Genomic DNA, 71,354 nt, shown 5'->3' with positions numbered 1-71,354 from the left:
ACAAATATAAATCTTAGTGTTCCATATTTGGACTCTGAAGCGTTAGAATGCTTTAATGCAATGAGAAGTCTGGCTTAATGCACCCTGTGTTTTATGAGCTACAGCACAAAAATGTTTATTTTGTCCCCTAACAAAGTAAATCGAAAAGCAGAACATGCTGGTAATTTATCTTACCCACATAGTGTAATGGAAAAAGCTGTGGTAAGCTCTCCTCTCTGCTCCACTTCTGCATGGTCTAGGAGTCTAAGCGGCACTGTCACAGGCAGTGAATTGATGCTGTCAAAGACTATGAAGAATGCAAATTCAGCATTAATGGTCTGTGTCTTCCATCTTTGTAAAACAGCCCTTTTTCAACATTACGCCCACAGAGCAAAGAGCTCCTTGCAGTACAGAAATTAATCAAGATCTTAAGCGTCACAAGGTTAATGTGGAAAAGACATCACATAAAACATTTGTCACGCAAGTCTTCATCCTCTAAACTGCGTTGTTTTGTATGCAGACACCGACGATGTGACAACATATCGGCTTTCATACTCACTTAGCAATTTTTGATCCTATTTCGAGCAAGTTCATCAAACCATGATGTGGAGCTTTTACTAAATAACAAGCTGAAACTACATCAGTCCAGCCATTAAAGTCATTATCAGCCACAACAGCAGTGTGTCTGTGTGTGCATATGTGTGTCATGGAAATCACCTCTAATGTCTGTATCAGGACCAGTCGACCAACATAGCCACAAAACTGTACAGTTGTGTAATAACAGTCGAAATGAAGATCAATATGCAGGCTGTAGAAGAGTTTCGTTTCTACTGATTTCAAGCTGGGCCGGGAGGCAGTACGTGGGAGTTGACCCAAATGCAGACACAAGTCGGACAGTGATAAGTTTTTAACAAACAGATATGCAAGATAACAAGACCTGTGAACATAGCAGGAGCTCTGACATGAAGGCACTGAAACAGAGTGAGATTAGATGCTGAGTGGGCAGAGCAATTACTGTGGAAAAGGTGAATACTGAGGAGAGTGGGGGGCTGTCGAGAGGGTAGGAGGGTGAGCATCCGAGAGGAGTGTGATCGACTGAGGTTTCAACCTTATGTTTCCAGGAATCCAAGAGTGACAGGCAGGTGAGAGCAGTGAGAAGCTTAGTTTCCGAGAGGCAGGTTGTGGAGCAACGCAGTGAATTTTGCTAAAGTGACCAGTGTTCAGAGTCTTGAGCTGCAGGTGAGTAAACGGCGTCGTATTGCCTCACTCATTGCTGTCAATGGATGGTAGGTGAGCAGAAAAGGTGAGGAACTAAGGCTCCGCCCACAAGGTGGACATACAGGATGACAGTGGAAAAACACCAGACTCCAGATGATGCCAGTTGATGGCTTCTGTGACCTTTGTGACTAAAGCATGTCATGGTTTCTCTTTTTACCTCTTTCCCTCATAATGACGACCTCTACCTTTAATAATGAGTTTTGACACCTTAGTATATATCAACAAAGATGTGGTTTGATGACCATTGGAATACTTTCCAGGCTTTTCAAGGGTAGACGTATAGGCAGAGACCACTCTCACTAACATCTGATTCAAACCCAGTCACTTTGTTCCATAAGCAGGGCTGAAATGTGACAGAAACCACTCAGTTCAGAAAAGAGCATCAAGGGTCACTTCTAGTACGCGTACGAGTTCTCAGGCATCAAACTGAACAGCACTTCAGCTCTGTCTGTTTGGTAAAGCACCCCATAACTGAAATTTTCCCTGTAAGTCCAAGTGCTCGACTTTATGTTCCTGACTCTTCACACCTGCTTCCTTTCTCCAACTCTCTGCTTGAAGTTGGGATTTAAGATTTGGGTTGCAAGCTGTGAAAAGGAAGGTTTCATAGTAGAACAACCTGGTACAGCACAACATCAGCACACCTTTCATTACTTTTTTGCACTATTTATTAGTGACAACTAATGGCAAAAACTTTATTGCTATATTTTATGTTCATATTTTATGCAAATCATTGTGTAGATTATTGGAAAGTCAGGAACTCTCATTTGTGTTCATTAAACATCAAAATGACCATAAATTATGACATCGCCAGAGGCTGCAGTTTAATTTGTTCTTATTTTGCTAAAACTCTATGAGTTTGGCAGTATTTGCTTTAGTACCCACAGTGACACCATACCCACCTCCACCTGTTCCACTGCAAAACGCAGTTGGTGGATTAATAATTTCTCCTCCGTTATTGGTTTTTCATTCAGGCTATTAACTCCTTTTTTTTTTTTTTTTTGCAACTGTACAGTTTAATCAAATGTTTGAGGCTGGAAGATGCTCCACATTTTGTCAAAGCCTTTTTTTTCTTGTTTTTATTTTTTCTAGCATTTGATTCAGTTTTATTCTCTTTGATGTTTTTGGTTTTTGACCCTTGTCCACTCCAACATCAAGCGTTTCAGCTCTCTTGAACATAAATCGTGTTGATGTCTTTCGTTTATGCACGCACATTTTTATGGACCAATAACCCATCAAAGGAGAGTTTGGAGGACATGAGGCCACAATAAATCTGCATCGGCCAGTGGAAGTGTGACAGGCCTGAGTGTGCGACGGCTGGTTTGTGTCTGGTCTTATCTTGTACTGCACTCATCTGCAAACACATGTTTAATTTCAGTACCAAAGCAGATTGCATCTTTTAATGCAAATGTTACTCAGATCCATTTTGTGTTAAAGTGCGACTAATTTTGAAAATCACCAGTGAAGAAAATCAACTCACTCGACTAAACGTCGGGTTTCAGACTAAAAACAGGAGGAGACTCTTGTTTTGAAAGCCAATCATTCCTTCCATGATTTAGGATTTTGGATGCTCAGAATAAGCGCTTCTCAAAAAGGGGGATTATATATACACTCAACAAAAATATAAACGCAACACCTTTGTTACTGCTCCCATTCCCCATGGGATGGACGTAGAGACCTAAAATTCATTCCAGATACACAATATAACCATCCCTCCCAAACAGTGGTCACAAATCAGTCCAAATGTGTGGTAGTGGGCACATCTGCTATATTGAGATAATCCATCCCACCTCACAGGTGTGCCACATCAGGATGCTGATCTGACATCATGAGTAGTGCACAGGTGTACCTCAGACTGCCCACAACAAAAGGCCACCCTGGAATGTGCAGTTTTTTGCGCTATTGGGGGTCTGGGGACCCAGAACCGGTCAGAATCTGGTGTGACCACCATTTGCCTCATGCAGTGCAACACATCGTCGCATGGAGTCTATCAGATTGTCAATTGTGGCCTGTGGAATGTTGGTCCACTCCACTTCAATGGCTGTGCGAGGTTGTTGGATATTCGTGGGAACTGGTACGCGCTGTCGTATACGCCGGTCAAGCACATCCCGAACATACTCAATGGGTGACATGTCCGGTGAGTATGCTGGCCATGCAAGAACTGGGACATTCTCAGCTGCCATCTGCCCTGAACAATGTGAACCATGATTCATCCGTGAAGCGCACACCTCTCCAACGTGCCAGACGCCATCGAATGTGAGCATTTGCCCACACAAGTCTGTTACGGCGACGAGCTGGAGTCAGGTCAAGACCCCGATGAGGACGACGGGCATGCAGTTGAGCGTCCCTGAGACGGTTTCTGACAGTTTGTGCAGAAATTGTTTGGTTGTGCAAACCAATTGTTCCAGCAGCTGTCTGGGTGGCTGGTCTCAGACGATCTTGGAGGTGAACCTGCTGGATGTGGAGGTCCTGGGCTGGTGTGGTTACACGAGGTCTGCGGTTGTGAGGCCGGTTGGATGTGCTGCCATATTCTCTGAAACGCCTGTGGAGACGGCTTATGGTTGAGAAATGAACATTCAATGCACGGGCGACAGATCTGGTTGACATTCCTGCTGTCAGCATGCCAATTGCACGCTCCCTCATTGCTTGTGGCATCTGTGGCATTTTGCTGTGAGACAAAACTGCACATTCCAGGGTGGCCTTTTGTTGTGGGCAGTCTGAGGTACACCTGTGCACTACTCATGATGTCAGATCAGCATCCTGATGTGGCACACCTGTGAGGTGGGATGGATTATCTCAATATAGCAGATGTGCCCACTACCACACATTTGGACTGATTTGTGACCACTGTTTGGGAGGGATGGTTATATTGTGTATCTGGAATGAATTTTAGGTCTCTATGTCCATCCCATGGGGAATGGGAGCAGTAACAAAGGTGTTGCGTTTATATTTTTGTTGAGTGTATAATAGTAGCAGTAATTTCTAAACAGCTGATGCATAAATACTCAAATTAAAGCTGTTCTTTCAAAAAAAAAAGTGTCAATGTCCAAAATGACCCATCCATCAATCCCAGTTACCACACGGCATGAGGGAGGGTACACCCTGGACAGGTTACCAGTCTGTAGCATCCAAAATGACACATATATGCAAAAATAAACAGGGTTTATCTTTTGGACTATGCTGCTTGTCGATGAAATTGTGATCTGTAGTGAAAACAGGAAGCAGGTGGGGAAAAAAACTGGAAAAGTGAAAGAAGTGCCGCAGGGGGAGAAGAATGAAGTCAGTAAAAAGCAACAGGGAATACATGTGTGAATGAGAGAGTTACAGGTGTAACAGTGAAGCTGTAAGGAGAAGGTGTGTTGAAGCTAGATAAGTTTAAATACCTGGGGTCAACCAAAGCAACAGACAAAGCACAAGAAGAGTGTGCAGACAGGGTCGAGTCTCAGGGGTGATCTGTGACAACATCCCTCTCAAGTCAGTTCTTTTATAAATGATCAGCACACTGTTCCTGAAATATGACTGGTTATTTTAGATTGCATTTATATTGACTTTTTGTGTTTATTTACAGAATGATTTATTTGATGTTTGTGTTTGTTTGGTGTTCTGTGTCTCATTCTCTCTTAATTGCCCTCTTGGAGATAAACACAGTGTTGTTGTTTTTTATTTAAATATTCATTGTTTTGTCTCTAGGTTTTCAAATCATTAAATTTCATGTGGGGTCCCAGCTGTTTTGGAAACAGTTTTGTATCTGTTTGTAAATGTGTAACATTTACTCTCATTTTCAATATTCAGTCTACTGCATCAGATGTTTAAAAGCAGTCATCTCGACTTGTCACAGCAGAAGAATCACAGTTGTTCCTTTAAACATGAACAACTACAGCAATTAAAGTCATTTTTGTCATAGTGCTTCATCTACTGTGACAAGACAACATGTCTGCTGTGAGAAAGGTCTGTGGCTCCTGCTAAATTTAAAAAAAAAGTCTGTTCTGTGTTTGCAGAAAAGTCCACATCAGCGAAATGTCACGAAAGAACGATGCTATTAGACCTGCCCTTTTCATCCTGAAGGCTTGAATGTCAATGTGGGCTTTGGCCTAGCCTAAAATTTTAATACACATATATTTTTAAAATCATGAAGCAGAAAAAAATCAATCTTCAACTTTCCTGTGAGCTGACAGTCTGCCTCAGTAGATAGAAAAGCACACTGACACGAGTGCAAGTTTGTATTTGCAGATTTAATGTGGTATGGTACACAGGGGTTAAGAATGGGTACCAAGATACAATAAAAATCTGCATAAATATGTATATTGCTCTTTGGTGCACTCCACTGCAGAGAAGAAAACTATTATTTCAAACAATATTCCTCCATTAAGTGCTTTGAATTTCCCACTTGTTCACTTGTAGAGTGACTGAAGGACATAGTCTATGATTAACATATTTTTCCTACTCAAAAAGCCATCCCCTGGCCTTTAGAACTCTTTACAGACCCACTTTACTGCATTTACCATATTTATCCAAGATTTTTCCAGGAACACTGAACTGCAGTATTAACATGGTTATTGATAGATTTTCCAAAGGTCATGGCAAATGTGAGGCTGCTGTTTATAAATAATAATATCACACAGAAACAACTGGATTAGCATATGCGTTCCTATGATAATGAGTGTATTATTATCCAACTGTTAACATCTGGAGGTTTGACAGGTTTTTAAATTCATTATGACATTTTTCATATAATAATGAAAGTCTTCAGCATCAAGATACTGACCACCAAACTGCTGTTAATACGGTTGGTGGAAAAGAAGACCAGAGAACCTACAGGTAGTGCTGGAAATGGTGCTGAGGTTGGGATAATCTGACAATGCTGTGTAAGTGAAAACCTGGATCTAATGCACTGACCTACACTTCCTTGCTGGCTGACCAGAACATTATGTCATGACGCAAAAACAGAAAATCTACAATAAAGTTTACAAAAAAGTAATGTGCAAAAGTCTTGAACCCTCTCTTATATCTTTTATAATTTGTTTCCACGGAGCCCAATGCCAGGAATCATTTCTAAAGTGCTTTTGAGCAATAGCTCTTCAGGCTTTCTGGAGTTGTTTGTTCCTTTGTTTGTTTGTTAAGCCACTTAACCCTGACCTATGAATCATTCAAGCATAAAAAAGACCAGGAACTCAAGCAGTAAACTAATGTTCCTTCTACACATAAGTACTGTGTTGTTAGCAGCCTGTCACAAAAACATATAATGTGGTTTGTTTTTTTTAAAAAACTAAATCTATGAAAAATGCCAAATATGACACATTTTGACAGGCATAAAACAATATTTTTACTCCAAGTGCCATCAGCCAAGAACATTGATATAGAAAGCTGACAAATTGCTTATAAAATTGGAGGAAACTGGATAAGTGGATAGCAGAAAAAGAGGTTGCAGGCCTAAGAAAACAAAACTACCTACAGCAAGTGAACAATATCTGAGAAACAGGAAGAAAGAAACAGTGAAGAGCTGACACAGGACCTGATCAATGCACCTGGTGCAAGCGTAAGTAAAGCAAAGCAAAGCAAATAAGTCAAATTTATTTTTTAAGTGATTCTCACAGACAAACAGTCACAAAGTGCTGCACACACACACACACACTGAAAGAGTGAAATAAATAAGAACATTAAGGGCCACAACAGCCTATTAAAAAGACACAGTAAGACATATAAAAACTAAAATATGTTTAGTTTAAAAAATAAATAAACAATTCAATAAAAATTCTCATCAGAAACCCAGTTGGGACCAAAATGTTTTAACTGCTTTTTAAAGAATCCACAGAGTCAACTAAACACAGTGGACTATCCCACAGTCTCTGTGACTCATACTGAAGTTCAGTATACTTCAGTATGAGTCACAGCTCATATGCATCACTTTTATTTTATAATGTGCTTCATAATTAGGTCACATTAGGTCACATACCTAATTATACCTAATTTGTCATTTTTAGAAAAGTCTCAAGAGCATTTTCAGGATTTGGTTAGACTTGGACTCACAAATCATTCTGACGGTCTTATCAATCAATATTGACACAGCCACGATAAATCAGTATTTCTAAACCCTGGTCTTGCCATCGACTCCCAGACTCCCTCATAAGTCATGCTTGAGATTTCGATGCGTATGCTGTATGAGCTAGTGACAAACAAACCTCTGAATCTGTTTTGTGTCCTTAACTTATCGACGCTTCACCAAATGAGTGCAACAGTTCCTGTTCAGTTCAGACTGAAAAGAGAGTCTGCCACTGTTTGGCATCATCAGTGTTGAGTTGGGTCACTGGGAGAATTTATTTTGTGCGCACTCTGTGACTTAAACTGCCTGAGGTTACATCTTCAGGTGCTCCATTATTAAAACACTGTTATCATCGACCTTTTGTGACAAACAGACTGAGATAAATGACAAAATCTTAGGTAACCAGCAGGTAACAACACACACGCAGAGATCGCATCCCCTGCAAGCCTTTCATCTGCAGCTCCAGATGCTATAATGGGCTCCCTCAGGAAGATATCCACCACTTTGCTTGTGGCAAAAAGTGGTACAAATCACGTCTTTAGGGATTTTATTATTTGTACATTAAAGCTCAGCATCAGGAACCTTTTCCTCTTCACAACACCATCACCCAAGGACTGAATGTTCCCCTTGAGTGCCTGAGTGTACAAGAGAAAAATCCTTTCATGATCGGGAACATCATGTGTACAAGCCTCATCCCAAGACAAATGGAAATGAAGCCACACGTGGCTCTGACGGCTCTGACAGGCATCTGACAGCTGCTCTTTGGTAACATTAGTAGTAAAAAGTAAATCAGGAAGTCTTGTGTACAGTGAATAATTAAACAACACAATGGTTTATTTTGTTCTGTTCCATTCAATTCAATACAGTTTTATTTATGTAGTAGCAGTTCACAGTTACTGTGATTTCATTTCTTTTGTAAGGTAAAGAAAACGCCAACAATCAGAAGATCCCCAACTGGGACGCAGTGAGAGTAGAAAGAAAGAACTCCTTTTAAACTGGAAGAAGGCAAAGAAAGCGAAGGTTCATGCCACAACTGCCTGCAATCCAGTGACCACATGAAGAGGAAAAATCACCACAGCCCCAGAAACTAAAACACTTGGTACAACTTAGAAAAGTAGTAAAAAAGATGTCTTATTTTTTTGCCTGTCCCGTTTGGTTCTTTAGCCATCAGAACTGTCTGAAGGTGGATCATCACGTCCTTGCCGTATTCGTCCATTTGATCGACCTTTGTTATTATTATTTATTTATTATATTTTATTTTCAGCTGTTACAGACAGGGAAAAAAATCTCCTGGATCACCTGTTGAGAGGAGAAAAAATAAAAAAAGAGACAACGAGCAAAAGAGAGAGCAACATAATAAACACAGCACCATTGCAATAATCTGTAACTAACAGTAAATACTAAATATTGAATGATATTGTGTAGCACGCAAGAATGACAGCACACAATGTGCTTTGAGGTAACAGCCAAGAAAGGTGTAGTTTGTGTCTGTGTGCACCTGTGTGGATGAGCTCGCTTGTATTCAAAAGGTTTCTCCATGTAACGATCTGCTAGAGGGAGTAAAAATTCTTAAGCCAATCCTAAGACTATCTAATTTATGAGGTACTGGACAAAGTACATTGGAAATAAAGTCATGACTGTCCAACAATATACGGAAAAACATTAAAGAGAGATGGGAGACTGATAAGAGGAAGGACTGTTTTCTTGGCAAGCATTGGAGAAAGCAGCAAACTCCCTTTGTATTGATCTTGTAGATGAATCCATGTGGGCAGCCAAGCAGAGAGCGATGATGAGTGAGTGATTCTGCATTTCAGTGTGACTGTCACCCAAAACACCTGAACTGGTGGACATGAAGGTAAATGTCTCTGAGGCCTACAGCATAATGAGAGCAAATGTCTGTGTCAACTAATCCTATCTGACCTTTGTTGTTTTAAGGGACTTTGCATTTACTGTCATATTTTTAAGATATCCATCTACAAATCAGATGTGTTAGAGACAGAAATGTCCTGGCTAAATCTGATTTTAAGGAAATATACAGTCGGTGTTATTTGTTATGTAAGTTTTGCTGTCGGTGCCCATTTCTGTATGTCTGAGCCAAGCAAACCTTGAATAACATGTGTTTTTATGGAAGGTATCGAGATGTGCAACGCTTTGCTGTCCCCATGAACTGTGATAAACACAAAGGTGCTGGCTGGAACCAAAAATAGTTGTTGGGAGTGATTCTGTCGAAAGATTTTCTTTCAACGAATAAACTTTTGGCTAAAGTTCAAGGTAGAAAGAACGAATTAAATAAAAAAATATTAAAAGAAATTTTTCAGCATCTCACAATATAAAGCTGTCCAATATCTAATATTAAAATTTGTTTAATGATCTAAAAAATGTAAGCGTGACAGCAAAACAACAAAATAAGAAATTAGGAAGGGGACGAATACTTTTTCGTGGCTCGTTTAAAGCTGTAGTGAAGTGAGAATAAATCTGACAGGCAGGAGAAATAAGTGAGGTAAGACTCATCCTTGAGTAGAGAGACGGATGCACTTTATTCAAACTACTTTTTCTTTTTTACAAGATGATGAATTTCTAGCAGCACAGGCAAGGACTTCTGGGAAACCAATAAAACATCACATTGAACCAGATCCAGAGAAATAAGCTGTTCTGTTCACTCAAAAACAGAACACAACACACCGCTGAGAGTGAATAATTGATAGGATACCTCCTCATGACAAGGTCAGGAGAGGGGAGAACAACTCCCTCCATCTCAGCCCACCAATGCAACCGTCTCCTCCATGTTAACACTGACAACTTATTTCCTTGCTCGGGAATGACTCTATGGGAGTAACTATTCTGTGACGTGATGTGCTCCTGCTGAACCAGGTTCTCTTTGGAGAGAAAACACAAACATCAATATAATGACGGCTCCTTATGAAAACATATAAAGTCTCAATAACCAGCAGATGGAGGGTAATTATAAAAAACCAGGCAATTTCCTGCTTGATCTATTGCCGTGTAGATGACAAGTAGTCATGCTATGCTGGTATAGATTTTAGCCTCAAGTGATGTAACCCCACTCACTGACCTTGCAAGGGTAACGCCTCAGTACCAAACCACAATGTGGTAGTTTATACAAACACCTTTAGTAGCAATAACTTTAAGTAGTTATTTTCAGCATAACTTGTCATCTCTCAAGTTAATGTGGAGAAATTTTGGCCCACACTCCTTTATAGCTTTGCTTCAGTTCATTGAATTTATGGATATTTGTTTATGCATCAGTCTCACTCTCAAGGTCCAGAGGGCCTTAAGAGGGCCAGCTCTGCTCTAGGATGCCCTCTGGATGCAGCGGATGTGGTGAGTGACAGGAGAATGGTAGCTAAGCTGTCATCCCTGTTGGACAACATCTCCACCCCATGCGGGAGACTCTGACAGCACTGAGCAGTCAGACTGCACAACAAAGACTTCACAACTGACCAAACACACACATCCACACATGTGCAATAGCAATAACACTAAGTGCAATACTCTTTTTCTGACAACGTTGTATTTTACTCAGTTGTATATAGTATTTTATTCTATTCTATTCTATTGTGTACAGTTGTGCACAGCATCTTATTCTTATCCTATTCCAGTCTTTTTCTAATTTTTGCTATGTAACTTTGCACTGTCCACTTTCTGCTGTAACAAAACAAATTTGCCATGTGTGGGACTAATAGAAGTTATCTTATCTTATCTACCAGAGCATTTGAGTCAGACTGAGGTTTGTAACATTTTGAGTCTTCTCTTTTTCAGCCATTCTCTTGCAGATTTGCTCCTGCTTGTTATCCTGCTGCATGACCCAGTTTGACTTCAGCAGAGGCCTTCACAGTCAGCTGCAAGAAGCCCGGGTCCTGTGGTTGTAAAACAAGCCCAAATCATCAGCCCTCCACCACCATGCTTACAGTTGGTATGAGGTGTTTACACCGGTCTGCTCTGTCAGGTTTTCACCAAACATGTAGTCGTGCATTGTAGCCAAATGTCTCCACTTTGGTCCTGTCTGTTCAAAGAACATTGCAAAGCTGTTTATGACATTCATTCATTTATTTGTTCATTTTCAGGCACAACAAATACCTATATTGAACATAAAATGCACAAAACAAAAAACAAAAATTGCCTGAAAAAGGAGTGGGACGAAGAAAACTTATTAAATCCATCTGGACATGGACTGATATTTGCAGGCTATAATTTTTGCCGTAGGTTGGTTTTCTAAAATTCACAGTCCCCCGACTGTTGGGCAGTAGAATAATTTCTTCCCCTACATCCTTCTAACCTTTAGCTGAAGAGGTCATCCTCCTACCTTTTGCAAACTGATAAGCTGACATTTGCATTCTATTTACACAGAAAGTGGGCAGTTGTTGCAAAGGGGAGAAAGAAACCACAGTGTGAACTTGTAGCTTAACTATGATATATTTCTATTTCTGTAATTTGAGCAACTGAATGCAGTGCTATTAATACCTTCCAGTAATGACTGTATTTACTGATAAGATAAAGGTCATCACATCTCGCTGCTCAATGATGGCTCAATTTGCACTCCGGTTTTATGTCTGGCCTTTCAGCTGTGACATAAATGGAAGAGTCTTGTTCAGACGAACAAATGAAATTGCTTTCATGTTTTATTCCAGTGGTTATTTCAGTTAATGAAATGGCTACTTGAGATTGCCTCTCAAAGTGAAACATTTCCTACAAACAAAATGTTGTATAAAAAATTTATAAAATGTATTTTATACAACTTCACAGAGAAAATAAATATGTTCATAGACTTGTGATCCAGCAGGGCGATGATCCCATAAACAATTTAAGCTTGGTTTTTCAAATGAAGCAGGCTAATATTAAGCATCAAGAATGACCTTCACCCCAACCTCAACCTATTGAAAATTTCTGCACTGTGCTTAAATCCAGGTTTACGCCAGGAAATTAACCAATTTAGATATAACTCTACCTATTCTGACGGGAGTGGTCAAATATCCAGACAGACAGAAGCTTGGCTACCAAAAAGGTCTCGCTGAGTGGCAGTTTGCTGAGGGACATTATATTAGGGATATATTTATACTTTTAACTAAAATGCCAAATAAATACAAACTTATGCTCTCAGTTCTTCTTTTTTAAAGATGCATGTTTCCCAATTATTCCACGTGGAGTTCAAAGAAATCAAAAAATCCCAAACTCACTATGACATCCATGCCTACGATTGAGTGCAAACTTCTGAGCACAACTGCAAAATCCTTTCATTGATAAAATGAATTAGACTATGCATGCAATCTCAGCACATGCAAACAAAACTGCTTCTGATGAAAGAACAGTTCTTGTGTTTTTCTACACTGCATCCCTACATGTTCGTGTTGAACAGCTATCTGTATTTAGATAAAGGTTTGGGCTTTTGTGTAACAGCTATGCTTACATGTTTGTTAGTTTGTGTGTATTTAAATAAAAAGAAACAAAATGTATTTACTTTTTAATAAAACGATCAATAATATTGAAGTTGGTTGTTCCTATTTAGCTTTTACAATCCGCATGAGTGAGAAATGAAGAAAATCAGTTTCTTTTAAAGAAAGAAGGCAATATACTTTAATCTGTCTGCTGCCGGCTTCTGAAATTGTCTGAGCATAACTTTATGAAGTCTGTGAACAACAGACAGAAGTTTCAGCCAAATGATGCATGCATCAGCACTATTCTGTTGACTTCCTTTCAGAATCATTTCTGCCTGTTTTTACTCAGATTGACCAGACTGTACTGCTGGTTGATTGATCCGCATTGTTTTTTTTATTGTCTTTTTATTTATTTTTCCTTAGATCTTGGCTGCAACTGCCGTTGTTGGCATAACGCACAACAACAACAACAACAGTTGCTGCAGCTTCTGGTTTTGCCACAACAGCAACGTCATTGACATTATTTAAAATCAATAAAGGAGTAATTATATTCTTTGTCTGCCAAACATAGAGGCTGAGAAATAAATGGCGACAACAAACCCTTCAGACACGTAATTATTCCTTTTCAAAGACACTGTCAATATCGCTTCAGTTTATTCTTTTAGTTGTGTTAGACCTAAAAATAAATGTAACTAAAGTCATTGTTTGTGCTATTTTAAAATGGGGATATTTAAGCTTTCCCAGAATCTATGCAAACTCACTGCAAACAATCATTCTTGTTTTCAGTGCTGAAGACTGTGTGGAAATGATTCCAATGTCCTACCCAGCTTTACTTGCCTAGAATTTGTCTTGTGTGAGACTGTTTACAGTTTCTAGTGTGAAAAATGCCAGAGCTGACTGCAGTTGTTCTCCACTAGAGCTCTTGGCTGACATTGGAAACAGATGGAGCTTCAATCAACCACAAAGCAGTTTTTACCAGCAAGCTCATTTACGCAGAGTAATTCAAATGGGCAGCACGGCAGCATGGCACATGCATCATACAAACAAACTGGTTCAGTTCAGATTTACAGTATGTCTTAATGTTAGACCAGACAGAGACCAAACAGACTGGATTCTGGTTGGCCATGTGGTCTAGAAAGTTTTTAAAGTGCATGCCAAGTGAGCCTCATCATCATTATGCACACATTAATAGGGCGATAGGCAGGTCAAAAGGCATCTGGACGTCTGGCTTAAAGCTACTACTGTGTTTTGTCTCAGCAGCAGCCTGAGCAGAACAGTGACTTGGTTGCTTTAAACCCTTCTCTAACAGCATTTTAATGACCGTGCTAACGTGTAATTAAATTCTGCTTTTCAGTCAAATAAAGTCTAATTTGAAACCAGATGCTTTTTGACTAAACACATCAGACTTATTTTGGGCATGCTAGACATAAAATTTGTTAATGTTAAATTTGAACAAAGGGTCTTTCTGTAATTCTGGAGAGGTGGCAGGTTATATTTATGTTTTGTGCAGAGTTAGACAAGCTACAGTAAGAAGAATCTAACAACAGTTGGACTCTAAATGAGACATAGCCAAGATTTCTACAAAAGATGCTATGTTTTTTGTAATGTTTGCGTGAATGCATGTCATTCTTTCTGTCTGTAAACACGATAGCTTGAAGGTTTTGAACAAATTCTGATAAAATCTTGTATGAGTGTAAAACGGGATCATTTTAACAGTCCATTAAAATTTGGCTTTCAACAAAGAAAACAAATTGAATATATACAAAATATGACAATATTCCCTTACTGCTCAGAGAGTGAGCTGCCCTGGCGAAGGTTTGTGCTCTTGGAGTGCTTCTTCTTCTATCATAAGTTTGATGTTCCAGCGCCTCTAAAACTCATGACAGCACATCTTGTTTGTAACAATTCCAAAGTGTAAGATTAACCGTTTCCATTTATATGAAGGGTTTGTGTTGGTTTGTTTCCTGGCTAACAGTAGCATGTTCCTGACATCACTTTTGACTGACAAGACACTGAAGATCACTACTCTCCATGCTGCTGTTCATTTAATGGTCCAAGTTTAAATGGCTCAAAGGCTACTGGTTACTGGAGGTGAAAAGAATCCATCAAAGATCAGAAAATACAGAATCTTTCTAAAGAAAAATAAACACACAGTTCTTGTGTCTTTCTGCTTCTATCATTTTTTGATACCTTTCCGTAATACGCCGCTGCCCACACTGAAACACACGTATGAGCAGTGTGTAGTCAATTTCTGGGAACTGGAGTTGATATTTCAAAACAGAGCAAGCTGACATCTGAACTCCAAGTATTTTACTCTCAGATTTGTGTACACGAAAGTACTGTTGGTCAGACATGATGAAGAGCAGAGACCCTCCAGTGAAGGCAAGTAAGTGGTGCAACAGATTGAAAGCACACAATGGAAGGGTCAGAGCAGTCGTTTTTACAGTGTTTACAGTGAAGACTTTGTCCACATTTTCAGTCCCGATTTGTTTAAAATGATGACAGCACATGCTATATTTAACAGGAAATCTAATCCATTAGTCATATTTGTTAAATAAACACCAAGAGCCACACACAGAAATGTGTCTTTCCACAGTAGTCCAGGGTTGTTATTGAAGGTTAAGGTGGATGTGATAAGCAGTGCCCCAAAAAAAGGCTCTGTCTAAATGAGGGGAAATGAAGCTGAAAACCTCAGATGTGTACTTACATTTTCCATTTTAACCGCTCACTGAGTGACAGATTCAAGCCAAGTCACGGATAAAAGGGCTCAGAGCTGAATTTAAAACACTTCAGTAGCCCTTCAATTTTGATCCAAAGCCTGTTTTCCTGTCCCGTTTCCATTTTAGCCCTGAGTTCACACGGGTACAGCTAATGGGACATGCCAGGTTAAACAAGTTCTGTGAGGCTTCTGTGTGAAGATGATTGTTAAGTTAAAGATTTCAGCAAATTTGAAATACTTTGGCAGATGATTGCTGCAGAATATTCTCTTACTCAAAACAAACCTTTACAGTGTGTAAAGCTTCACCACTAGATGTCTGTAGATTAGAATCAGAATCAGAATCAGAATACTTTATTCATCCCGAGGGAAATTAGGGTTACAGCAGGCAGCACGCTAATGGCGCATGCGCACTTACAAAGGAACCTTCTGACCAACTTTACACAAACATCACATTGGGCAGACATGTCAGAAGGTAGGCTGATAGGAAAAAACAACGAAAATACACTACATGAGGTAAGAGGAGGAGAAAAAAAACTCCACTCAGACTGAGCTCCTAGTGGGAGAACAGTTTGATAACGGAAAAAACACCTCAGCACAAAAGCACATGATTATCAATACACCATAGAAACACAAGACAAGCAACAGGGGCGGGTAAAGGGTAAGAGAGAGCCGGCGTAGACAGCGCATCCGGTCCTGCAGTGCTGGTCCAGTTGACTGCTATCTTCCCCGGTAGGGCACAAGCATCGAAGGCGTTGGAAAGGGGGAAGAATAGCCGTAACACAGTCATGATCAGGGAACGACAGTGGGAGGCTATTCCAGGGAAGTAATGCACACAAGACAAGACAAGGCTAAGCAGGGAAGATAAGGGTGAGGAGGAGAGGAGAAAAGTGCGACCGCCTTCGCTGAGAGCTAAAGAAGAATGAGTTCCGTTTTCTTGTCCCTCTCAATTCAAGTTCATAATCATAGTTAAAGCTGCTACGGCACTAACGTGTTTTTGTTAGCCGAAAGAGATCAAAAACAGTAAATATACACATTGTTCCCCATAATGGCCGAGGCTGCTCAGCATGTTTCTGCTACTTTAGACAGAAGCTAGACAGACCCCACAGTTTATCCCTGTCTGTGGGCTGTTAGTCCACCGCTTACCTCAGCTGTCAGTGACAGTGAGAAGCATCCACATTTATTTAGTCTGGTATAAAACTATGGTAAACGACTTCTCCTCTGAACAATGACAGCAATACTGCAGTGAGTTGTTGAGGATATGCTGAACTTTGCCTGTCAGTAAGGCTGCTGTTTGTGAAACACTGCTACTCTGACAGTGAATCAACTCTCATATGATGTGAGAATAATCAACTGTTAATCAGAGGGAAAGTGTTAGCTGGCAACATTAGCTAGAATAATGTTCGTTTAGACCAGCGGCCATGGACCGTTTGGTACCGGGCCGCGAGAGTTGAGGCTCACGTGTGAAATTCATGGTTTTCAGGATTTTGATCGATTTTTAGTGTTTTGTTGTTTTTTTTTATCGTTTTTATCGTTAACTCTGTTTCCCTGGGTCGTCTCCCGTGTGTTATGAATAATTCTTCTTCTTTTTTTGGTACCGGTACTGATTTATTATGTTGTATTTATCCACGACACCTTAAAGGCAGGCCTGTAAAAATATTGTCGCACATAAACACGGTCCGTGGCGCAAAAAAGGTTGGGGACCGCAGGTTTAGACAGCTCTTGTGAGCTACCCAAAGACGGAAGAGACGTGTGTCTTACCTGCTGATAATAATTAGCTGTGACTATATTGACAAGAAATAAGCATGTTTATTTTATGCAAACTTTTTTCACACATTAGAGCCCTGACTTCAGTTCAGGAGATGACTCTTGAGGTGAGGAGGAAGAGCGTGACATTTTATTAAGAGGCAGCATTACTTTCTTCACATTTTTGTTTCTGTGGTGAGGGGGACTTAATCTCTGACGATAAAGCACAGGTACGATGCTTCATATCTCAAGTCTGAAGGTGCAGGCATGAAGTGAAATGTCCCTCCACCGCAGGCGGCCGCCTACATATGTGGCCAGTCTCTAGCCACATACGTAAAACACAGTTGGAAAGGAGAGGTGCTTCCACCCACTGCTTTCAAATATGGTGGTTTCCACAAACCACTTCCCTATTCCTCTGTATTTTTAATGGATACATTATAGGTTCATCAGAAAGCAACAATTTGTTGGAAGATATAAACACACACACTAAATCTTTGTATCCTGATGAACATGATACATTTTTCTCCATTTAATAATTACATAAAATTACTGACTGCAGGTGTGGGTACTGATCAGTCTTTTGCAGAAGATCTGACACCTTAAGTTGGGAATTGCCCCACCGTGCACCCCCACCCCACTGCTGATGCTGAACTCACAACAAGACTTGTGCTTGTACAGCACGATGGTTGAGAGGAAGTGAGACGGGCACAGATTTGCACTTGGACTGATTTTAATGGATTTTTTCGATTACAGTAAATGATGAGCTGTGATGTGGGAGTACAGTGGGTTGCACAAATGGCGTGTGTGTTGTCACACAGATAAAACCCAAAGGAGTTCTGACATGTCTCAACCTCTTGTTTAAAAACATAAAAAGCTCTTTATCAAGCATAATTCTCAGAGATGTTCCTGTAAAAACATTCAGCCGTTTCTACACAGACCTCAACTGGAGTCACTGCTGGGAACGTCTTCACTTGTGTATACCAGACCCTCCCACGTTTACTAGCAAATATCTGGAGCTCCTCCTCTCTTAGTAACAGTTCATTTATATCAAAGTTTTGGCCAAACAAAAAGGACATGCAGCATTTTTTGTTCACCTTCTAGTTTGAGTAAAACAATTGTTCTGCATGGGAAAAAGAAATCTCTGTCCAAAACTGTGAGAGCCACTATCACTTCTAACATTTGGTCAGTAGGTGGCAGCTGAGCCTCAGATTGCAGATGATCGTGTGGAGTCTTTACCTTGCCACCTAAAGTGCCCTGAAGTAGATGACTTACGTTGTGAATTGGAAGTGCATATAAAGTAATCTAAAAATCTGCACATTGATACCATGAATCAACCTGAAGACACAGTTTCATAGCCAGGTTATTCAGAAAAGTGTCTGTTTGACATTGTTCCAGCAGTAACTCGTGCTTCATCAATTTTAACTGAGCAGGACTTTGCCTGATTAAAGCCTTCGAAAAATCCTAATTATAACAAAGCACAGAACAAACATGAAAACAAAGTAAAACCAGCCTAAAAGTCAGCCTCCCCAAGAACAAGCTTCCCTGACAGGCGAATGTCACTGAGCTGAGGTCCCACATGTTGGAAACTCGGGTCTTTCATCCCAAATTTGACTCCTCCACCCTCAAGGATGCCATCTGAAGACATTTCACTTCTTTGGATGCTATTAAAGAGAACAGAAGATAGAGGGGGGAATTAAAATAATTTAATAAATACATAAATAAAATGTACAATCCACATCCAGCTTCTCTTTTTTTCCCCTAAGAATAAGAAGGTCACTCTCTGATGAGCTTAGACGGGATACCAAAATGACTGCGATAAAGACAAGACCAGATTAGATTAATATAGGCCAAAGACAAAACCAGTCACTAATCCAAACCCAGGATCTTACAGAAATATCACCATAAACTACATCACTAACTGACCAACTGATGTCCACAGCCAACCTTTCCTGATAAAACTCAACTGGAAATGAACCCGTCTACCCCCATCTGACCTGCCATCCTATCCAATTAAATGTTTCACAAATCAGAGGTGCCTTTCCTGGGACCACAGACAGTCATTAGAGAGATTTGTCTCCATTTAATATCCATTTTCTTCAGATGGGCAGCAGAAGGACGCAGCAGCATTATCTGAATGCTGAGGACAGGAGGTACAGAGTGCCATGTAGGGTACAGCTAAACGAGGTCGTAACAAGATTTTAGGAAATTCAAATGCACTGCTGATGACAGCGTAGTTAGAGGATGGGAATTAGCGGTGAATCATCCCAAACCAGTGCGCTAGAGCTCGGAGTTTTAATGCAGCAGAATCATGGCCAATTTGGGTGACCGTAAATCAGAACGAGTTGTTGGTGTTTAGTTTTGCATCCATTCATAAAATACACCAGAACTCACATCCCTAAACTATCCACGCCAACCAGAACAACGATGAATCAGAGAAAAGCACATTTAATAAACTCTTTGCCACCGTGCCAGGCCAGAGACAGTCAGAGAGGTGGACGAAAACGTCAGACGTCGACACCGGCTGCCAGAGGACGAGATGCGATAAAGATGCAGATGCAGATGTCTGGACACAGTCTGCCAAGTCTGAAAGCGATGCACTACAGTGCTGCACTGCAGTGAGACAGCTTAAAACTGAGTAATGAACTTGAAAATGAATTCTGGGAACACGACAATGTTTCTGCTGAACCAACAAAGAAGTTAAAAATAACATTTGCACTGTATATACTGAGAAACAGCAAATATCCATTTGAGGAGAGGGTATCCAAAAGAGGTTTTTGGTAGAAAAAAGTGAACATTTTATTCACTAAAGCACTAGCTTGACCAACAGGTAAAGTTAACCTTCTCAGGAAGTCAACTCAAGTCTCCCGTAAACTTGATGCCACCACAACACAGAAAGAAAACAAAAACTTAATGTCTGATACTTACAGCAGCAGCCAGTGCCTGATCCAGGTCTTCGATGATGTTGGCTTCGTCTTCCAGGCCAACGGAGAGCCGGATCAGGGTGTCGCTGATGCCCAGCACATTCCTCTCATTTTCTGGCACTGATGCATGGGTCATAATCGCCCTGAACGGTATGATAGAGAAGGATTACACATGAGCAGAAAAACATGCTGAGATTCTAATGGAGAGCATAGACAGTGACTTTATAATGGACATAAAGTGTTGCAATTACACTCAACAAAAATATAAACGCAACACCTTTGTTACTGCTCCCATTCCCCATGGGATGGACGTAGAGACCTAAAATTCATTCCAGATACACAATATAACCATCCCTCCCAAACAGTGGTCACAAATCAGTCCAAATGTGTGGTAGTGGGCACATCTGCTATATTGAGATAATCCATCCCACCTCACAGGTGTGCCACATCAGGATGCTGATGTGACATCATGAGTAGTGCACAGGTGTACCTCAGACTGCCCACAACAAAAGGCCACCCTGGAATGTGCAGTTTTGTCTCACAGCAAAATGCCACAGATGCCACAAGCAATGAGGGAGCGTGCAATTGGCATGCTGACAGCAGGAATGTCAACCAGATCTGTCGCCCGTGCATTGAATGTTCATTTCTCAACCATAAGCCGTCTCCACAGGCGTTTCAGAGAATATGGCAGCACATCCAACCGGCCTCACAACCGCAGACCTCGTGTAACCACACCAGCCCAGGACCTCCACATCCAGCAGGTTCACCTCCAAGATCGTCTGAGACCAGCCACCCAGACAGCTGCTGGAACAATTGGTTTGCACAACCAAACAATTTCTGCACAAACTGTCAGAAACCATCTCAGGGACGCTCAACTGCATGCCCGTCGTCCTCATCGGGGTCTTGACCTGACTCCAGCTCGTCGCCGTAACAGACTTGTGTGGGCAAATGCTCACATTCGATGGCGTCTGGCACGTTGGAGAGGTGTGCGCTTCACGGATGAATCATGGTTCACATTGTTCAGGGCAGATGGCAGCTGAGAATGTCCCAGTTCTTGCATGGCCAGCATACTCACCGGACATGTCACCCATTGAGCATGTTCGGGATGTGCTTGACCGGCGTATATGACAGCGTGTACCAGTTCCCACGAATATCCAACAACCTCGCACAGCCATTGAAGTGGAGTGGACCAACATTCCACAGGCCACAATTGACAATCTGATAGACTCCATGCGACGATGTGTTGCACTGCATGAGGCAAATGGTGGTCACACCAGATACTGACCGGTTCTGGGTCCCCAGACCCCCAATAGCGCAAAAAACTGCACATTCCAGGGTGGCCTTTTGTTGTGGGCAGTCTGAGGTACACCTGTGCACTACTCATGATGTCAGATCAGCATCCTGATGTGGCACACCTGTGAGGTGGGATGGATTATCTCAATATGGCAGATGTGCCCACTACCACACATTTGGACTGATTTGCGACCACTGTTTGGGAGGGATGGTTATATTGTGTATCTGGAATGAATTTTAGGTCTCTACGTCCATCCCATGGGGAATGGGAGCAGTAACAAAGGTGTTGCGTTTATATTTTTGTTGAGTGTAGTTTGAGGGAGTCTGATAGGGCTCATCTATTGGTCTCTGCTGCCCCCTTGTGGTGGTCTGTGTTAAACTGCAGCAAGCTTACAGTAAACCATTTACAGAAGAGTGTACTTTTAACACTACCAAGAATAAAAACACTACAGTGACACTTACGGGTGTTCTGCCAAACTTTCGTACCCACCGAGGCTTTCTGCAATCGCAAACATCTGAAATAAGACCACAAAGGACATGAAGATGAAGTGAAGCACGGCGCGTAATGTGTACAGGCGAGCACAAAAGTTTCAAGGGAATTACAAAAAATGAAAAAGACAATTAGTAACCCACAACGGAAACAAGCCAAAGCAGCACTCTTCACTGTTATTTGTGGTCTGGATCATTTTCAGACATTAACAGCGAGCTTACATAGGCCTTTCATACACACAGTGAAGTCCACAATCTGTTCTCCTTGGATCATGCTGCTTCACAATGGTCCACTTGTAACAAATACTATAATAAAACTGGTCAAATTAACATGAAAACAATGTTTTTCCAGTGTGAAAAAAAATGTGATGAATTTGGCAGCAAGTATAAACTGATGTCACATGTTAATTATGGCTATTATAATGTAGCGAAATATTATCAACTTGGAAAGTTTGTAATGTGTCTTGTAGAAAAACAGCGTTTGAAAATGTCACTGTGTCTGTGTGCATGTGTGTCCGGTCAGTGAAGGCATCTGATCCTGATACAGACTCTATGCAGTCCTATGAAAAACTAAGTACACCCCATGACTCATTAGTTATAGAACCTTTAGAAGCAACAACTTGAAGTAATCATCTTGTGCAAAATAATCGTTTGCACACAAAATTGCAGTTGGATTTATGAAACAGTCGCACTGGCCTATTTTGTTCTTACCACTGTGCGTATGTTCATCGTTCATGACCAACAGTCTTGTTTAATCTTCATACAATTTGCAACCTATCTGCACACTACCCCGTCCACATTTCTCTATATAAGGAAGTAGGTTTACCTCTAGGTGCAGCTGAGAAAGCTGTGAAAGGCAAGAAATAAGAAGAAAGTGAAAATATAGTGTCTGAGGTCCAAACAGGAAGCCAGAAGGGATAGTAGCTCGACTAAACCATTTCTTTGTAATCCCTACAAACACAGTAAGGGTGCATTTAGTTTTTCACAGCACTACATCTCATAGTTTTCCTAAAGCCCAGCAACCTGCTTATTAAATGCAAAATCAAACAGGCCAGAATAAATAAAAACTTTGAGCCAAATTACTTTGAGGTTATTGAGGAAGGTAGTAGCATGCTCAAGTTTCCCTTTAATGTTGAAGGCAATCATCCCTGGACACCCAGTACACTGTCTCTTCATCACTTCGTACTGGGGGTGAGACGGCAGGCCTGTGTCAAAAGAGGGAAGACATATCTCAAAATTTCAAATTTAATTTTAAAGAAAAAGTTGGTAACGTACAACTTAATTTAAATAAGAAAACTGACTAAATTATATTTTATAGGCAAAAGCTGTAAATAATTGGCAAAAACAGCACAATAAGATGAAAGTTAGTTATCTACCCATGAACACCAAAGTAAGTTGGAGGGAAAATGCTGATTAATCAGTTTGCTTAGTTAAAAATTAGCACAGAGGAGGGGCAAAAAATTTTATGGATGAGACACATTCAGTTGGCTACTTTCAATAGAAAATTATGTATTTATTAGAGACGGCACGATGCCACTTTTTTATGTCCGATACGATATCATAAATTTGGATATCTGCCGATACCGATATGAATCCGATATAGTGTGTTTTTCAATAAAACTGTTTTTTTAATATCTTGCTGCTTTTTGTATAAGTTCATACTCAAGTTAAAAAAAACAAAAACAAAAAAAACTAAAGCTATTCTGTTATACCTGTATGCAAAAAATACACTGCACCCAAAATATTTCATATTTCAGCAATACTGATCAATCTAATAAACTTAAACCTGCTCCATCCTCCCTATTCTGGTATTTTAAAGAGTAAGCAACCTAACTAATAGGGCTCTAAAACTCCCAGCAAAAAAAAAAAAAAAAAAATTTAAAAAAAAAATAGGGACCCACCCCCCACCTCATGATGCTTAATTGACGTAATCAACTTTAATTTGATGCAGTGTGAAAAAAAAATGCACAGAAATAAAAAAATTTTCAAGAATAATTAAATAGATTCAACATCTTTCTTCAACAGAACTGCAGACTGCACAGATGGTACCTTCCCAAAGGAAAAAGTACTACAGCTTACTAGGGTATATTAGACTTAATAGTTATACTATTAGACTTCTATACATTTTACATCAGATTAAAACTTTGGGTGTAAGATTCGGATAATTTTTTATTAAAAGCTAGACATTTAAAATGAGAATAAGAAAGAAAAGTATGTCTTTGTGCCCCTTTTCCCTGTTCTTGCCCTATCGGCCCCCCTGGCTAAACTTTGCTAGATCCGCCCCTGCATAGCCGTCAGCTGCGTAGAAAAAGATCCTGGTGGAGAAAGTAATATTAAATAAATTCTAACAACAGATTATCAAGCTTAAATGTGCTGCTGTTGTTCAGCCGCTGGTTTCCTCTTTCTGGCGCAAAGTGGGCCAAAAACAAACAAGAGAGATGGACTCGCGACAGAAAAGCCGATCGGCTGATCATTGATCAGTTTCATGATTGAAGTAGCAGCAGGAGAGGGAGGAAGAGAGAGAGAAGAGGCCATCGCTCCATAAATCGGTTGTTAAGCTTAACGCGGGAATGCTTTACAAACATTCAGAGATGAACTTACACACTTGCTTTACTTCTCTCTGGGATCACTTCCTCGGAGATGAAATGCTGGATTGCTAGCGAGGCTACAAATACACACAGCCGCTCTATCACGTGACCACACTGCTGCGATGTGCTACGGTTATGAGCAGAGTTACGCCATGTCGCAAGTTTTGAGGTGCTTTTTTTGATATTTAATGGATCGATGACATTTTTTATTTCTCTCCGATATCCGATCCAGTAATTTACGTCAGTATCAGACCGATACCGATACGTAATATCAGATCGGTCCATCTCTAGTATTTATTTATTTACTTATTATGTAGAAATAGAGGGCAACACAAGGCAGGGAGTGCGTTTTGCTAGAAAACCAAAAAAAAAAAAAAAAGAAGCGTGCCACGGGTCACCGCTCAGCAACGTGAACTCAAGTGACCGACAGTGACAATGGTTTAAAGAACAATGGTTCTTTGGATCAATGTTGTCGACTAAATAACTGGCAAACAAAGCATAAAGAGATGAAACCAGGAAAGGTCAGACTTTTATAGTTTAACTGTAAGACCACCAGAGTTGTGAAAAAAAAAGACAGTGTTTCAATGGGGAAGGTCACCATTGGTCAGTGTGACCTCAAATGACCTAAAAAGACAATGTACAACAAACTGTGCAACTTGGGTTTTGCAGGCTCCTCCAAATAAGCTTAAAGCTAAATCAGCAAGAGTTTCCTTGTAAAGATTGAGATTGGAGATAATGACAGGCATGTTTTGACAAGTCTGTGGTATGTGTGATTTTAAAATGTTTACAGCAAATCACCTGGGTAGAGGACGCGCTCCACCCTCGGATCAGCCTCCAGAAACTTGGCAACAGCCAGGGTGTTCTTAAAGTGCCGCTCCATCCTCAGGTGAAGGGTCTTCAATCCACGGTTACACAGGAAACAGTCAAAAGGAGACGGCACACTACCCAGTGCTGACGCAGAGGCGGGATCACATGAAGAAAAGGAAAATCCAAAGAGGTTACAAACAAAGCCTCCCAAAATCCAGATCAACAAATACTTTCCTACTGAAGAGAATTTAAACTGGTCAGAACTTGAGCCTCCAAATACAATGTGTGGCATGGAGGCATATAAAGAGGTTTATTGTACATTTCCATAAAAAAATTAAAAAAACACTTGATGCACTCTTTGTATTTAATCACCATTTTGCAGGAACTTCAGTCGCTCGTACAGATCCTCCCTGTTCATGGAGACGAGTCCCATCACCACATCGCTGTGGCCTGCCAAACAGATTATACAACAATAAAGAGAAGTCCAAAACACAGAGTTTATACTGGAGTTGACTTTGTTGCTCTTCTGTGTTTGAGCTTGTGCGTCTTTGCTATGTGATGATGGTGGGGCAAAACTAACTGGGTGAGCATCAAATTCAAACACCTTGACAAAAGTTCTAACTTCACTGGTGATCCCTGCATGTGTTTCTCTGTTTTAATCGTAGAGACAGGCAACGTGAGCATTTTAGCAATGCTTTACAATTATTATTCATTTAAGCTTAAGATCTTATTTCACCCATTTCAGACTTACTTTGGTACATTTTGGAGACATTTTAGGACTAAAGTAATTAATCCCTTCTAGCGTGCAACAGATCATGTGACTAAGCTCACAAAATGTTTGCATCGACTTCTAATGCAAATGTTAGGTTAGTAAAATTGAACCTACCATTCATGTATTTGGTGGCTGAGTACATGCAGATATCAGCTCCCAAAGCCAAGGGGCGCTAAAGGTGCACAAGAGAAACAAGAGTAAATCATTTCCTGAATTATTCCAGGATGAACTGGAATTTGATTGCAGGAGGTTATCGAACTGTTGTTACACAATCAACAGCGCACAAAATGCACCGTGGGTCAAGTTTCACCTGGAAATAGGCCGACATGAAGGTGTTGTCCACGACCACCACTATGTCTTTGTTGTGCTCGTGGACCAAGTCGGAGCAGGCCTTGATGTCCACCACCTTCATCATGGGGTTGGTGGGTGTTTCAATCCACACCAGCTACGTGAGCAAAGAGATGACGTATAAGTCAAACCAAACATGGGGGCAGAGGGAGGGGTGGGTGTAACTTCCAGAAGAGAAATCACTCGAACTGCTGATTCACAATGACCGTTTCAGTTAGCTTAAAGACACGCCCTATTAAGCAACATACTAGTCAAACCAGACACTGGTACAACAGCATGTGTTTATTTTGCAGATAAAATGGAAACATCTCCTAAAAGGTGCACCCAAACACAAACAAACAAACAACACATGTTCTGAAATCTTCTGAAGTGTAATTTTTGCTTTGACATACCTTAGTATTTGGCTTCAAGGCAGCCTTGAGCAATTGTGGTTTTGTGCAGTCAGCAAAAGACACATCCAGGCCGACTTCAGCTGCGATTCTTTGAAAGTAGCGGTTTGTGCCTTGTGATTAAAAAAAAAAGAATCTCTGTTAGTATCACTAAACCACATAACACATACATAATCTAGGAAACAAGATAACGTCTCATAGCTCACAGAGTTTGTTTTACACATTTGGCCAAGTTGCAAAGTGGTTTCTCACCTCCGTACACGTCATCCATGCTGACGATTCCATCGCCTGCCTTGAGCATGTGAGTGACCGTCACTGTGGCCGCCAGTCCTGAAGCGAGAGCAAGGCCTGCAGAGGAAAAGGTGTGAGAAGTTGTCCAGAGCAGGAATTATTTTCATCATCGTGTCAGAGAAGCCTAAAATTGGAAGGCTCTGTCATTTTTGAAGCGTTAAACATTTAGTAAAACGATGTTAAAACATGTTGTTTAAATTCACTGCTGTGAAATACGGTTGGCTGACGTACAGTACTTTGCTCCGTCCAGTGCAGCTACGGCTTTTTCAAGGCAGTTCCTGGTAGGGTTTCCACTCCGGCTATACTCGAACCCCTACATCAACACAAGATTTTTACATTTCATCACCACGGTCAGCATTTATAATACTTGCTTGCACCTGTTCAGACAGTAAGGGGATGCAGTTATTTAGTGATCAGTGATGACTTGGTATGTGGCACTTTTGTTAAGTTTAAGTATTAAAAAACCCCACAGAAGTAGATATTTATTATTATTAATGTTATTATAAAATACTTTGTGTTGGATTATATATATGTTGCAGGTACATACAAGCTGTTGCTTCTGCCTACACCCTTTTTGTCTAAAACATAGTCGGGTTTTTCCTTCTTTTTCCTTGATTTTGAAAAATACGGCTTGCTTTGAAAAGATCAGAAAGATGTAAATGAAATAAAAAAATACGTTTTTAATTTTTGGAGAAAAAAAATTACCACTTCTAATGGAGGTTAAGTGGTTTGTGTGAAGAAAGCTGACCTGAGTGCAAAAACTCAAAAAAAAAAAAAAGTTTAACTGGTAATGCATTACAAATGAGGAGTATGCAAAGTACCCATGAAGGTGATGTCCAGGTGAAAATAAGTCCAGTTCATCAGCCCTCTGCGACTGTTGATATGAGGTGTTTGTATTGATATGCTTGTGTGTGCATTATTAAATTATAACATCCCCACTTTGGTGTCGTGTTCATTGTTCAAAAAGTTTTGTGGATTCTTTAAATGCCTAAGCTGTGCTGCCATGACCTTTTTACAGAGAAGAGGTTTTCTCCTGGCAGCCCTTGCAAATAAGGAAAAAAAAAAAGTTTAACTGGTAATGCATTACATATGAGGAGTCTTATAACTGTGAAACATTAAGCAATGAAAACTGACACTAGTGAACTCTGCCCTCAAGAATTTCTTTCCTGTGTAATGTCCTGCCTCTTTTTGTCAGTGTAGTGCTAGAAATCTGTTATCTGTAAGCCAATCAATGCCAGAAGCAATGAGAAGGGAAAAAACGACTTTAACAATCTGAAACATGAAGAGATAATGATGTTAAAGCGGAAACAAAACAATATTTATCTAACACAGACTCCCAGTAATGGATGGCCATGAACTGGTTATCACACGCAGGAAGGAATTACAATACAAGTCAAGCTTCATCTTTCGACTGAGGGTAGTTTCTTATTTAACAGAGTGCGCAGTCAGTCGCATGCAGTGGGTTAAAAACACTTGAATTCACAGATTTTACGTTAACTTTACTTACCTAAAGAGACATTCTTATTCATGCTAAAAATAATACAAGACACGCCTCCATACAGAGCTAAAACATAATAATAGTATAAGAATAACCTAAAAATATACAAACACTTAGAAACCATCGGGCTTCGTATCGTCCATAACACTGGAACGAGTCTGATCCTAACCTGGCCTAAAGTAACGGGATACTTACAGCGTGCTTTCCTGGAGAGTACTGCTTGAACGTGGTAGAAAGGGAAATCGGCGGCACTACAGCCATAGATTTCCATTGCTCCGGCTCCTGGCCGACGTGTATGGCATCTGTTGCAAAGGATTTATAAGCCGTGCGGAAACCGGCGAATAAATCGCTTTGTTCTTCTTTTTTGTCCGTGTTACTCATGGCAGTGCGCTCCAAAAATGACTGCTGCGGGCTGAAGATGAGTACACATTACCCGTGCCCAGTAATGGTAAAAGACATTTAATGGAGCCGTGCGCTGCGCTTGTCTCTCGGAGCCAATCAGCGCTCGACACAAACCGCGATGTGGCGCTGATTTGCTGGGGGTTAGTGGGCGTCCAGCCCACGTGGCCATGCACGTTGTTTACGCTGTTCGTCGTGATGCAACGTTTCCTGCTTTTTAAGTCAGGGTCCGCGTCTCTTTTTCCAACACGGTGCCTACTTTTTTAACACGAATGTGCTACTGCACGTTGTTTCCTTCTGGGTTTATAATTCAGGTATTTACCCAAAGACAGTGATTTATGTTGTTTTGTAACGCAACAGAGTCAGTTTACAATAACACTGACTTGGGGGGGGGGGGATACTCGATTTTTCAGCAGCCGCAATAAAAGTTCTTGTGTTGGTGGCACAATTCACAGAATCTGGTGCATTTTTTTATCCAATCATATTATTATTATCGCTATTTTGTTTTCTTCTTTAAAAACATTTTTGTGTCTGAAGCTGTGTTTCCAGGAGTGAACCACAGGGGGAGGAAGTGCTCTGTAATGACTTTGAACGAGAACAGTCCGCTTTGCTTTATTGTGTGCAGTTTTCTTCAGTTTGTTGAGCAAATTCACACAAGCGCGTGGAGTTAGTGTGATCTCAAAGTGAAAACAACATCAGATAAATATAGGAACATTTCTGGCTATTTGTTTTTTCTGTCATGGAAACAACAAATTGAATCTTTCTATCAGAACTACATTATCTTTGTTGGTGTAGTCACAACATTTTGGTGTCAGTGAGACAGTGGTAACACGATAGAGGTGGTTTTGATGCAGATTTAAGTATTTGTTGTTGTTTTTCATGAATACGTTTATGTATAGTAATGATTTAGCACGTAGACAGTGGGTGTGCTCTGGTATGGAACGATCTGTGGAAAATCAGAGGACTCCGTGCAGTCCTGTGATTTAGTAGCATAAAGAAGAACCTTTTGCAGCAGTAACTTGAAGTAATCGTTTTCCGTGTGACTTTATCAGTCTCTCACATTGTTGTGGAGGAATTTTGTTCCACTCCTCTTTACAGTGTTGCTTCACTTCATTGAGTTCTGTGTGCACTTGTTTGTGCACAGTTCCTGATACAGTATTTAGTCAGCTTGAGGTCTGACTTTGGGCCCTTGAACCACCTTGATTCTTTTTTTTTTCCTGCTATTCGGCTGTAGATTTTCTGCTGTGCTTGGGATTGTGAGGGACTCATATTTGACTCTAGAATACTTTGGTTTACAAAGAAGTTCATGGTCGATGCAATGAATGCAAATTACCCATGAAGGTGAAAATAAGCCCAATTCATCAGCCCTCTGCGACTGTTGATATGAGGTGTTTGTCCTGATATGCTTGTGTGTGCATTATTAAATTATAACATCCCCACTTTGGTGTCGTGTTCATTGTTCAAAAAGTTTTGTGGATTCTTTAAATGTCTAAGCTGTGCTGCCATGACCTTTTTACAGAGAAGAGGTTTTCTCCTGGCAGCCCTTGCAAATACGAAAACCAACAGGCTCAACTGCAACAACCCCCCCCCCCCCCCCCCCCCAATTAAATAAATAAATAAATAAATAAATAATGGGAGCTGTGTGTTTCAGACAGTGTTAATGGAGCGTGTTGTTTTGTACATGTTTCAAGGATTTAGGTCTGTGGTTGAAGTGCACAGCCAGTGTTGCATGCTGACAAACTATCAACTGTTACCACCTGTGCCTATTAGGGATTAGGTCCCGGTAGTGTTTTGTGGATGGCTGCGCCCACATGTGCATTAGAACTGCTGAGGAAAGCCTTGTGCTAAAATGCATTTGTATTTTTCTTATTATCTAGTAATATTAAAGATTTTACACATGAAATTGTGAGTGCTGTAGTTCTTATTCATGAGTTAATACTTCCAAACAAGTTATATTTGTTCAGCCTTCTTCTAATTGTACTGTCATGAACTTAAACATTGAATTTGTTAACCGAAGTCTGCAGAATCTGAAGAGTAGGTTTTGGGCTTTTGGCAGTTTCTCTGAGCATTGCACAGTCTGAACTGGAAATCCACTCTTGGAAAGACTGTTGCATTGTTTTAACACAAACTGTGAAAACTTCTGCTTTTACACTTCCAGATAATCAGTAAATCAAGTCCATTTGATTAGTATCTGGCTGCTACTTACTCGCATAATTCCTGTGGAAGCAGAAAGGGTGTATTTAGTTTGAATGCACAGTCACATGAAACCTCACATGACTGTGACTACTGTAAACAAGATCTCACCTTTGTTTTAGGAAACTGTGGACATTTCATGGTTTTGCAGGTATCCAAACAAATCAAGCTGCTGCTGCTATGGCCTTTTCTTGGCAAAGTACTCACTACAGTTTGAACAGAAATTCTGTGAATAAGGGCTTAGAGACCTTCATTTTTTATTTATTTTTTTTTTTTTGCTTTTGTCTAAGTATGTTTATGACTATTTATGAAACGGAATCTGTCATATTTCTTGTATTTTAAATACCTTTCTTTTTTCCTGAAGCACTGAGTCCATCATTGTCAGAAAGAATTAATGTTCATTGTTCACTCAGGCTTTTGGTCATACACTTCATTTTAAATGATAACATGAAATAGATTATAAACTAATTACTAATTAGTGGTGATAAAGAAATGCATTCACTGAGGTATCTGGGTGCAATTTTAAATACATGTTTATTTCTGTTCTTCTTAGTATAGATCTTCCACTATAGATTCATTTGAGAGTTAATATTCCTTTTTATTTATTCGAGCTATTCAATGCGGATGATCCACAGAGAGTATGATACACATAAGATTTCCATCTCCAGCTCTAAACTTTTAAAGTTTTAAAGCTGAGGTCTGTGGCTGAAATTAACACTTCCATATAAAAACATTCAGCTGATGTACTATGTGGTCATTAAAATGTAGAACTTTTATTGTCATCGATGTACATTGATGTATTTTGTAGTATGACCTTAAAAAAAATTAAAGTACCTTAGCATTTTACTGAATAAAATATTTATTTATTATATTAATATTTATTTTATGTTGAATTTATTATTCAGTATATATTGCAGGTCACGTGGGCAGATTACACACTGGTAAAAGACCTTAATAAAATGCAGAAGACACAGTAATACAGTATAAAAATTTAAAATCCAATAATGAGTGCAATAGGCTTCTTTTTTATGAATAACAAGCATGCTTGTAACTCTTGTAACTCTACAAATAAACAGTGCAGTGTTAAATAAAAATAACAGTTCCACAGTGTTAAATTATTACTTTACAAAATGTCCTTCATCCAAGTTTTTGTTTTCTGCAAAAACAAAAGAGAACAATATTTTAGAAAGATTTAGCATAAAGAGGTGGTAAGTACTGTACTGTACACACAGCTTTTATGAAAATAAAAGACAAGCCCCTATGAGCAGACAGTTTTTGTTACATACATAAAAAATATATATAATTATTGTTGGGATAAACGAGAATAGACTGCGTTAGCTGCGGGGGGGTTGCTGGCTGTTTCCCATGTGTCATGTAAGTTTTAAAAAATCCTAGGAAGTGTAACTCCCTTGTTGATATATTTTTGAATGCAGTGCTTTCATGCACAGTACATAATAAAAATAAAATATGTTTAGATTTTAAATAAGTTGCGACCTCCAGTTCTTCAGAATTAACAGCCTGGAAAAAGTAAAATTAAATTAAAAATCATTAAAAAAAAATTAAAGAGGAGCGAGGAAAGACTTTTCACGAGAGAATTAATTGTAGTTTTTGGGGGATTTTTTTTTCTTTTTTTGAGGAATTTGGTTACTCGCGAGCAATCTGAACGCTTTCAGTTACAAGGCCAAAGCTAATGGGTAGTTGATGTGTGTGGGAGTTGGATTTCGGTGTTCGTGTAGCTATATTAGAGGTCATTTTAGATTAAAAATGTAAAATATCAAATCACTTTTATTGTCACATCACATGTGCAGGTACACTGGTACAGTACATGTGAGTGAAATTCTTGTGTGCGAGCTTCACAAGCAACAGAGGTGTGCAAAGTACAATAACATAAGAACAAGCAAATATAAGAATGGCTAAATCTGAGAATTATATGAATAAATATATGTACAATATAAGAGTGTATGCATATTACTGAATGTGTATACTAAATATGTATGTCTACGTGTGTATATATGTGTGTGTGTGTGTGTGTGTGTGTGTGTGTGTGTGTGTGTGTGTGTGTGTGTGTATACATATTTTACAAATTAAATAGAGTAAAAATAAAAAAAATATATAAAATATACAGAGGTTGGCTCTTATATGGCTCTTAAATTTGGACTCAACTCAAATACATGAGTAAAATAATAGAAAACGTGTTTATTTTACACTACTGTAGGCTGTGTTTTGATAAAATAGGAGCGGCTTCAGTGAGTGGCCGGTAATAACCTTTCCCAAACTCTCGCGATAATACGAGCCGGAAGATATCAGCCGAAGCGTTCGTACTAGTCAACTGGAGCCGCTTATGTTGTACTGCAGCCGTCGACAGTTTGGGGCGGTAGGAGGAGAGTGGACTGTTTGTTTTCATAAGAGACCGGCAGGAGGGGGGTGCTACTTTTTCGTCCTCGAGCAAACTGTGGTTTTTGTGTGTCCGTGGGAGAAGTAAGTGTTTTCATGTTGTGCAGTTTCCAGTGTTTGCGCGAAGACTTCCAACTGGCGAATCGCATCAGTTCGCCCGGAGGGTCATCGTCAGCGTCGACCGTTTAGAAAATGACCGGAGAGAAGGTCCGCTCCCTGCGCAAGGACCACAGGCCGAGCAAAGACGAGGACTTACTGGAGCCCGACGAAGAGGCTGCGACCGGGACGTTTACAGCCTCCAGGACGAACAACAAGAGCAGAGCGAGTAAAATCTTCAGCAACCACAAGTTAATCAAGTCTTCATCCACACAACAACAACAACAACAGCAGCAGCAGAACCAACAGTCGCAGATTAATGCTAACACCAACACACTGTCAACATCCGATGTTATCGATGACAACAACAAAAACCCCATTATCCGAACTGGGCAGGACTTTCCGGTGCACGAATGTGTATTTAAGGGAGATGTCCGACGACTGTCTTCGCTCATACGGACGCAGAATATCGCCCAGAAAGACGTCCATGGTGAGTTTAACAACTGCTCATCTCAGCTGCCTTTAAAAAGCCCACAATGAACTGCCAATTTCAAGGTCCAGTGAAGCTTAGTTTTAGCTAATAGGCCATCATTCTCCGGCAGCATTAGATGTAGGCGAGGTTTCTTGTTGCCAAGGCCCAGATAACTGATGTCCAAATTGAGGAGCAGTTTAATGTCAATACCCTGTAATTTCTTCAAATTCACTTCTTTCAAGCCTGCATAAGGAAAGGTCCCAGCGGCCTTTCAGTCCACATTTCAAATTTATCACATATTCCTTGTGACATGAGTCATCTTTAAACACTGGATGATAAGTTGGTTCAGGGCCCTATGGCTAACGCATCAAGGCGTGTTGTGCGAAACTTTGGGATTCCCAGACTTGACTGCAATTCATCTGCAAGGCAAAGTCTGTTCAGATAACGCCACATTTTCCAAATCAACGCATTCTTAACTGACAGATCTACAGCGAAGGGTTGTTCCGGTTCGCATGTAAAGAAAAAAGGATGGGCTGTGCTTACTGTCAGCTCTGGAATGTGTTCTGTCCTCAAAACACTGACATGCTGTAATGAAACAACGTAGCAGAAGGGGAGGGCATTTACTCTGGTGATGCTGAAGAAGATGAACTTGTTAAGCCTTTTTGCCTTCTCGGTTGATGGTTACCTGGGCTCAGTATCTTGAATTCGTGGCTTTATTCCCATAAATTTTTAGCTTCTAGTGGATATAAGTTGAAGCTGGACCATCAAATCACTGAAGTAAGGCAGGCTTTGTTTGATATGTTTATTAACACTATTATATTTCATCCATTCACTTTGCTGTTTTGTTATGATTTTTTTTCCAGAAAACTTGTTGCTTAAAGAAATACCTTTTTAAACAATTGTTTTCCACTTGCTTGTGGGAGGGAGGAAATAGTCCCAGTGAATCCAGACAATACTTTCGTAACACTGCGTTGTTGACGAGTTAAAATGCAGCTTGTTTACAGATTAAACTTCATTTACGTCAGCTGACTTTGGATTGGTGCTTTAAAAAATATCAGTGGTTTATTTGAAACTGTCAACAGTGGTGGCTGTAAGTGAACTCAGACCTCATATACACAGAAAAAAATCTTTCTGTTGTTCATCACAGCGTCCCTTGTGATTTTTAGCTGAACCCCAGCTTTGGCACATTTCCCCATATTTACCCCACGTTGTTTTTGGATGCGTGCCTACCTCCGTCTTCCTCTGTAAGGGAGAGCCTGAAGGAGCTGGTCCTACAGTTTGGCCAGATAGTAGGTAGAGGCTTTTGCACACCTGCCACAAATATCATTTCTCTCTTGAATGATTACCATGTAACACATACATTGTGTCTGTTAGCAGGCCATGTGCCTGCCTCTGAAATGTAGCTTGCTTTGTGGTGCAGTTGGGTAGTAATCAGTGGTATTGCCATCATGGTAGGAGAAGGCACAGTGAGCACAGACTTACCATATCATTTGGAGTTTAGCAAAGGCTGCCTCCCAGATTAAACATCTAATTCACTCCAGCTGTGACAGCCCTAAAGGCAAAATGCTCTTCGAAGTCTCTCGCTTGTTTTTGTTATTCTTAAATGCAGTACACAAATTCTGTTTTTTTCCCCTTTCTTCAGGAAACACACCGCTGCATCTTGCTGTCATGATGGGACATAAAGGTGAGTAGTGTTGAAGCATTCACCTCCACGTGCTTTATTTTGGTTTCTCTCCTTGTCTCCGTCTCTGTGGCTTTTTAAACACGCCTCTCTGTAGGCCCGTGCATCTTTTGTTTGTGTGTGTTTCAGTTTATTTCCCTCCCTTTGTGTGTGCATTTGCCAGGCTAAGCACCACCAGACATTTGTCACAGATCACCACATAGATCCCAGAAGGCAAGATGCTCATGCATGAATAAAGAGGTTGTGTTAATGGATTTTCTCCTGGTCAAAATCACGATGGAACAAGAGACCTTTCCTTCTTTATCTGTTAAGAGCGGGTTTTCTTTTCTCCCCAACTTTATAGATTCACAAAGGATTATCAGATCATATTTAATCAGTGAGTACTGGATAATGATGATAGTGCAAGAATTAGGCCCCTCTCAGTAGTTAAAGTCTCATTCTGATTGATGTAACACTGCTGGCTCGAAAGACTTTAACTTTGAAGCTGGCACAGGAGGTAATTAGTTGAGATAAGCGATGTAATTTTCAGTGCCTATAATATTTGCTTAGTCTGTTATTTTTAGTTACCTGCCAGTGTCTCTCACCAAAGAGGTTACTTTGGTTTTGTGATCGGTTTGAATTGGCTTGTGAAAAAGAGGTGAACGTGTTTCAGAGGCTACAACAATGTGTATTTTCTCAGAATGTTGAACATATAACAAATTGCACATTAATGAGATCTGGGCGTCTTAGAATAACTGTGAGTTAAGAGTATATAATGAATATGTCATGATGTATCAAGGCAATGTAGGAATCTTACATGAGTTTGTTTTTAGAATGAATTGCTCTGGCTGGACTGAAAGCATCCACATAAAACATTAAAACGCTGTCCCTTCAAGACTCAATGCCTGCATTTTAATATGACAAGGAAACATCAGAACATGCTTCTGAAAAATTAATTTAGCCTTTTTTGCAGTCAGCTCCTGATCAACCATTCAGGCATAGGGTTACCCGTGCTGCACATTGTCATTTGTGGTGTTTGTCACTGAAGCACGGGTTTCGATTGATTTCACATTCGCACAGCTCAATTTCTGTCAGTGTGATGGCTCTGCCACTACCTACTGGTAATTCAGATAGCAGAGTACCGAAGTGTTGTCGTGGACGGGATGCCATGGAATTGATTTTGCTAATGAGGTTGCCTGTCTCTTGCCTGAGCTGCTGCCTGGTCCTCTAGGGATGCTCAGGCCAGACGGGCTGAAGGCTACAGCATGAGATCACAGCCTGGGTGTGGCTGGCCTGTTGGGATGCAGAGGACAAGGCTCTCTTTGTTTCTGGCTTTTCTGCATATATGTCCGCCATTGTGGTAATGACAGTTGTGCATATCAGCAGTCTACTGTCTGATCGTTTGCATGACTGGAATAGTTGCACAGGTGAAATATCTAACGTAAAAGACGAAGAAAATCCAAAGCAGAGCATAATGCAGTCCTGAAAGCTGACGTCATTGTCAGAGGAGTAAGACAGTTTGTCTGGATTCTGCTTCCTGTCATGTGCCTGGAAAGTAAACTCTTTCTTTTTTGTTTCTTTCTTTTTTTGTTTCATTTGTCTAATGGGTGTGAATGAAAGATAAAATGGTGAGATTCTAAAAATGGCTTTGAAAGATACAGTTCCAGTGAGTGTTTGACATTAGTGGGCCACCCTGGCTGGAAAAAAATACTCTAAAGTGGCACACACATGCTCATTTTAAGATTTTGATTAAAATAGTGCATTTGAGTCAAACAGGAAAAGAAAATTTCCTGTTTGACTCAAATCCACAATTGCAAATGTTGCTGAGTATGTAAATAATGGTTAAAAAAAAAAAAGCCAGATCAACATTTAAAATGTACTCAGACTTAGTCAAAACTGTAGGGTGAAGGTAGGGAGCTTTAACAGCAATCGGATCCTGTCGACAGAAGCCCCATCTGCAGCCAGTGCACAGCAAGTAGCATTAGATAAGTGCTTTACATCACCATCCTGCTCCCTCACTCATGAGTTGAATGCGACTCAAGCAGGACGTCTGTGCAGCAGATGCACGTGCAATCAGCCCAGCAGCCCACAAGGAGTTTTCCTTTATCAGTGCTCGCACAAGTGCATATTAGATCGAACAAGACAGCAAACGGTGGCTAATAACAAGCAGCCTAAATGTCATTTTATCCAGTTAGCTAACTTTGTTTATATTTAAAACACTAAATACACACACAGCAATACATTATAGCCATTTTGTATAGAAGCTATGCTGCCCAAATTGGGACAAGTGATCCCAAATTTGTCATGATTTGATCATGGTTATCTAAAATTCAATTTCATTTTATTTATATAGCGCCAAATTACCGCAGCAGTAACCTCAAGATGCTCTTATATTCCAAGGTAGAGACTGTAATACACAGAAAACAACCTCTTTTGAGCAAGTACTTGGCAACAGTGGGAAGAAGAAACGGGAAGAACCCTCCAGCAGAACCAGTAGGTTGGGAGTGATGGGAGGAAGGCAGGACAAAAACACACTGTGGAATAGATCCAGTGGAAGAGATTCACAATAACTAAGGATGAAATGCAAAATGGTGTGTGTAAGCTCATAGTGAGTGAAGAAGAAACAGCCATCATGGAAAGCCCACAGCACCCTAGGCCTATTGCAGCATAACTAAGGGAGGATTCAGGGTCAACTGATCCAGTCCTAACTCTATGCTTTATCAAAAAAGGAAAGTTTTAAGCCTAATCTCATACCAAATATCAAATATCATACCAAATATTCTTGGACAAGATACTAACTCCGATGCATTAATCGGAGTGTGAATATTTGTGAATGTTAGAAAGCACTTGCATAGAAAAAGCATAGAAAAAAAGTGCTTGTATGAGTGGATGAATGAGGTAAGTTGCATAAAGCGCTTTGTGTGCTCAGTGTTTACCATTTGAGAGGGGCCTGCTTTTAAATATCCTAGGAACCACCAACCAAATAAACTGGCAGTCTTTGAGCAAAGTGGATGATTGGGTGGGTATGGTGCTGTGAGGTTTTTAAGATAGGATGGGGCCTGATTATTCAAGACCTTGTATCTTGTGAGAAGGATTTTAAATTTGATTCTGGATTTAAGAGGGAGCCTATGAAGAGAAGTATGGGTCAAATATTCTCTCTCTTTCTAGTCTGCTGCAGCATTTTGGATCAATTGCAGGCTTTTCGGAGAGTTTCTGGACACTGATAAAAATGAATTCGGAAGTGAAAATTCTTGAATGATGGACAGAAAACAAAGCATAACTGATTTATTTGAGTAATTTAGTTAAACTACTTCTGATAACTAAATACTAATCAAAACATTATTGTATTAAAATTTAATTTGTTAGGAATCTTGTGGAAAAATCTGATGTTCAGGTCACAGAATTATCAGGTAAGATACTTTTGGAGCGAGCCAAAGGAAATAAAAAAGGGGTGGGTGTGTCTGTCTGTGTCCTTGACTCTGTAGTGACCAGTGAAAGATAAAACAGTATCTGTTTGTCTCCACCTGAGCACCATGTCCATGATAATGTGTAAATCGACTAAAAAGGTCCCGCATATTACTTTGTTACGATAAGAAAACAGAACTCTCGGCTGTTCCAAAAGTTTGACTTGTTACTCATTCCTGAGAGAAATGCAAGTCTTTGATATCTCTGAAAGCGCCTCTGTGGATGTAGCTGCCATGTTGCTGTGTGTGTCTTTCTGAGAAAATGTTTGATGGTTGATTATGAAACTGTCCTTGAAACTAAATGGTGGCGTGCCACACACAGGCACATGCCACCTTCATCCTGACCTGCTTTTAAACCGATCCTCATTTGCTGCTGTTTGAAGCCATTTCATCTACAGCCATGGCTCAATATCATAGCTCAGTCTTTACTTAACTGTTGGTAACAACTTGAATGCGTCACAAATGCTATTATTTCACCAATAAGAGCAAACAGGAGACAAGTGCTTGAAACGGGAATTACAAATGTTTGCCTGGATGTTCAAGTTTAAACAAACACTTTAGTCAGTGGAATAGCCACGTGTCTTTGCTGTTAGTCACATTTGATACAAAAAGCCTTCATTATCTCAACATGATGTAGCTACAATTGTGCTGTGATGTCCCGCTTACCTCACAGGTAATGGAAATGTATCAGAGTCGATCTTCGAATAGCAACTGTTTGTAATTTTTATCTTAAAGTGCGAGGCGATTAACTTAGTTTCTGCATTTAATTCACATCATAAACAACTGACATAGAACTCAAGTGTTGTGTGCCTTTAAAACAAAAGTGTATCCATGATGCCGCACTATACGCTTATTGCATCTGAAACACAAAACTCAGACCAGAAGCTTGAAGGTGTGGGGCTCAGGACACACGGCCTGGCTGTTCTCCTCGTGGTTATATAATGCATGTCTGCTAAATGTTGTCGTTATCATTACACAATCGTTTGATTTAGCAGAGGGATATATAGGTCAGAGCCTTGAGGAAATGCAAAGCTTACATCAGAAAGCATGCTCTTGTCCGTTTGTTTGCCTGTGTTGCCTCCATATCAACTTCTGTTATCAGCGACTGAGTCCCGGAGCTGGGTGACAGTTTGAACTAACATGTAAAGACTGGGCTTTGCTGTAATGTTGCATTATTCATTCACTTTTCAGCTATCTTCCTGTTACCAATGCAGCTATTTTAATTCATTCAAGCATGCGATATGAACAGTATTAGTCAATCTTTTTGAAGTGGTCAGCTTTTGGACAGCGTTCGGCATCAAGCAGAAATTTACCAAGAAAATCCATTAAAGCCAGTAATGAGCCAAGTCTTTGAAACTCTGCATCACTGGTGTGACCATAATGACTTCCCAGTGCCGCGTCTCTGTTCATCTCGATTTTCTTTGCCATGCTCCCATCTTGATGTCTGCTGTACTATACACAACTGGTGTTACTGTTAATTGCTTATGAGGAGAATGTAGCCTAACTGTTTGAACTGGTTGATGTCACATCTTGCCCTTTTTATTTCTGTAACTACACTCCTGGGAGAGACGTGCTTCTCTTTGTTGTGTGGTTAATGCGTCTAATAAGGAAGAGTTTCAGATTGTATTGCCCTCCGTCATTAAGACTTTGTGTTACCCTCTTTCTCATTAATGAAACATGGGGAGTATGTAAATCAAATTCAAATTTTATTTGTCACGTACACAGTCATACAATGTATATGGTGCATGTGGTTTTGTGATGTATTTGATAGCTGTTATTATCTATGCAAAAAAACAAGTCAGGAGGATTTGAATGAGTTCACGTGATACACCCATGACTAAAAAGACCGGTCGAGCAAATGTAACTTCTGGCTCCAACAAGCAAAGGCCCCACATATGCACTCAGCAGCGGACCATTAGCACTTAGCCCCTGCTTAGCATTTGTAGGACTGTGACTTTTCGGGCCAGTGCTGGGACAGAGCTGTACAGATGCCAACATTTTAATGAGTGATGTCACAACAAAACTGACAGCTGAGCCGGAACAACAGGCTTCAGTTGTGGCTGGCTGTAGTTTGTTGACACGCTGCCCGGAGAGCAGAGGGATTTTATGCTGCTCTTACTGCTGATCTCACCATAGAAAAGAGACGAAGCTCTTTGGCTGTTTTCCAGGTGTTAGAATTCAAGCACCGCTCGGAGGGTGACTACATAGTACCAAGGGATGTCTTTTCCTTTAGCTCAAAATTTAGTTCGTTAATTTAAAGCAATGCAGGACAAAAAAAAAAGAAAAAGGAAAGATTCCAAGTCTTGCATAATTGTAGGTCCCATATGGCTTTTTGGTTAACGTTCTATACACAAACTAGCCCTCTGGACACCCTGGAAACATTATGAGAAATGTGCTCTATGTAACCGATGACACCTGTACTGCAGAGTAGTCAGTTTGAAGTAAACACATCAGATAAAACTTGCAGAGCAGGAGAAGTAAAGCTGTTTAACTTTGCATCTCATTTTTGTTCGGTTCCTCTGTGGTTTGAAAATCGAACACATGACTAGAGCTGGACGCAGGGTTTTTCTTCTGTGTATTAAGCAGTCACCATAAAAAATATCAATGTAGTTTTTTTTTTTAAAGTTTTTATTGTTTTGTTTTCAGCATATATTGTATTATGTGTTTGCTTCATATTAATAGGATGTAAAATGGAGATACATAAAAAAACATACCCCAAAGCACCTTTTACTTCTGTGGATTTTTATTATTAGTTACTGGAACATTAATTTCCTAATATCTATGACTATGAAGTTTGGGTGCTGTCACATTTTCAGACTATTTCTGGTCAGGAAATCATCCTTCAGCCCGTTGTCAAGTCAAGATGCCAAACTGAAATCTATTAGGTCTGTGGTACTGCTAGTGAGTCGTGTGTTAGGCACATTCCTGGTGGCTTTTTGGGTTTTCAGTTTGTCCTTCTGTTTGTCTTTTGGTGTTTAGTGATTAACTGTCCTCCTTGCAGAGTGTGCCCATCTGCTGCTGGCCCACAATGCACCAGTGAAGGTGAAGAACGCTCAGGGATGGAGCCCCCTCGCCGAGGCCATTAGCTACGGAGACCGACAGATGAGTAAGTATCTCTGACTCGCTGAGTAGCTGGCTTTGCTCAATAAAACACTCACGCAGAGGTTTGAAACTGATGTTGGTCAGTGAACTCGTTTACTAAAGCGAGGCATCAGGCTTGCACCAGTGGGAGAAGGCAAGAGAGAGAAGTTTTCATCAACAGATACAAATCAACAAACGGCTCTGCACATTCTTCCACGCGGCCGCCTCGCAGTGAGGCCACCACACCGGCCTGGCTCTTTTGTCCCTCAGAGGGGGGCATTCCTCAAGGCCCTCTGGCTTTTGTATTCCAGTGAAAAGCAATTCATTAGATAATTCCCTCAGTCCTGATAGGCTGATTATGCTCAAGCCCATATCACACGTGTTTTTGTCCCACGTTTCATAATGGCCCAAAAGTTTGTTTTGAAACAGTGAGAATGTTTTGTATTATTTCACTGTCACGAGTACCTGTGGCACTGTACAAAAAGTCACGTTAGATTTTTTGTAATGACTGAGGGAGAATGGATTGAATGACAGCTGTTACAGTTTTGCTAGTACCGTAGTGCTCTGCTAGTGAGAATTTCACCTGCAATCTATTTAGAGCTTTTGATGACAGAAACAGGAAGGCTTGAGGTTTGTTCACTGTGGTGGGGTCTGTAGCTGTGGTGAATGCATTAAAAGTATTTTACAACCCTTCACTACTGCTACAGAACTACCAGGTTAGGTGTTGATTGGCCCACTTCATTCTCAGCTATTGGAACATCTCAAGTACAGCATTCGGATTTTACATATAAGTTAATAAGTTCCAGTTAAAAAATGACTTTGCTAACCTAGTACATGTTGATACATGAATGAAAGAGCAAGCTCTTTCATTCATGTATCCACACAGCCACTTCGCACCAATGTTACATCATAAACGGAAGCAGCTTTAAGTTCCTCCATCGACTGCTTCCTCTAATGAACTGACTCAAAGTATGTCTGTTGACTGAAACCTCTAATGAACTCTAATGACATTTCATCTTACAGCTGGCAGGTTTCTTGTGCAGGTGACCATGCAGGTACATGTTGCAGTAAGGTTTTAAAGAAAGGTGTAGCTCTCTATTCTCTGCTCAACATTCATTTCCCCCGTATGTTGTTGCGACACAGTGCGTTTGTTACCCGGGTGTGTGGCTTTCCGTTTGAACGAGGAGACAAAATGTGGCTCAGAAATAGTTTTTGTCATGTGTTTGGTTCAGAAAGAGCTATTTCAGTCCTCGCTCGCCTCTGCCACACAGCTGTGTTGTCAGCTTCAGGGACTTGTTCAAAGAGAGTTTCAGTCATATTACTGTATGTGAGGCAGGGAGCTGCTTTTTCATGTGGGTGTCAGGCAGTAATGGTCTCACTAGCCTGAATAAACAACCAGACTTGGCAAGAAAAGTTTAAGTTGAAGAAGTTTGGCTTAAGAAGATCCTTTTCTCTTTCTGTGTCTTTGTAATAAGCTTGAGTTTAGATTTTTCTCACATGTTTTCTTCCTGTATTCAAAATTTATAGAGCTATTAGGAGTCACTTATAAATATCCACGATTAAGGCATTAGAATAGATTAGAATTAGAATAACTCATGATTCATCAAGTCATACATACACAAGATCACTTCATAATAGAATTAGTGCCAACAATCAGCAGCATTCATACATACAGAATAGAAATGCATCACAGCGTCTTATTTTTCTGTATACTAATTGCTTTTGGCTGAAATAATCCCTGACTATTAAATCACCCTGAGGGCACAAGTTCAACATCAAATAATCACTAACTGGCTTTCTTGTAGATAGAATCATCGTTATCCATAAAATTCATCTTCTTATCAGTATATGTTGCAGTATATGCTATTAATGTTATGGTGTTATATGTTATAGTGCATGTGTGAATCAAAACAAGGCAGCATTCAGTAACAAATGAGGAGATTTATATTACTCCTCCAACCTGTGCAGAAGAGTCAGGGTTAGAATTCCTGTAAAAGTAAAGGCACCAACAACACTATCACCAGCATATTTGAACATTTTCAGTTGGATAATTTTTATTTCTGAATATTATTATCTTGATTGACTGACTGAATGATATTTTACATTTTGCTTTTTCGGGTGATATGTGTGGCATTAGAAGGAAGAAAAGTTGTTTTTTGTTTTTTTATTAAGGCCATAGCAAAGCAAACGAATTCTTAAATGTTATTTTCTTATTTATTAATTATAAGCTGCCATAGTTTTATTTTAGCTTGTAACTAGTGAATTTTTCTACATTTATTTGCAAACAAAGGTTTGTTTATAGCCTCACTGTAACCTCACTGACAAATTAATGTAGAGCAAAATTATTGTGCATATAAAAATATGACAGCACAGGCTGCAGGGATAAAGAACAACGGATTTCTGTTTCAGCTTGTAATTATTTGTTATGTCTAAAAATTACATTTTCCTGATATGATTCAGAGCGTTTAAATGAAACTAAATTGAATCAAGCTCCCTGCATGTGATATGTCATCTTCAGTTAACTCGGCCGTTTGAGTTAGCTTGCAAAATTTGTCGACCTCGGTGAGTTTTCGCATCCATTTAATATTCTGGCCTGTGTCATTTTGAACTTTTCCCACATTCTTGGAGACCTGGCAGCAGCAGCCCTCCACCTGCGTATCTTGTTAAATAGTTGCCCTTTGTGGTAATGTAAAAGCAAGTTTTTTGTCTTGACTCTGTCTCTTTTTATTAGTGTGGAGGTGAAACTGCTGAGATCACTCGACTAATTAGTGCCAGCAAAGTGCCCCGATCAGTATCTCGGTGAATTAGTGCCAGCGTGGAGAGTCAGTTGGGTTTAGTGTTGAAACGGCCCGCATTGGTTTCTCAGTCTGTGTTGGCTGGGTGGTCTGTGACCAGATGGTGAGATTTTACTCCCTTCCTTGTCCTGCTGCGAGGCGGTGAGGATCAGGAGGAGCCCCATCCAGAGCTTGTCTACACTCATTAGGCAGCCAGGCCACAAAGACACCCTCATCCTGTAGTTGTGTCTGTGCCGGCTGGCGCATGTGCGTTCCTGTGCTCTCATTTGGCCTAGTTTTACCGTTGAGTCCTCTGCCCCTCTGTGCTGCTGCACGGGGAGCACCAGTTAGACAATATGAACAACATGTTTGTGTATGTTGACTCGCCACGTGGACATGGAGGAGGGCACAGGAGATGGTCAGGCTGATGACTATGCCATATGGGCACTGCTGCTTTTAGTCCTATTAAAATGTAGGACGGGCGGGTTCTCAGTGGCCAAACATATCCCCCCCTTTTTTTTTTTCATAACTGCTTCCATGACTTAATCACTGGAATAGTTGTTGTCATTTATTCCCTTCATGGCTTCGTCAAAAGCACCACAGTTATGTTAGTGAGCAACTGATGCTCCCACTCCCTAATAAGCATCACATAACATCTAAATAGTTGTTGTAAATTTGCGTGGAACCGTTTTCTTTTGCACAAGTCTCCTGCAGCCAGTGCTGCAGAACGCTTGTTAATGTGACCCATCATGGCTAAAAGCCCACTGTGAGCGTTCCTCTCCCCTAGTTCGTTAAGGAGGTTAAAGGAGTTGCTCATTAGCAGGCAGCTCTGTATCTGCCATTGCTGCTCCCTTTGAACTTCCTGGAACGGTTTGATCCCTGCAGGCTATGCATCAGGGTTGGTTGGATGATGCTGGGAGTGCCCCATTTGGCTCCAGGAAGCTGGTAAATCTCAGTAAAAATTGCTGTAGCCTGTAGCACTTTTTTTTTCATTGTTGACATGATTCGCTTAGAGAAACCGTTAAGTACACAGTATTTCCTGTACGTTTAAAAACGTCTTGCCCTAAACGTTAACCTTACCAATATTGCAGGTCTGCCCTTTGCTGTGCAGCATAAAAACAGATGGTATGATATTTTTGGGCATGAAAGAAGCACAGTATCTGTCATTCTGATCACCACCTGTAATTTTAAATAAAACTGACGATGTTCTGCAAGGCACTCAGATTGTGGGAAATCTTGAAAGATGCCCATATGGAAGTGAAGCCCAGCACCCTTAATTTTAGAAATGTTCAAGTAATCATGATTAACCTCCTAGGACCTGGCGTCCACATATGTGGACATCACATTTTGGGTTATTTAGACCAAAATACTCAATTTTGCTCTACAAGGGCCTGATATCCACTTATGAGGACATTATACTGCTACTGTTACTCAAAATTTTAAACGAATATGCTCATATGTGGCTCTTATTTTTCTTAAAAACAAAAATAAATAAAAAAAAAAAATCTGGCAATTTTTCGTTTTTACATTCATCGGGCCCCAATGTGACCAAATTTCAAAGAGAAATTAAAAATGCTGCTGTGGAAGAGTTCGGGTTAAGGACAGCCTGTCTTTCAGGGAGTGTGGAGAAAATGGTCAGATTTGCCAAAACATGGTTGTTAAACTTTTTTTTTTTTTTTTAAACATGGTTGATCAACTCACAGTAGAATATTTATTAAGTTTAGCAGTGGGATCGGATCCAGTAAAACAGGGTTATAAAAAATATTCATGGCAAAAAGTAATGTGCCATCCAATAACCTTAAATTAAACTTTGATATGTTTTTGTATAGAAAAAGCTGGTGTGTCACTTTTTTTCTCTTCTGTTTTTCTGCTCATCTTTCCGTGCGCTCTCAGTCACAGCGCTGCTGAGGAAGCTGAAGCAGCAGTCCAGGGAGAGCGTGGAGGACAAGAGGCCCAAACTGCTGAAAGCCCTCAAAGAGGTAACGTAGTCCTAAAGTCCTGCTAGAAGCCAGTTTTGCCACTCTGCACCCAACTTTGGCAGCCTCTTTTTGTTTTGTTTTGTTTTTTGTTTTTTGGCCGCTATTTTGAAGCCTCTGCCCTGAACGAACTGAGTTGGAGCTGTAACTTTATTTTAAATACTCAATGGACTATTAAAAAAATACATTTGCTCAAATTAAGTTTTAAAAAGTCTTTTTACCTTCAAGTTATACTTCTACAGCTTCATAATGGCTAATTCCAGAGTGCTGACACCATCGATGACTCTCACCGGAGCACTAATGTCATGCTAATTAATTCAGTAAACCAATAAAACCAGCCCTTTTTTTTTTTTTTTTTTTATTGTAACAAATAGATATGCCTGCCACTACACAGATGAAATTGCAGTGAGTCTCTGCTTTGCATTTGTGTCGGTTAAACCACAGGATTTTTCGAGTACCATTTCTCTCTTTTATAATGTCTCTGATAGTCCTTGCTGCTCCTGACCCTTTGATGGGATATCTTGTTTTATGGTCATCAGAGCTTTTTACCTGTCAGAGTGCTCTCATTCAATTCTGTCCTGTTTCTTTTCCTTTCACTGGGATCTATTCTGCAAGCACAGCCTTACCACATGTCAGGGGTAGACATTTGTTCAAACACAAGTAAGAGAAACAAGACACTGCAGACCGACTCAGAGAGTATTAGAAAACGTGCGCACGGGTGAATGCCTCTGAGAAGACACACACACTGAGTGCAGGCTCGGTTGCTTTATTTATAGTGAAAGTAAGTTACATAGTACTTCCTCTTTTAACAGAAAGGGGAGAGGTCAGGCATTATCTCAGCTTATCTGACCTTGCACACATACACTGAAAATAACAATGCAGAAGTATATCATGCTTATCTGACATCACTAGGGATGGGTATCGTTTAGGTTTTATCCGATACCGGTGCCAAATCGGTACTTTTGAAACGGTGCCGGTGCTCAAACGGTGCTCAAACCGGTGCTTAAAGAATGGAGAACACAAAATTGGTCCAAAAACCTCTCATGGTCAGCTGTTTTTTGTAAAAAGATAACAATGTTAGCCTTTTCTGCAGCTATGGGGCATATATGGTATCACTCTTGGCTGGAAGCAGTGCTTAAACAATGGAAAAAACACAAACTTTGTCCAAAACCTCTCATGTTTAACTGTTTTCCACTTTTTCTTTGGTCATTTTAGCCTTTTTGGCCAGGGTGAAGGGAGTATCTGCCATCAAACAAGAGGTCAGCTGTGCAGTAATGCTGAGGAAATCAAGAACAGGACACGAGCAAATAAAACTCTGCGTTTTATCGTGTTTAAAGAGGTTATACCACTTCACCTGACCTTCCTCCCTCACTGTAAAAGTTTTAAAGTCTCAAGTACTTGACAGACCTCGAAGGCTGTATTTTCCCTGAAATGATGAGACCGGCGATTTTCTTGTGTCATCATCTCTCTGAGATTATAAAGCTCTGGGAAGTGATGATCCTCGGCCAGCCTGACATCATTGCTGACGTGTGGATTGAGACCACCGATCGTAGCGGTGATCCAAGCCTTACAAGATAATTAGACTGTACTGAGGTGGGGTTTGCTATGTAAAGAAGCAGAGGCTCAGTTATACTTTCATGTAAAGTGAAACGCTGGCGTGCTACTTTTATAATCTCATTAAATAAAACCAAATATGGTGTCCAAGTCTGTGGTTTAATTTATTTTTCTGTTGCATAGAGCTCGCTATGTCACTATTGTTACAGTGGGTGAATTGTTCTGTCATTATCAAAACCATCGTCCTCGTGGTGTAACTCAGTAGGAGTACTATTTATTATTCTTAATAATTTATTTATTTTCAATCTGGTGGCTGTGAGGCACAGAGAGGGTAGGGAAGTTGGAGAGTGTTGAGAGACAGACTCTGACATTGTGGGTTTCCGGCCTTTTCATCAGATCTGTGGAATAATAATCAGCAGTAGAAACACGTAGCCTCACTCCTTATTGATTTTTCTTTATCTGTGTTCACAGCTCGGAGACTTTTACTTGGAGCTTCACTGGGACTTCCAAAGTTGGGGTGAGTCAAGTTTCTCTGTCTGCTCTCCTTTGACAGTTTCTCAGATTTGATCCACTGTGGAAATGAATCACATGTCATTGTTCTGAAAAACGAACACTAAGGAATCTGAGGGAGAAGAACAGACTTAGTGTTCAGGTGGTTACGGATGGATTACCGTGTATCATGAGGGACGTTGAGTGACGTCAAGCTGAAAATGACAGTGCCTGTTTGAAATGAGCCAATACGCCTTCCTTTAAAATGGATGTCTCACCTTTAATGATCTAATACATCAGGTAAAACATAACAGCGGGTAAAACATAACAGCGGACCTCACAGATGGAGCACGGTGTGTGGCGATAGACGAAATGCCTTCACTAGAGCTCAAGCATCAGCATTTGCTTAGCTTGCAGACCAAACCCAGGACTGTAGGCCTGGGCTGATTTCTGTGTACTCAGTGTGTCTTTGTGAATTATTGACAAGGTGAATAGGGTTATGTAACACACACGTGATGGTAACAAAATGTAAAATGGTTACATAAGGATATATTTTTGCCAGTTGAGATGGTGTAATAGTGAAAGTTATATTTTTAAGGTTTGTGTGCTCGGAGAACAACACAGACTTGTATCAGATGCACATCTTGCTTATTGACTGGTCTTTATTTTCTGTTGTTGTTTTTGTTAATGCGCAACTATTCTTCTGTACTTTGGAGCAGCAAGTAGAGTATCATGCCTTCAGTTACTTAATACGATAGGGACTGTGAGTTATTAAATATTTAGCTGTTGAACTACTTCTGGTATGTGGCACTCTAGTTTCCAGGTTTATATGCCACCAAAGCTTTGAAATCTGCAGTTTTTTTTCCTCAAATGTGCTTTCTAAATTTAGACGTTTTACACACCCTTACTGTATCTTTTCATGTTGCAGTGCCTTTGCTCTCCAGAATCCTGCCTTCAGATGCCTGCAAGATCTACAAACAAGGCATCAACATCAGGCAAGTCCTGTCAACAAATGTTCATTTAAATAGCATTCTGACATTTCAAAACTCAGTCACTTCTCAAGCTGCCTGTTAAAGTAAACCAGAAGATGTAAGCCCTGCCATATTAAACATTTCCCAGAGAAAGCCTGCTCTTCGTGCACTTTGTTTTTAAGGCTTGCTGGTTTATTTGTAACTGCTGCTGTACACAGCATCCACTCGTCTTTCTTTTCTCTACTTCCAGTTTCTCAGTTTTGTTAACTAGAGTGTGAAATCAGCGCCTGCAGTATGAGCAGTACGAGGAAGCCGAACAGCGATCCCTCTGTGCGCACAACTCTTCCTTCTGTTTCGCTTTAAATCACAGTCTCATAGATGAAGCTACTGTACAGTCTACTGTGCTGAGTAGCTCACTTACAAAGAGCATCAGCAGAAATTCATCACACCCTGACACATGCTGACACAGTCTCAACAGTGAATCTACAGTAGGAATATATGCCGCTGTGCTCCAGCGCCTTTCAGGCAAAAATCCAACGCTATGCAGGCTTGAGGGCTGGCTTCCACATTTACAGCATATGCACATAGATTTTCATACATATATGACAAATCCTGCCACCCCTTTATCACGCACGTAAACCTATGCCTCTACGTTTGGGTTTATATCAGCACAGTCTATTTGAGGATTGAATTGAGTTTGTAAAAGTGTGTGTGTGCGTGCGTGTGTGTGCGTCTTCACTCTTCCTTATGAGGTAACCTTGATGTGGAGCTTGTCATTATTCTGTGAAACCGCTCCTGGCTGTCTAATTTGGTATTCAAAATGCCCTCTTATTATGCCAGAGTTGTAGGGAGAAAAAGGGAGAGCGAGAGACGGAGCGGGTGAAAGGAAAAAAACTGTCACAGCAAGTTCATTTACATACCAGCTCCACGGTGTGTCAGGCCTATCATACCTACCCGTAGCACCTACCGCTTTGTGTGCATTCTTCTCAAGCAGATCACTTATTCTCTTTGCCGTCACGCTTTATTTCAGGACTACCCACTCTGACAACACAAAGAAAATTTTGAAAAGTGCTGTTGGACTCCCGTGGCAGTGATTACCATACACATTGTCTCCGACCTTTCAAAAGTGTAACATCGAGCACAGTTTTGTCTTCGCTCACAGTTTTGACACGGTTGTGCTGCTGGCCTGAAAAGTTAACTTGAGCTCACAATAATTCTGACTTTTGTCTCCTCTGTGTATGTTCACGATGTGTTTATGCAGACTGGATACAACCCTGATAGACTTCACTGACATGAAATGCCAGCGGGGTGACCTCAGTTTCATCTTTAACGGCAATGCTATTCCCTCAGAGTCTTTTGTTGTGCTGGATAATGAACAGAAAGTCTACCAGCGGATACACCATGAGGTGTGTGAAACCCTTGGGGCCCTTTAATTTGTGATGTCTGTTAAGAACAAAGCAGCATATTTAAAGTTTTGTCATTGACTTGAAAAATGCAGGTTTGTGATTCTACAGTGAAGACAACTAAATCTAAAGTTGTTTAGTTGTGTTTAAGTAAATTATATAACAGTGTCCCTACATATTTTGGTATTTCTTATGTCTAGCAGGAATATTTGACCTGATGACAGCACTAGACCAAAGGTCAGGGCATCTAAATGTTAACAGATGTAATCCTCTGGGAAACTACAACAGTTCAACATCTTGTGCAAACACTTCAGAAAGAGTTGGAGGAACCGACTGACATCATTGTTTCCAACACTAGGATGTGGCTGTTCAGTGTTCACTATGCATGATGCATAATGATGTGCTATATTTATTTATTTATTGTACACTTTAAGGAGTCGGAGATGGAAACAGAAGAAGAAGTGGATATTCTGATGAGCAGCGACGTGTACTCCGCCACACTGTCCACCAAATCCATCACGTTCTCTAGGGCGCAGACTGGTTGGCTGTTCAGGGAAGACAAGACGGTGGGTGTCATTTGTCAGCTTTTAGAAACTCTGCTCTGACTGTGGACCTTCAGGGACTTTTAAAAGTTTAAGACATAACGACTGTAGTCAACTTTTGAACCCAGTTCTTGTACTTTATAACTCAGTTGACTGGGATAGCTGGTGAAATTAAACTTTACTTATGGTTTCACAGATATATCAGTGTGTAACGTGACATTGATTGCAATATCTCATTTTTAGGTTGTTGTGTTTTTTTGTTTTGTTTTTGACTGTTTTCTTTAAAAAAAACGGACCTGAAAAGAACATCAGCAGCCTTTAGACCGGATCTGAAGCCTGATCGATATGAGATTTTAATACCATGTATTTGATGATCATCAGATATATGGACGGATACCAAAACCTTTTTTTTTCTTCCAGACACATGAAACATAAACAGATTTTGCTAATGTTGTTAAGTGTGTGTATTTATGAGTCCTTACTATAATAATAAGACGATGGCCTTGTTTTGCCGACGGGGAAATTTGAGCGTTCGGTGGTAAACTATTCAGTGTTAATTCATAACAAAGGTGTTTTTCTTCTTTAGCTTCATCGTTTTTATTTATTGGCAATTTCAAATTCCAGTGCCAACATATCATATTTCCTGTTGTAACCCCCACACCAGGAAGGAAAGGCAGTAAATACATCAGAGAGGCAGTGATGACCCCAGGAAGGGAGCTCAGGTGACAGGATTGGGGTTCAAAACAACACAGACAAATCTGGCAGTGTGGAGTTAGTGACTGAAATATGACAGTATTGCTTTTTGCCCTCTCAATCCTTTGTCCTTTTGACTTCTGTTTGAAAGGGAAATTGGTCAGTCTGTGGCAGGGGGGAACTTATCTAACTGTTTATTAATCTCCAGGAGCGCGTGGGAAACTTTCTGGCCGATTTCTACTCTGTGAACGGCCTGGTGCTCGAGTCCAGGAAGAGGAGAGAGCATCTGAGCGAGGAGGACATCTTGAGGAACAAAGCCATCATGGAGAGTCTGAGCAAAGGAGGGAACCTCATAGAGCAGAACTTTGAGGTGAGCATCACTGACATGAATAAAGATTTATGTGTCTTTGTTTGATAACTTCACAAACCAAAAAAACAAAAACAGTCTTCCTGTGGCTATGCCTATTTTATGTGCAGTTGAAGTCCTGTTTTGAAGCTTTAACTTTAGCATTATAGCATCACATGTCAATTCTTTAGAGCCAACCTTCAGCATATTTAGACGAGAGGTTGGATTGATAAGTTATGAGCTATGGCCAAAAAGCTGCTTAGCTATCTGCATCCATATTATTAGGCACAGAGTTATGGAGTGCTATGCAACATTCCAGTTCAAGTTTATTTATATTGCAGCAGCACACAATAACAGTCATCAAATGAACTAGTGTCCTGCTAGAATCCAGCAGACTTCTTGGACAGACTGTAAAGTTAACCGCACATCAAGCCAAAACACACAAGCACTACAATCATAGTCGGGAGGTCCAGTTCAGTGACTTGAATTTGGAGACATGAAGTCTGGCAGACAGCTACCAGCTGCAGCTGCCTGTAACGGCATCCAGGCGTCCTTCAAAGTGGTCGTGCTCCCAATAATTCAAACTTTAGGTCCTGATAAGATTTAAATAGGTGAGTTAAGTACATTTTTACAAAGACCTCTCGCTTATGAAAAGGGAAGTGGAGACCAAAGGTTTGTGGTAGTAAACTGAAGTTAGGTGCTTAACATCTGAATCTGTGAAGGGTGACTCTGTTTGGGCCAGGAAATGCAGTTTTTATCACTAAACGTTTGTCACCATACTTCTTTTAACCTTTTTTATTTCTACAGGGAGATACAGTGCTGCAGGTTTGATGGGCACTGAAATGTACTTAATTTACATTTCTCTAGTTCATTTTCCCACAGGTTCTCATTCAGCAGTGAAGTTAAAGTCGTTAAATTTGTGTTACAGTTTTTTTTCTTTAACTTGGGTCAGTTTGTTCTAACATGAATCCTCGAGTGCACCTGTGTATCAAGTGCACCTGTACACCTCCAGCACTTTGTCGATAAACATTGTCTTTACTTATACCTGCAGCGTAACCACCAGTCCAATCCTGAAACTGTCCTGTCCCGCTGGAACATTGGGGTAGGACACGAGCCTCTCAGACAAAATAAACCTCACAGTACTCCTCACCCCCGTGTCCATACAAAGATAAATCCTACAGAAACGGACCCTGTCGAGCCACTTTGTATGGTTTATTGAAAAATTCCTGACTGGATCCCCACTAATGTTCCTTTTGATGTTTTTATTTGTTTGAAGACAGAATGAACAAATGCCCCTGAGCCACTCTGCATGGATTCAAATTCTACCACTGCCCCCCAGTGGTGAAAGCTACTAAGCTGTTCATCGCTCACCCACCATCCCCTCACTATAGTATGTTCGAGAGGAAGCCGTAAACACAACCACTCTGTGAACATAAAGCCTCTCGACACACAATGGACGCTCACGGCTTTTTGTTCTGTTTTTGACCGTCCTGTGTTCTGTGTTGGGCTTTGTTTCATCAAAGTGTTCTCTGTTGTCTGTCAGAACTTTGTGCTGATGTGAATTGGTGCCTGCTCTTGTTTAAAGTGGGGGGGGGAAAACAGTTTGAAGGGATATCATTTTTTGTTTTAGTTTTGATGTGAAAATAGTCTCGCCTCCACACCTGTGGAAAATGATACATGGGAAGTGGATGAGATAAGCAGCTGCTGTGACGCAACGGTGTTTACTACAGCAGGAGAGAACAAGTCAGTCTGTGGACGCAGGCAGAGCGTGGGAGGCTTTGGAATAGAGCTGGACACTATTGATCGCACGGATGAAAGCTAACCCCCCCCTCCCGGTGCCGTGGAATGATGGGGGAGCAGGTCCGGCATGCCAGCAGATCAAGGTCTCCACAGCCTGTGTGTACTCTGTCCTCATCACAACAATGTGCCAGGCCTGGTACACAGTGTGAGAGAGGACATAATAAGGCTGCACACCTTATGTCAGCCATCTCTTGGCACAGAGGTGTCTCGTCATCCAGAACCTGTTTTCAGATTCTTCTGCCCTAGTTGTCGTACTCAACCACAGCTTACAAAACAGAGATCGGCTGGTTTAATAGTGATTTAAAAAAAAATCTGAACTCTGGCAGAGCAGGGAGCTAATATTTAGGAATAACAGACTGTCAAAGCACCTCGTAGTTCAGAGTCATCCAGAACAGATCGTCCAATCTTAATATGAACTGACACCGAAGAAGAACATTAAATCAAGAAGGCCAAGCGCCAAACGTTTTCCAATTTTTTGTTTTTAAAAAAAAATTATTTCTTTTGAAGAAAGTTGTCTTTGATCCTTCGTTGCTCGTGGGGAGAGTCACTCACTTCAGCTGATAAAAATGATCTGGTGAATGAATCTGATACGGCAGCGTTACAGCTGAATTTCAACAAAGCTTAACATTTGAAGGCTGTTTACTGTGCAGCTCCTGTTTATTCAGTTAAGATCACTGGTTCACACAGTTGTTATCAACCATGAACAATAACATAGAATCTAATTTCAAGGCCGGCACAACAGCATCAACAGCTCTCCTTCTCCTCCTTCTTCTTCTCTGTGACCGTTTGTGACGCTCACCCGCTGAATTAACTAAAGATTTAACATCACTGAATCAGGACTTTCTAGATTAAGTTTGGTTGATTCCCGCTTTTAGTAATTACTGATTTAGCTTTAATACTATGCTAACATTTAGCTTATTATATAAAGTTACTTTGCTGTTGTTGGATGGCTGTTAATTATGTCAGCATAAAAGTATACTGCTTAGTGATGCGCTGGGGCCCTCTAGTGGCATGTGCCGTGTATGTCATTGCTCTGCGGGGAAAAATTAAAGGTGTGTAGGTAAACACTAATGTTGATATAAAAGTAATGACAAAAAACATCTGTATGTCACAACTTAGATCAGTTTTAACATTTTTTTTGTTAGTTTCACTCACTGTTTTTAAGTGTGACCTTTCAGTATTTTACACTTTAGCCTAACCATGACCTTTTTTTAATCTCTTTTCTGACTTTTAGCCAGCAAGAAGGCAATCTCTAACCCCCCCGTCACCCAACACTATATCCTGGGAAGAATACATCACGGCTGACAATGGAAAGTAGGTGTCTGAAGTGTTTGGGAATAAATAAAGCAGGAATCTCTACGTGTGCCAAATGCAATATTCACATAGGTTGATGTTTTAGTTACTGGAAGAACACTGGTAGTTTTCCATGTCTGCATTAATGAGCTGTGAGCTCTTCCTGACTGAACTGCCTTCATCGTGGGATACAATTTTCTGTCTCAGAGCTCCTCATCTAGGAAGAGAGCTGGTGTGCAAGGAGAGCAAGAAAAACTTCAAAGCCACAATAGCCATGAGTCAAGACTTCCCTCTGAGCATCGAATCGTAAGTCTTCATTTAAGCTGCCCTCCAGATGGTTATTAAAAAGCAGGCAGCATCATTTTCTATTGGTATTTTCAGGCTTGTTTAGTGGGGATAAAGGGGGAAATTATTCATTCATTGAGACCTAAATGCTTTAGTAAAATAGACTTTGTTTTTGTTTGTTGATTTGGGTTCTCGTGTCCCTCAGGTTACTGAATGTTCTGGAAGTGATTGCACCCTTCAAGCACTTTAATAAACTCAGGGAGTTTGTTCAGATGAAGCTCCCCCCTGGCTTTCCCGTCAAGCTCGGTAAGCAGAGTTTTATATGGTGTTGCAAACAGTAGTCTGCTGATTGATGTTCATGACTTTTTCGTGTGATGTGTTCTTCATGTCATCCATATAATTGTGCTCTCGGCTCCCTGCAGACATCCCCGTGTTTCCTACGATCACGGCCACGGTGACGTTTCAGGAGTTTCGCTACGATGAGTTTGATGAATCCATTTTTAGCATTCCCAATGATTATAAAGAAGACCCTAGCCGCTTCCCCGACCTTTAACCTCACACACTGGACACTGAACCGCAAACAAGCAACGAGGCAACATTATGCTACAGAGGGTACTTTTTGAATTTAAGAAACAAAACAAAAAACATGAGGAATAAAAACTGTGTTTTGCGACTACCCCTCGCCCGCCCCGACTCTGAATACAGACGGCGACCAGACAGCCTAACACACCTAAATTTAAATCGGAGGTAGCGGGTTGTTCGACATCTCCTCGTGTCGCAGGTTTGAACTTTACCTTTTAGATTTGATTCGATGCAGCGTCCGAGGCAGGAAGCGCAGGTGACTGTGAGAATCTCATCAGTGAAGGGGCATTGGAGTTAATATGAGAAACAACACAGCAGGTGAATTTTCTGTATATTCAGTACGAGTACGAAAAACAGCAGCTCAGCTGATGCTTTGTATTTAAGTATGTAAGTAATGTTCATAAAGGGACTGTTTTAAACTGATGTGTAGTTAAAGCACTGAGTGACTGTGAGAGACGCTGGAGAGGAATTCCACTTGAAATTGATTTTGAGATCAATTTTTCACTTTTCAAAACACTCGTGAAAAATCATCAGCCTTTTTTTAAAAAATATTTTATGATCTTACATTTATTAAATTACATATCATAATTTATGTCCTAATCTATGTTACAGGCCTGTGTAAGAACTCTATTAAAGAACACACTAGACTATTCCTATTTAATGATTAAGGATGAAATGTAAATGTCCAAAGGGGTCGAATTATTACTAAAAAAGTGTTACTTAAAAAAAAAAAAAAAAAAGGATTATAACGGCCATGTTAAGTAAACAAGAAAGTGAAAGGTCTGTTATTTTAATTTGGATGTAAGTTTGAAATGCCAAGAATAAGCTTGACATTTGACTCAACGATATTCTTGGGATGTGAGGTTAATTTAATTAGTTTTTTCTTAAGGTGGCCTTTATAATCCTTTGAGAAGTTTGTTTTGTATAAAGCTGAGTACTTTTTGTAGATAAAAGTCCTTAAAAAAATCAGTTTTCCGTAGAATTCCACTTTAACTGTGCACATTTTTAACGTGTGCGTGCGTGCGTGCGTGCGTGCGTGTGTGTGTGTGTGTGTGTGTGTGTGCGTGCGTGCGTGCGTGCGTGTGTGTGTGAGCGATGATTTTTACTGGCACAGAGTCAGTGAATATTTGAGGCACTATTTGGATCCACTACACCTACTCGCCTTCCAGCTGACTTCTTAGACTCATGTTGTGAAGCTGAATCTTTAAACCTGCATTTGAAATATTAACTTTTAATGGCGGCAGTGGTAGCGATGCTGCAGATTTTAATGGTACTGCGAAGTCTGAGCGACAGGGCAGTGTAAGTTAGGCTAACCCAGCCTTTTGTTTTTTACTTCATCAGATTGTTTTGTTGTTCTTTTTTAACTGTGTAACCAACCGCACAGTTGTGCTAAAAGAGGAACTCTGGGGATTGTACAGTGAGCAGGTGTCTGGGAATCAGTAAGTAGAGCATTCATGCCCCTTTTTTTTCTTACACTTAACAAAAATCAGGCATTTCCACCGCACACTATAGAAATACATGTTCAGTTATTGATTTGTCTTTTACTTTCTTTTTTTATTCCTACGTGTTTATGGGTTTCAGACATCCTCTGCAAAAAGAAGAGTTGTGTAATGTTTTTTATTTTTATGCATCATGTGACATAATTTGAGACTGTTGGTTTGTAAATGGTGGGAGTTGCTTTTTTTGTACATACTTATGTTGCTTTAACAAGAAAAAAAAAGAATCTCTTAATTGTTTTGTTGGATTTTTTTCTTTCTACTCCCTGGAGATGTGTGGAACCAATAACCTGTCAGCTGTGTGAAGAAGCTCAATATCAGTCTGTAGGAAGGAAGGAAGGAAGGGTTTAACTCTAAGGAGTCTTCGTAGGTGCTGCTATGGTTCATGAGCTCTTAATGTTGATACAGACAGCTTTCTGTGGGATGTTGCTATTGTACTGGTGGCTCAGAGTTGTTCAGCATCCTAATCATTGAAACACCGTGCTTACATATGCATATTTAGTATGATAACCAAATGCAGTTTGACTTTTCACATTCCATAGTACAGGCAGGCGCAGCTAGTGGAAGTGTGCCTCTTCACTGACATAATGCTTTACATTTATTTGATGCTCCTTCCCGAATTCAGCTGATTGGATTTGACATGTTTTCTGTAGGAAATGATTCATCCATGTCTAAATGTCAGTTGTACAGCAAAAACTGTTGTATAAGTCTGCGACACTATTTTCATATAAAATGTACCGAAATAAAAAGCCACATATCTAATGTTTGCACTCTTGTGTTTTTTCTAACTTGGTCATATTAAAACATGCGTGGCACGGATACGACACCTCATCTGGGTATCCTTTTATTCTGAGCTCGTTCTGGGGCATCCTACACTTCCTCTTCTTTTTTTCTTTTTTAACCTTTGTGGGTTTATAAGTCTTTATTTTGCGTTTTACTGGACAATGGGACAAGACATGGTTGTCAAATAGTCAATATTTCAGTTTTTGTTCAACTAAAACGGAGCTGCGATAGAAAGTTTGGTTTATAGCTTGACTGGGCAGAAAAGAGAATCCGCAGCAGCCTTTCAGAATATTTTTGTTCACGTGGTTTCTGAAACAAAGCAGAAAAAAAAAGAGAAAAAGTTGATATATAAAGTAAAACATGACGACCTGTCCTGTACCCTTAATGGTGAGTGTTGACACCGCAGTACATATCGATAAAGATGTGGTTTGATGACCATTGGAACAGTTACCAGGTTTTTCCAAGGGTAGCTGCATAGGCAGAGACCATCCTCACTCATTTCTGATGCACATTCAGTTATTTTGTTCTATACGCAGCCTAAAACAGTCAGACACCCACAAGTTCAGGGAAAAAAAGCTTCAAGGGTTACTCTTTGTTTCAAGAGTTTAAGAATTAAATTACTTTTGACAAACAAGCACTTGCACCTGAGGTGGGAGGGGCTTATAAAGAATATGTGCAGGAGGAAGGCTTTATCTACAAATATAAATTGTGGCACCCCCACCCTCTGTACAGTTCTAACTACTGCAAAGTAAGTGGTTGAGAGAAATAAAATATATTACTGGCTGGCTCATGACTTCTCCACACCACTGCATGCATGCCTCTAATTTAGTACTTTTCTTTCACACACACACACAATGCACTGAGCTGTTTAATTCTCAGGCAAAGTCTCTGTACATGGCAACAGTAAGCATGTATAGTTTATCCCTCAGGTTTCAGTGGAAAGAAACTCCATGAATGTAGAGATTAGGACTGAACCATAACGTGACAACACCTGAGTGAAGGTTAACAGTTGCCAGGCACCCAGAACATAACCACAGAATAAATCCCATCGTAGCAATTATTTTTCAAAATAAGGACCCTTGTGGCGCAACTTGACAGTTTACCCCAATTTTATTTGTGTCCTTTGGAAATTCTATTGCAGACAACATATTTCATTGTCACAACACATTTCAATCTACAATGTACAATAATAAAGGGTTGTAAATAGGTCAGTAGAGATGAAACAGCTGGGTGTGTTACACAGTTAAAGCAAAACGGTTCGTTTGGAAAAAATAAAACGGTGAGTGGCAAACAACGAGCAGTGTGAATGAGGACAAAGTCCTGACCAGTAAAATATTTACAGATGCTGCGTTTTTAGAGGAAAACGCTGCGTATTCTACTGTCAGAAAGACAAACAAACTCCAATGACAAAATCTTTAAAAAGTACAGCAATGACAATTTAAAACCAGGTTTCATGTTCTTCATATTTTAGTAATTGTTTCTTATATCTTTACAAAAGTTCTGCCTCCCCCTCCCCTCCGTACACCCCACTGCCCACCCTCCTTTGCAGTGTTTCTACAGTTAAGACAAAATCTGTTTAACTTGGAGCGATCAGGCACAGACATATCGTGGCCTATATTAAAAATATAAAAAGGACAGTGAAAAGACGATGCTATCTGGTTTGGACGTTTTTAGTCGCTCATCTCCATGTCTTCCTGGTGGTGATCATCTCCATTCAGTTTGGACTTTTTGGGGATTTGACCCTCAGATCTCTCCATCTCCTCCTGGCTTTTCGGGGACGAGATTGAGTCAGAGTCGCTCTTCCTCTCGTCCTCCTCCTCCTCTCCTTTTTCGCTGTCATAACCCTGCTCCTCCTCATCGTAGTCCCGAGTCACCTGTGCCGCATTTAATCACGTTAATGACGAGTAGAGTAATGCATCCAGCCACCTGTCTCTAAACAGTGCCTGCTCTACATACCTTAACATCTCCTTTCTCGCTGTCGGACTTGCGGTCCCGATCTCGTTCTTTGTCTTTGCTCTTTTTTTTCTTACTGTTGGAGCGTTCGCGTTCGTCTCTGCTGCGGTCCCTGTCCTCCCTTCTGTCTCGGTCCCTTTCCTTCTCACGGTCCTTGTCCTTCTTTTTTTCTTTCTTGTGGCTGTAAAGAGAACAAAAATATTTTTAAACTGGCACTCAAAATTAAATAAACTTCATTGTACATCAGATGGAGAAAGCTCACCGTCTGGGGGACGGAGACCTGGAGACCCTTCTCTTAGGGGAGCGAGAAGCACTGCGACTTCGCCTGTGTCTCCTGAGACACACAAAGGAGTAAAAATAAGTAACATTCATAAAAACATCCTCATCATTTATTCAGGACTTACTTGATTTTCTGCTGTCTATAGAAGAGTTAGAGCTTCTGGTCTTTCACACTGTAAATTGGCTCACCTGCATTTCATCATATTATCACACCGTATTCAAGACTACTCACCGATTAATGCTCCGAGACCTCCTGGCGCTGCTGTAGCTTTTGGGGGGAGTCTTGGATCTTTTCTTGGACTTCTCCTCCTTCCTCCTGTCTCTGTACGAGATGAAAGCAAACAAAAACATTACCAAACATTTTCATGCCTGAAAAGTCTCAAAACCTGGAGCTGCCCACTGCCAACGTTAAAAACTAAAGCTCAAAAATATTTTTGACAAATTTCAATTTTGAAATGATCAACCTCTGGTCTCCAAGCACACTTTGAATGAAATGAAACACAGGAGCCATTTTGCTCCTCAGGATAACAGCTGACCTAGATCTACTGCGACGGCTTCGATCCCGGGAGTAGGACCTCCTCTTCCGTGGGCTCTTGGACCTCCTCCTGCTCCTTGAATGAGACCTACGCCGAGATCTGCTCTTCGAACGTCTGCTCAAAATAAGCAGCAGCACATTTACAAACAATTAATATTCAAAAATATACTAATTATGAAACTAAAAAGGCTTCACCCGACATTGCCGTAGACGCATCTTTACCTGTGTCTTGAACGAGATCTGGTTCGTCTACGCCGTGAACGCGAACGGGAGCGGGAATGTTTGCGCTTGTCATCTTTCTTACCTGCAACAGTAAAGACAAAGTTATACATGTATTATACATTTACTTACTGCTCTCTAAACATCAATAAACAGGTAAACTGAGAAGTAATTTCCGATAACACGTAATCTATATGAAGCAAGTATTTCTGGTACAGTTATATTTGAAGCGTGCTTTGAAACCGTGCTCACTTCCTGGTTCAATAGCTGCAGAAATAAGAGACTGGGCCTCTCGGACTCTCTTCATGGCCTCTTCAATCTCCTTATTCGATGCATCAGCCTTCAGCCCTGGACTCAAGTTCAATCCAGCTGCAAGGTTCAATCTGCAAATGGCATCAATTATTTAGACACTGCTCAAATAAATATGTATGCTGACTGGACTGCACAACCCGTCTGTGTCTGCACTTTTCTTACTTGGGATCCATGGATTGCATGAGCTTCAGGAAATCTGCGGAAAGAGCCTGGAAAGAAAGGAAGACAAGGATATTACTATGATTTTAAGAACTAAGAACTTTTTTCTTGAACTTAAACGGCGCTATGAAGGTAACTGATCCTCACCTGGGGGTTCATGTTCGGTCCGGGCATTCCCATAGCAGCCATCTGCTCAATGCTAGGAGCTCCAAGACCGCCAAATGGTGTCGCTCCCATCTGAAATGTGGAGCATAGACACTAGAATATATTGTAGAGGTAAAAAGCATAGCACGCTTTATTTATGTAACGTTTTGGAGGGGGGATTTTTTTTTAATAGGATACTTTCAGATGTACTGTTTTTGTTATTTTCAGATAATTGTGCTTTAGAAAGAAGAGGGGTGCTTGCAAATGGGCCTAAGGCTTTGTGACGGATCAGAGAAAAGTGTGTTCAGCAGGCTCCAAGCACCTGCTAGTCAAAATCTGTGGTCCAGTAGCTAAATCTGATCAAATAGTAGCATTGCTAACTCTGAACCACCAGCAGCTTGCTTAGTTTGAATGAATTACTGTGCTTTTAGACATAAATGTTACCAAATATCCCCACCAAGACGAAAAAAAGCCTGCTGTGTGTTTGTTTATTGCAATAAGGGAGATTCATGCCCTTTTCCAAGTTAAATTTTGATTGATGGCTGCAGAGAAGGTAGGAGCAGTTTTAGAAAATCATCAACATCTAAAATATCTTTTTCCCCTGATCAAATAACAGTTAAATATTATTGTATGATATGTTATGTGAAAATGTAAAAACTCACAGATGCCAGAGGATTCGGTGTCGGAAGAAGGCCTCCACCGGGCATCATTCCTGCCACAGCATTGGCTGGAGCCAACAGCGACATAGCTTTAGATTCATCGGGAATGACTCCTGGAGGAAAAACCAAGAACATCTCAGTACATCTTCAAAGACGACGTCGACAACACTCAGACAAGACTTGCAGACAAGCCACCTCAGTCTAACTACACTGTAGTAAAAGAATGAAAAACAAAAATCCACTTTTTTGTCTTGTCTGTAAATCTTGATCCCTGACTTTTGTTGTTGTTGTTGTTGTTGTTGCTGTTTTGCTTTGTTGTGAATATGATTGTAGGATTAGCAGCTATAAGTTTCAAAGTCACAATACACACTGTGGTCAACACTGCCAAGATTTTATCACCTGTACTTGTTTTTTAAGTCATGAACCAAACGTAAGCAAGCACAGCCAGTTGTCCCGTGGGATGTGCTCTCAACTTTCATTAGATGTTTTATGAACAAGCGACTCGCGCCGGCTGCTTCGCTATAAAGCACACAAAAACATTGAGATACAGAAAACAAAGTTCATGATTTGGGTGTAGACACAAGGGTACATTTCAACATCACTTACCATTACCAATACAAAAAACAGAAAAGGCTTACTCATTTGACCTTTTCTAGCCTTTTTCTGGTGGGTTCTCTCTCTTTTTGTTTTTTTTATACAACCCCACCACAAAAAACACTTAACAACCAGGTAAAGTACTGCTAATCAAATACAGTACTGACAGGTTTTAGCCAACAGTATGTCACAAAAAATATAGTAAATAAACAATAATCTACACTGAACAATTACAGGCTATTGGCAGCAAAGGTAGTGATAAGAAAAATATTCCCAAAGCTGAAGAGAACCAAACGGTAAAAATGACAGAAAAAAAAATCTCATGAGATGATCATCCATGGCTGTGCAATCTGAAAACAGGCTATTTTTTAATCTGACATGTTTCTTTACATTATGAAGGGAGGAGAGAGGGAGGGAGGGAGAGAGGGAGAGAGAGAGAGAGAGAGGGGGGAGACATGCACCCACGCACACCCACGCACACAACAGAAAGGACACTTGAGAAACAGGATAAGGCTGCAGAAGACAAAACTGTTGGTGGCATTTTCAGCGGGGCCTGGTAAATAGGGCTGGCTGAACCAGGAAAAAGAACTGTAAAACACAACAACAAAAGAAACACCACTGTTAAACTTGAGATTCACTCAACTCGTTCAGAGTCATGTTTGGAGAGGGTCAATTAAAAAAATTAAGTTAATAAAAATGCATTTTTACGGCAACATCAAGAGGCTTAAAACCATAATTATCTCTTGTGTTAGTGAAAGTTTTGGAATGCAAATTTACAGTAATACAGTAATTTATAGTAATAACAGTAATACAAGGCTTTGGAAAATAAAGCAAGTAAATGCCGAGGGCAGTTTCTGTGCTTATTATGACCAAAAGCCAAATCAGAATTAACTGCCACAACACCCGCTGGCCAAAACTCAGATGATGGCAAACACCTTCAAAAATCTAGTCTAGCATGCACAGCTGATTAGTTCTTCTATTTGGCATGCTTTGTGCTGGTGTAGGGATGTCCCGAACATTTTCTCTTCTTTTATTGGTTTAAAGTCTGATTAGTGTTAACAAAAGGAAACAGACCCAAATTTTGATCCAGTATTCATATTTTCCCTCTAATGTAGCTGTGTGATACGTTTCCAGCTAAAGAAATTTACATTAAAAAAAAGAAAAAAAAAGTCAGTTCAGTTTGGAGACTTGTGTGCGTGTTTGAAGGGGATGGATTCAACATCCACACAGGTGTTTTCTCTTATTAGGCTGATCAGACCAGTTTTCAGGAGCTTCACCCTGACTCTTTTCCTGGTTTTCTTGCACCTACTGGACTAGAGTTTGCGATCCAACCATCACAGCCCAACCCAAGCCGATCCTAAAAACATGATCAAATCAACCAATAACCGAAACACCTATGTGTATGTGCAGAGCATTTACTGCTATGTCACTGTGGATCTGATGGCTTTCACAGTATCTAAGACAACATTAAAACACATTGCTGCCGAATTTCAATTCGCAGAAGGTTAAAATATAAACAGAGGATCAGAAATGGTTCCGATATGTTTGGATTGCCTTGACACTATTCTACTTGCTCGGGGTATCCCTTGTTTGGTGAATGCCTACTACATGACACACATTGTATCTGAGAATATAAAAAATCCTTTCAACATGTGAGGACATTAGAGTTCCCTGCACCCTCCCAAATCCCCTAATTTGATTAAGCAGTTGTGAGGCTATTTTTTTCTTTTTTCAAAAAAGATGCCTTGAACAGAGAGAAAAAAAAGTTAATATTTTACTGCAGAACAAGAGAGAGAAGGGGCTTGCGATTGGTGCCATTATTTTTTCTAATCTCCTGATGGCATCAGAGGACCACTTTCAGCCAGCAAGGAAGGGGCTCTCTGCAAATGACTTGTCCACTATGAAAACCACAACACAAATAACAGAGAGAGAAGTTTACAGCTAGATTGTAAGACACAGACACAAATGTACATTTCCCTTTTACATACCTAGAAATGCCAAGCACTGAAAAGCTTAGCTGCTTTCTCATGGCAGTAGGAAAAACAGAAACCTCAATGTCTCTAGTGTTTGCAAGTCTAACAAATACACCTACGCATTATGACGTACGTTCAGAGATGACCACAGCCAAAGGAATAAAACAGATACCCACCTTCAGCGAAAGGGACCACGATCAAGGCTCTGTCCACGAAGACTGTGTTCGTCAGGTGTTGGGAAACTCCCACGGACTCAGCCTCAAGGAATTTTACAAAACAGACACGTGAAGTCACAGGCAAGGGAGAGTCACTGGAAGAAAATACAGATAGGTTGTGCAAAGAATACAAACAAGGGGAGACAACATGCCTTCTTCATACTCAGTCTGTGTCCACAGGGACAAGAAAGCACAGGAGTGACTCTTGTTCCCTGCATCCTCTGCATAGTACAACACAGTATCATCCAGAGGTGACACACAACCTTTTTCTTCAGCCATTTCTGATCCTGTTGCACTCCTTAGCACCACAGTATGAGGATAAAACTCAATACTGGTATAAAACTGGCGGCGATCAAACTTTCAAACAGTTACTAAATTGTTACAACTACATCTACCCGGAAAATCACCACCTTGATTATTTCATACCTGTCCAGTAGCCACGTGTAATTCAACAGAGAAAACACAACACAGAGAGAATTAAGGTAAGAAAACACTGTGCAGTGTGTACTGTAGTTCATTATTGTCCACTGTGGATCTAAACAAAGCATGCACCTAAGGAAATATTCCAATTTAGCTCAACCAGGCGTGTAACCAAATGTCCCACTGCTCATTAAGAGTCATAATTAGTTGTTCTTTTGCACTGTCGCTGGTTTAGGATGCTAATCAACAGCTCATTTTATACGAAAAGCTGCCACATAAGTCCCACTTGAAATCAAAATAATTAGGAGCAACTCTGGTGATTATTAAAATTAAGCCATTCATGCTTATTTCTCCCGTGTATATTTTTATGACTTTGTTTTCTGACGGAGAGATTACAGATAACTCGATAAACAGGATGTATAGCTGCCTACCGTGTATGTGTTAGATAACAGGCTTACACAAACGATTACCAATTTTTTGATAGCTTAATCGACAAATGTGATAATCGGCAGATGCGTATGGATGAAGAATTGAAGTATTGTTAAATACATGCATATCTAATTTGAAAGAAGCAAGCGTTGCCACGTTCAATAAAGACGCGGGAGCATTAGCACTACCGTGCAGCGAGGCCTGCTCGATGCTGTAGGCCTCAGCAAGAGCCCCGCGTGAGCCGCCATAGATAGTGGAGGATAATTTACCAGTTCATAATTCACAATACTCACTCGGGCGGGAACAGTTTGAGCTCCTCTATGGTTCCGAGGAATCCAAACAGAGTCCTCATTTGTTCGGACGTCGTACTCGGTGAAACGTTTGTCACCTGGATTACGTGCGTGTTGGAATTCATTTTCGCGAGTGCTATAGTCGAGCTAGCTATATGCTAGCAGCGTCCCCGAATCTTAAACAGAAAAGACAAAAACCGTAAACGTTCACAACTACAAAAACATCAGGCGACCACAAAAGCTAGCATCTTCCCCAAAGATAGATGGTGGCTGTTTTTTTTTTGTTTTGTTTTTGGGGGGTTTTTTTTTCCTCCGGACAGCCCTACAATAGTGAGCACAGAACAACAATGCCACTGCCCAAACTGTCGTGAGGTTGCTTTGGATACTTCAGGTACTGTTTGTAGAATCGTACTTAAGAATTTTTCCTCCATATACAGTCGTCACAGGGTCAAAAATATATGCCGTACGTTTGATCTTTTCAAGAGATGGAGTAAAATTATATTGATCATAGTGGACTGCACTGTGTTACTAATAAAATCCTGGCACTTTGGTTTTGAAGGTGGAATCTAAGGTAGTGCACACAAATGTATTGATGCCTATCTCGAAATTAAACATTTTGAGGTAATTCTCAAAGTCTGTTGTGCTTTAATGTGATATATAAATAAACTTGACTAATGTTCTGTAAAATAAACGAAATAGTGTTTCATAAAGCTGAAACGAGAAATGCACTGGAGAGTAAATAGCTCTATTTTTTCCTACACCACATAAAGGCAACACGAGTCGGAATACGGCTGAAACCAGGTGGGTGTGTTTAAGGTTGTGTCACATGATTCTGTTGCTAGGCTGTTAGCTGGTGGCTTCTCCATCTGATGTTAGTGCAGTCTATTACCTCCTTACCCTAAACTATGCTATTATACACAAATCGTTTTCAGGCGACAGCGATTTGCGCATATACAGCGAAAATTTTAACAAGCAAACCCTGATTAATTCTCTTGATGTGTGTGCTGGAAAATCATCGCTGTAGTGGCTACTCAACGACCCACATCTAGGCACGTTGCTGGCTAGCTTAGCACCCGTTTTAGGCGGGATGTCAACAGGTTTCCGTAGTGTTAGTCTTAGTTTTAGCTTTCAAAACGTGAGGAGGCAATTTAGTAAATGAGACAGAAGCTGCCACTTAAACCGAGGAGATCTCAGGACAGCTTACTCCCTGGATAAGCTGATATGGTTGAACCACAGAGATCAAGAACATGAGACAGGCAAGTGGATGCACTTCTGTGTTTTATTTTGTATCATTGGAGTTAGAGTTGGTGTTTACATTGAATATAATCACTGTTTGCCCAACAACAATATTTAATTTGATTTATTTTCTTTATGTAATGCACTGATCCAAAGAATAACATGTTAAAATCAAGACACTCGCATAGATGAGCACAGAATTACTAGCCCCTATATGAAAGATTTTGCCTTTTTAAGTATTTCCTAAGTGCTGTTAAACAGGACAAGGAATGTTTAGCAGATTTTCCAAGCACCCTAGTTTTATTTGGGATGTCTACATGATCTTACTTTAACAAACAACTACCGGGGTCAAAATTAATAGCTCCTTTGATGATAATAGTCTTTTTTTTGGTGGTAATAGTGTGTTGTAGTTTTCAACAATCCCAGCCTATTCTTCTCTTTGGTGAGTTTCTAGATTTTGATGGTCTTTTGGCATGGACTTTGGTCTTCAGTTCAACCCACAGGCTTTGTGCAGACCAGCCTGTAATGTTTACTTCGGTGCTCTAGTTTCTTCTCACCTGACACGCTTCTACTATGCATAATCTTTCTTCGGGTTATTCTTAGTACACTTCAGTCTGTCTTAAGGATATCTGTTCATCCGAAGTCAAGTTTTTCTTAATCTTCAACCATGCAGTCCAATTCCTTTGCAGGGTTCTGCTGATTTTCTTCTTTGAGAATACAATTCCCAACTTGGCTAAGTCATTCACTCGTGCCTTGGCAGTTGTTCTGGGGTCTTTAGACACATCTCTCACTTGTTTTCTTTCCAGAGTCTTTGAAACCTTTCACAGGCTGCCAGGCTTGTTCTGTACTCTGTGACTCTCTTTGAATTTTTTGATGCAACTTCTCACTTTTCTGTTTCTTCGCAGTTGAAAACACTGTGATAACTTTGTGTATCCATCTCCTGCTTTGTGGGCATAAACAATTCTTTTTCTAAATTATAAACTGATTTTGTTTGTTTTTGGCGTGATGCTTTCTCAACTGACAGCACTGTTGTGTCACATTGAAAGACAAGCCTCAGTTTGAGCATTACAAAGTTAAAGCACAGCAGTGGTTTGTGGTATGGTCAGTTTTTCAGGGGGCTAATATTATTGAAATATAATAATGCCGCCCAACACCGACTCTACTCTGGATCTTGCTGCATATCCCAGGATTGGAATAGCAGTGCTCAAGCGTCTTGAGGCGACTGTTGTTGTGATTTGGTGCTATATAATTAAAAATTAAATTAAAATGAAAAACATTCAAAGATGAATTTATAAGACCATGGAAATAAGATCTTTTAATGGCTTAGCCAGAATAGATCATCAATCTTAATGCTTCACGTAGATTTGGCTGATAGGTGATATTTAGTTTCATGGTCCACGCCAAAGCTTAAAACTAAAGCAGATGTTTGTTTTTGTTACTCTTGCAGGAGAATGTGGAAAATCTATGAAATCAAAGATCATGAAATGCTGAAAATCTTCCCACTCACGCTCCCGTTCTCATGACGCCAGCAGGGAGTTATGGGCTTCTTAAGGGTAGTAGCCAGAATCATGGGTAGGATCAGTACATTCAGGTCCTATCAGCTGGTGCTTCTCCTGGCTGCTGCACTCGCTGTTGTAGCTTTTTACTACTTTGGCTCAGAGAGACAGAATTTCTCCAGCACCACAAAGAGGATCAAGCAGACCCAGGCCAGTCACAACACCAACAGAAACGATGCAGACCTCACCGTGGACACCAGGCTCTCGCACCCGGACGAGCCAAAGGAGCAAGGATGGGAAGAGCGAGGTGTAGAAGAAGACGGCGACGCTTTGACGTCCAGGAAAGCGGACAGTGAGGCTGCTTACCAACATTACCACGTGCTAATGATGTTCACCAAAGTGGACAAGAGCCGGAGCTTGCAGGATAAATTCCGAGTGGCCATGCTGTCCATGGTAAAACACGGACACTTCTTGGAAGGAGAGGTGTTGGTTCTCCACTTTGTGAGTGACCAGGCCAGCCAAGAACTGGGCAAGAGGATGCTGCTGGAGCTTTTCCTTGACACAACGTTTAAATACGAGGTATTTCTCGACACTCACTCCAGTAAATGCCGGTAACTTATTTATTAGTGTTTCTGACCAAGTATCTATTTATTTTGACATATTAGTTTGTTAATAACAAAACAAAGGAGTAAGTGATTTATGCAGTTAAACACTTGACAGACTGTGTTCAGCTTGATTTATATTTCTAAGATATCTCTATTTCTAATGGGGAGGGAAAAATATGTTTATGTAAAGTCTTCTTGTGGGTAGCAGATCCTATTTTTAGAGCCCAAAATGCTCATGATCCACACACACTTTCTGGGATGGTATTTATATTTTTGCACTGAATGAGTGAGAAGGGTTTTTTTTTTTTTTTTTTTAAAGGGAGCTTCTGATAGAAATGTCTAACTTTTGTAACACCTTGACTAATCACTAAATAGAACTGGTGCGCTTCCTGTGAAGCTACTTGACCTTTTAATCAAAAATCCTTCCGTTTAAGAAACACATTGGCTGTACTTGTTATTTACAGTTGAAACACAGGGGGGCAGTGTTTTCCTGCCAAGCTGATGCCTCACACATGGGAATATCCCTCCCTTATTGTGTTCTTCCT

The 71,354-nt window shown here is 40.4% G+C and overlaps 4 protein-coding genes across 6 annotated transcripts in view; 2 read left to right on the top strand and 2 right to left on the bottom strand.

Moving 5' to 3' along the window:
- Positions 1-17,857: 17,857 nt before the first annotated feature.
- Positions 17,858-29,039, bottom strand: cth (cystathionase (cystathionine gamma-lyase)). Its single transcript, XM_026142421.1, has 12 exons — positions 28,741-29,039; positions 27,279-27,360; positions 27,009-27,104; positions 26,760-26,869; positions 26,330-26,464; positions 26,134-26,191; positions 25,620-25,697; positions 25,239-25,391; positions 22,936-23,057; positions 21,826-21,878; positions 20,075-20,213; positions 17,858-18,810 (listed from the first exon to the last, which is right to left on the bottom strand). The coding sequence occupies exons 1-12, from the start codon at positions 28,924-28,926 to the stop codon at positions 18,796-18,798; spliced, it is 1,227 nt and encodes a 408-aa protein (XP_025998206.1). The 5' UTR covers positions 28,927-29,039; the 3' UTR covers positions 17,858-18,795.
- Positions 29,040-33,416: 4,377 nt separating this feature from the next.
- On the top strand, positions 33,417-59,270 carry LOC113006721 (ankyrin repeat domain-containing protein 13C). Its single transcript, XM_026142855.1, has 13 exons — positions 33,417-34,117; positions 35,742-35,783; positions 42,225-42,329; positions 46,972-47,057; positions 49,080-49,125; positions 50,026-50,092; positions 51,330-51,474; positions 51,906-52,037; positions 52,915-53,076; positions 56,087-56,166; positions 56,353-56,451; positions 56,636-56,736; positions 56,853-59,270. The coding sequence occupies exons 1-13, from the start codon at positions 33,724-33,726 to the stop codon at positions 56,981-56,983; spliced, it is 1,590 nt and encodes a 529-aa protein (XP_025998640.1). The 5' UTR covers positions 33,417-33,723; the 3' UTR covers positions 56,984-59,270.
- Positions 59,271-60,382: 1,112 nt separating this feature from the next.
- LOC113006722 (serine/arginine-rich splicing factor 11) lies at positions 60,383-67,867 on the bottom strand. 3 transcript variants are annotated; one of them, XM_026142856.1, is made up of 12 exons: positions 67,476-67,867; positions 66,295-66,428; positions 63,555-63,664; positions 62,896-62,985; positions 62,752-62,798; positions 62,530-62,660; positions 62,281-62,362; positions 62,060-62,173; positions 61,756-61,845; positions 61,507-61,578; positions 61,248-61,425; positions 60,383-61,165 (listed from the first exon to the last, which is right to left on the bottom strand). In XM_026142856.1, the coding sequence occupies exons 1-12, from the start codon at positions 67,595-67,597 to the stop codon at positions 60,962-60,964; spliced, it is 1,374 nt and encodes a 457-aa protein (XP_025998641.1). In that variant the 5' UTR covers positions 67,598-67,867; the 3' UTR covers positions 60,383-60,961. The 3 variants fall into 3 exon arrangements, with proteins under 3 accessions (XP_025998641.1, XP_025998643.1, XP_025998642.1); XM_026142858.1 differs by lacking the exon at positions 67,476-67,867 and having other exon boundaries at positions 63,951-66,362; XM_026142857.1 differs by lacking the exon at positions 67,476-67,867 and having other exon boundaries at positions 63,555-64,070; positions 66,295-66,358.
- A 2,291-nt stretch (positions 67,868-70,158) lies between these two features.
- The window catches only part of xxylt1 (xyloside xylosyltransferase 1), a 26,315-nt gene continuing 25,119 nt past the window's right edge, over positions 70,159-71,354 (top strand). Inside the window, exon 1 of the mRNA XM_026142859.1 lies at positions 70,159-70,783. Within this exon, the coding sequence (XP_025998644.1) occupies positions 70,247-70,783 (537 nt within the window). The 5' untranslated portion in view covers positions 70,159-70,246. The remainder of the gene's footprint in view (positions 70,784-71,354) is intronic.

The sequence above is a fragment of the Astatotilapia calliptera genome, chromosome 15 (genome assembly GCF_900246225.1).
Source record: "Astatotilapia calliptera chromosome 15, fAstCal1.2, whole genome shotgun sequence".
Classification (NCBI taxonomy): Eukaryota; Metazoa; Chordata; class Actinopteri; order Cichliformes; family Cichlidae; genus Astatotilapia; species Astatotilapia calliptera.
The sequence above is the reverse complement of the archived record's forward strand: the minus strand, read 5'-3'. Positions and strand labels throughout refer to the sequence as shown.

Bases quoted from the DNA above. Each gene is read 5' to 3' on its own strand.
- cth (XM_026142421.1), bottom strand. From the start codon at position 28,926: ATGAGTAACACGGACAAAAAAGAAGAACAAAGCGATTTATTCGCCGGT. The intron at 26,465-26,759 runs GTATGTCAAAGC...TTGCTCACGTAG, and splicing joins CCTTGAAGCCAAATACTAAG to CTGGTGTGGATTGAAACACC. The intron at 25,698-26,133 runs GTAGGTTCAATT...TCTGTTTGGCAG, and splicing joins AGCCACCAAATACATGAATG to GCCACAGCGATGTGGTGATG.
- LOC113006722 (XM_026142856.1), bottom strand. From the start codon at position 67,597: ATGAATTCCAACACGCACGTAATCCAGGTGACAAACGTTTCACCGAGT. The intron at 62,799-62,895 runs GTGAGGATCAGT...CTTTCTTTCCAG, and splicing joins GACCGAACATGAACCCCCAG to GCTCTTTCCGCAGATTTCCT. The intron at 61,166-61,247 runs GTATGTAGAGCA...AATGCGGCACAG, and splicing joins GCGAGAAAGGAGATGTTAAG to GTGACTCGGGACTACGATGA.
- LOC113006721 (XM_026142855.1), top strand. From the start codon at position 33,724: ATGACCGGAGAGAAGGTCCGCTCCCTGCGCAAGGACCACAGGCCGAGC. The intron at 42,330-46,971 runs GTAAGTATCTCT...GTGCGCTCTCAG, and splicing joins CTACGGAGACCGACAGATGA to TCACAGCGCTGCTGAGGAAG. The intron at 56,167-56,352 runs GTAGGTGTCTGA...TTTCTGTCTCAG, and splicing joins ATCACGGCTGACAATGGAAA to AGCTCCTCATCTAGGAAGAG.